At 33.9% G+C, this 72,089-nt stretch overlaps 3 protein-coding genes and 1 long non-coding RNA gene across 6 annotated transcripts in view; all 4 read left to right on the forward strand.

Moving 5' to 3' along the window:
- The window catches only part of LOC130046663 (tyrosine-protein phosphatase non-receptor type 7-like), a gene marked incomplete at its 5' end in the record, with an annotated part of 5,790 nt that extends 5,337 nt beyond the window's left edge, over positions 1-453 (forward strand). The window contains one exon of the mRNA XM_056145675.1: positions 139-453. Coding sequence (XP_056001650.1) covers positions 139-222 — 84 coding nt within the window. The remainder of the gene's footprint in view (positions 1-138) is intronic.
- Positions 454-18,406: 17,953 nt separating this feature from the next.
- LOC130048093 (uncharacterized) lies at positions 18,407-22,010 on the forward strand. The gene is made up of 3 exons (XM_056144253.1): positions 18,407-18,524; positions 21,387-21,572; positions 21,664-22,010. Exons 1-3 carry the CDS (start codon positions 18,446-18,448, stop codon positions 21,888-21,890), a joined length of 492 nt encoding a protein of 163 aa, XP_056000228.1. The 5' UTR covers positions 18,407-18,445; the 3' UTR covers positions 21,891-22,010.
- Positions 22,011-24,747: 2,737 nt separating this feature from the next.
- LOC130048092 (tyrosine-protein phosphatase non-receptor type 7-like) lies at positions 24,748-31,202 on the forward strand (the record flags this gene model as incomplete). Its single annotated transcript, XM_056144252.1, has 12 exons — positions 24,748-25,055; positions 25,417-25,620; positions 26,850-26,930; positions 27,114-27,222; positions 27,831-28,071; positions 28,325-28,412; positions 29,052-29,128; positions 29,357-29,393; positions 29,591-29,691; positions 30,442-30,561; positions 30,768-30,913; positions 31,076-31,202. Coding segments are annotated over exons 1-12 (1,404 nt in total), but the record flags the coding sequence as incomplete, so codon positions are not given.
- A 111-nt stretch (positions 31,203-31,313) lies between these two features.
- LOC130048094 (uncharacterized) lies at positions 31,314-47,264 on the forward strand. 3 transcript variants are annotated; one of them, XR_008796921.1, is made up of 4 exons: positions 31,314-31,647; positions 38,507-38,721; positions 43,470-43,540; positions 45,339-47,264. It is a non-coding gene; the product is annotated as an uncharacterized LOC130048094 (long non-coding RNA). The 3 variants fall into 3 exon arrangements; XR_008796923.1 differs by lacking the exon at positions 31,314-31,647 and adding an exon at positions 31,665-31,784; XR_008796922.1 differs by lacking the exon at positions 31,314-31,647 and adding an exon at positions 33,425-33,510.
- The last annotated feature ends 24,825 nt before the right edge of the window (positions 47,265-72,089 follow it).

Genomic DNA, 72,089 nt, shown 5'->3' on the forward strand with positions numbered 1-72,089 from the left:
GGTTTTGACCTTTTCCTTTGTATGACAAATATCTTTTGCTAGAGCTTTAATTTTGAGATTTAGAAAGATTTGAAGTAGGATATATATATATATATATATATATATATATATATATACATGTTCCTTGTATTATTTCAGGACCAGTACATTTTTCTTCATGAGTCATTTGTGGAAGGATTTTCAAACAGCAATGTTCACCATGGTTGTCTATCTGTGTTGTAACATCTGAGTGTACGAGAAGAATATAACCAACTTACACGCAAATAGTTTGCTTGATTTTCACATAAGGAAATATAAGTATGACAAGATTGATTCGATGTCACGTAACAGGAACATAAGAATACTAAAGTACACTTTATTCCTCGGGCATTGCTCATGTGTACATTATATGCAGATTATTGTTTCATAGTATGATTTTTCTCATGTCTGTTTAAAATAAATCTCATTCCTAATCAGATAATTTAATTTTTTTCATTTTACGAGACCACGTTTTAACTGTTACTCATTTTGACTTTGAATCGTACATTGACACGAGAAACAGCGATTCACTAGGTTTTTTAAAATTCTTACGACATACCCATGGCATTTGAATAGATCGTTGGAATTCAACTGAATCAAAAATACCTTGTTAATTTGAATGTAGATCTGATTTTTATGTACAGATGTCTAATTCAGAACACAACTAAAAGGATCCCTTTGTAAGAAAGGTGAAGATAACGAACGGTCTTCAATCTCAGAACTCCTATACGGAATACAAAATAGATAATTGGGAAGCAGGGACTTCTTGGTATACCAAAGGTCGGATCAGATTGTTATGAGGAGTAAGTATCATCTGTCCGCTGGTCACACCCACCGTGAGCCTTACATCTTAATCACGTAAATGGAGTAATGCGTAGTGAAGATCAGTGTACCACGAACGGCCTATATATCGGTATGAAACACGTCAGACAGCACCTGACCCAATGGTAGGTTGCATTGGTAAACTAAATCATTATAACGACCACAGACTTTGTAAAATGCTGACTTTAAACGAGACTGTTCAAACCCCACTAACATCAACTTGTTTGTCAGTAGCCTGTCCGATTTGAAAACTTATCATACTCAGAACAAGCTCTTGCCTATCCAATCAGTTGCGTGGTATAAACACCATATGCTGTAATATTAAAATATTGCTGTAAAGATATGGCAAGTTACGGACGAAGAAGCTGAAATCATCCCGTTTCTCATAAAGTTGAGTTGTTAGTTTAATGTTGATATCTCTTTTTGATAAACTATATCAGAGCGACGTAGAAGTGGGGATTCTGTAATGTCTTTTTTTCTGTTTCCTAGTATCGAATTGATATATGAATGAAAACGATATTCCTAATAGATGAAAGGTGAAGATGACGAATAGTGATCAATATCATAAATCCTACAAGCAATATGAAATAGGGAGTTGGGCAAACACGGTCCTCTGGACACACAAGAAGTAGGAACAGGTGTTTGGAGGAGTAAGCATCCCCTGTCAACCAATCACATCCGCCGTGAGCCCTATATCTTGATCAGGTAAACGTAGTTACCCTTAGTCCTAATCAGTGTGCCAAGAACGGCCTAAATATCGGTATGAAACATGTCAGACAACATTTGATCTGCTGATAAGTTGTACTGGCAAGCTAGATCGTTATAACGACCATAGAATGTTCAAAATGCTGACTTTAAAGGAGACTATTGAACCCCTGTACCATTAACTTGTTTGTCAATAGTCTGCCTCAATTTAAAAACTGGCCATACGAAGAACAAGTTCGGGCTTATGGAACCAGTTGAGAGATATAAACACAATATGCAGGTGATAATGGAATATTGGAACATAAATATGGAAGTTGACGATGGAGAAGCTGAAGTAATCCCGTTTGTAATCAAGTTGAGTGGTTGGTTCGCTGTTGATATCTACTTTCAATAAAATATCTAAGTATAAAGCAGAAGTGAACGACTTTATGGTGTCTTTTATTTCGAAGTCACTGGGATATATTGAATCAACTTTTGACAATTATCATTTTTAATGGATAATACGTCGTCGATATATCTAAATGTCGAATTGAATGCAACAGCAAGAGATTTCTTCTTTTCATGTAGAACGTTTTGAATAAATTCTACTTCATAGAAGTATAATAATTGGCCAGCTAACAAAAGAAGCACAATTTGTGGCGACAGGAATTCCAACTGACTATCGGAAGACCTTTCTCTACCGGTACATGTTAGAGGGTTTTTAAGACTAAATGACAATATTTTTAAATCGAATTAAATCTGCATGCAAGGTGAAGATTACGAACAGTGATCAATCTCTTAATTCCTACAATCAATACAAAATAGATAGTTGGGCAAACACGGACCCCTGGACACACCAGAGGTGGGATCAGGTGCCTAGGAGGAGTAAGCATCCCCTGTTGACCGGTCACACCCGCCGTTATCCCTATATCCTGATCAGGTAAACGGAGTTATCCCTAGTCAAAATCAACGTGCCAAGAACGGCTTAACAATCGGTATGAAACACGACAGACAGCATTTGACCCAATGATAGGTTGTATTGACGAACTAGATCGTTATAACGACCATATAATTTGCGAAATGCTGACTTCAATCGAGACTTGAACCCCTGTACCATCAACTTGTTTGTCAGTAGCTTACCTCGACTTAAAAACTGACTATACCCAGAATCGTGTATCACAATTTTAGGTAGGCATGTCATATATAATTTTGTTACGAATTGGACAGGGAACATTCTTTTTATAAAATTTGTCATGCTATCCCATGACCCCAAAGAGTTCTACGGGGTCAAAGGACATTTAAGTGTACATTTTTGAAATCTTTTTTCTCTGGAATATATATATATATATATATATATATATATATATATATATATATATATATATATTACGACCCCTCTCACTAGTATCGAATAAAAAATAGGAAATTCTAAATGTATGAGCTGGTGTGTCTTTTACAGTACAACAAAAACATCACTATCAATTTAATGAATTTTATTGGCAAACAAATCTTTTTGGTTGCTAAGTAACAACATTCATGGTATAATTTTGACCATGATTTGCCTTTCTACATCCATTCGACACAATTTAAACATAATTACATTGCATGATGAATAGTAAAGGTCACATTATTTTAAATATATAATCTTTGTCTAGATTTTAATCATTTCAAAAAGGGTTTTAACTAAACATATAATGAAGATAATTAAGGTCAAAAGTCATAAAATGGAAATTTCGTACTCTATATAAATATCCATCATTTTCTAATAATATGTCGTTTTGCCATTATGTTCCACTAAATAGTATAAATATTGCAACATTAAAACAAAGATTTTTACTGTTAAAATCTAAAATAATCTATTTTTGTATTCAAATATATTTGGTTGCTAAGCAACGACACCATTATGATATCAAATGTAAGGTGAAGATAACGAACAGTGATCAATCTCATAATTCCTACAAGCAATACAAAATACTATAGTAGATAGTTAGGCAAACACGGACCCCTGGACACACCAGAGGTGGGATCAGGTGCCTAGGAGGAGTAAGCATCCCCTGTCGATGTTATGAGAAAGTAATGCCGGTTTGTCCTCCCCAAGTTCATTGTATACGAATGTTCAAGTACTTACTTTCAATCACTGTTTAAATGTACTTGCATTATATTTAACAAAAATGTTCTTCTTATAATCAACCTCTTAAAACCTATTTCTAGACATAATTCTTGATACTGGGTTGTTCCGATAGGGGCATACGTTGACCGATATATGTCTATCGACTGGAACGTATAAGATAATGCCCAACAATCTGAAGAAAAAATTCTTTATACATGTACTTAGCCACAAATTCTGATGTATTCTCAGAGCTTTTGAATACTCAATTGGTTCTGTAAATGTTTTCTATAATCAAGGCCTTCTGAAAATTATGTGTTTAATTACTTGTAAAATTTTATCAGGGCTAATTGTAATACACATTTAATAAATGTGTTAGATGCACAACCATATTAATTTTGGTAAAGGTAATCTTATCAAAATGCATTTTATTATTCATTTTAACCTAAAAATTAATTTTACAATATCGGTGATTTAAAACCATTAATACCTATATAGTTCCTCTTCAGTGAGAGACTGCAGACTTTCTTGGAAAGCATATGACAATCCTTCCGCGGTTGAGTTAAGGCTTTCTCCTTAAAATTTTTAATACCAGTGCTGTACATAAATATACTTTACCGCACTGGCACATTGCACGACGTCACAATGAAAAATACGTCATGACGAAGGTCATGACGTACATATCTACAGTCCTTTTGTGGTTGGAAATGTCAAAATATTGTTTCGCTATTTACCACCGCTGTGAAACGGTAAACTGCAATCGTGTAAAAGTTTCTGTCAAATGGGTTATATCAATTATCTTTGATATTGAAAAAGTTTCAATTTCTTCTTTATATAGCATACATGCTTAAGTAATATCCATATTATATTGTGATCTTGATATCGCCCCTAATCTACACGTATAGTTACGTTCACAATTGACTCGTTTGCATAAACAGGGTTTCCGTACATAAAAATTTCATCATTGGCACGACACCCCGAGGTTTTTAAGTGAAAGATGTTTGATTTATGTGACATGTGAACTTCAGTGCCAAAGGAAAGTTAGGGGAGCAAGTTTTGGCTTCAACAGAAAATATGTCTTTCAGGCTAGATTCAACTTCGTATGTGCAAAAATCGCTGCATCTTGCATATTCAATGCAAAAATTAGACATGTTACAAGTCACAATAAACTTGCTCTCAGTACTTTTCAAATTAAGAAATTAATATGCTTTGAAGTTATATTAACTTCAATTTGCATTAATATCTGGATATCGTGCCAATTCAACGATTTATACATACACGATACGTTTTTATCTTGATATTTGATCACGTGATACAGAGTTGATGTAGAGACCGTCGGTCTGGTGAAAAATCTATAAGAGGTCAATATGTACTTAATGATATATACATGTTGTTTTTGTATAAAAGGGTTGTGTTTACAGAATTTGTCACAAATTGATCTGTTTATTAACGCTTTTTTGCTGACATATTTCTATAGTCCTACTTAACACAACTGCGTCCCTCTAGATATGATCATCTGAGCATAATGGTTGGTGGTAACAGATGGAAAAAATCAAATTTTCTGTCAAAAACAGCTTCATAAAAACTGCAGTTCTCTGAATAATCAGGTCCCATATCTGAACGGAAATTGTAAATGAAATCAGTATTGGCCACCATACCTTATTTGTCAGCATTTAAAACACTTATCATACCTTATAATTAGAAAGAAAATAATGATTTTCTGTGTTTTGTCTCTTTTTGTATGCATGTTATATATAGTAATGCAGCGATAAACAGTAAAATGATACACGTATGTCAGTGTACCTTAATGTTAGGATTTTATTTGTGAATGTATTATCTGGATTCATTTGAATGTTAACCAAATGTATACGGATTTAACCCTATATTCAACCTCAAAGAGTCATACTAAGTGAATGCCAGGTTGTTGCTCCGAATGAAATGCCACCGTTCTTGGGTCCTCCACATCAGCATCCTTCCAATGCATATCTGGATTTGCCAGAAGACTGTCAGTAGCGAAAGATCTGTTTGGATTCAAACTTTGCCAGTAATATAAAGTATGAATGAATTGAAATTCTGAAAAAAATTATCCCGATCATTCTACTGGTATAAGGTGTAGACCTGTTTCTAAAAATAGATCTTCTGTAACAAGATTTTAAGGATGTACGGGACTGACGATTTTGAAATTACCGCGCAACTCCGAATGACGTAAATAAATCCTATGTCGTTCGCATCTCCTATTTGATTCTGAGTGTATGTTAGATAATATTTACAATGCAATTAATTCTATATATATATTTTACATAAACTATGACAAAAATATTATTATATTCGAAATAAAAACAAATCGCGTAAATTTTACGACTTTAATTACTTTTCGGCAATGTAAACATAGTGAGACTTTTGAAACATTGAAATGCGGGGGAAACGCGGATTTCAGTCAGCTAAAGCGATCCAGCGTTACATCAAGGTTTTTTGACCCCAGAAGACGATGGAAAGCTGCCTCACCAAGACACCAGACGCTGGATCATCTATATTTGCAATCGCAGACGCAAGACATGTGTTCAGGTTTGTCAATCACTGTTAACAGGTTAATAAATTAATGCCGAGTACGCACGTACGTCAAATAAGAAGAAAACAAAATTGTTCAAGTGCAAATCTTCCCAAAAATTCCATGAAAATCGATGCTTGAAAACAATATTGAAATAGGGTATGAATTCACCGGCGCTTATTAAATTGTCAATGTCAGCTGATTGTTCATAGACTTTGAAGATCTAGATCAACCTAAATTATTTAGCCAAACATACAAAGTGTATGATACAAGCATCTGAGTATGAATATGTTAAAGTATTTGTCAAGTTTTAATATACATCTCTATAAATTTAAATATCTGTTGGAGGAGGGGTCATATAAAGCTAGGATATACACAATAGATCAGTGGTGGATCTTTGGTTTTACATAAATTGATAAGTAAGATTTTTTCTTCCTTTAATAGTTGATGTTTGCAGTACAGAAAACAGAGACAGGACACTATAAAAATCTACCACCACATACAAATTATACAAACCCAGTGACATGCTTTGATTTATTTTCACTTTGTGCAAAATATACAGCATAATGCCATAAATGGGTCAACTTTTATTTATTTTACTATATAATTGATTTTGAAATCATTTTCATCCACTTATTAAGATTCAATTCATAGTAACCTTTACACCATTAACAGCACAAATATCTCCAGTATCTTGTTTCAGTGTCTTAATTTTTCCCCAGAACATTGCAGCCATACACATATTATATGATTGTGTTCCACTCTTACAAAGGAATATAAGGAAATGGAATGATAAATTTCATTAATCATGCATGTTTTCTGCATCTAATGTTGCTAAAAGTTTTTGAAATCATGAATAGAATTTATGTCCAGATCAAATGTTTTTTGATAAATGTTTTAGATTTCATAAAAATGAGTTTAGAATTATGATTTAAACAAAGGTTATTTTTCAATGAGTTATAGGCCTAGCGTAAGATGTGAAAGTTGACTCATTCATGACAGTATGCTGCAATTCTATGCCAGCATGAATGTGTTGAACAACAAAAAGAATATGAATTGTCACTCAGCTTCCTTAGGCCCCAATATTAACACTTCATGTAAATAGCCGAGGTTCATTGATGTATCAGTATTGTTTTTCAGTTCAGTAATTCAAATACCCCCCTCCCCTCCCCCCCGAGTAACAAAAAAAGTAATTTTATTACAAAGGAATAGTAATACACTAATTGATAGCTGACTACAATAAAATCGTAAGGTAACCATGGCCTTTTTCGATCATGCAGGAAGATGGATGCTAGGTATTTTCTGCCAATTACGTTTAAATTCAGCCCAACAATTTCAACACTATGACACTACTATTATACATGTACAACACTAAATATTTTTTTTAACAAGACGCTTCATTAAAGAAATTTATTTAACATTATTAGTTTTCTATTCACCTAATGTATTATCTAGTTTCTTTGGGCCAAAGTTTCCACTATTAAATGTCAGCTAGACCATGTAGACAGATTCAATGATGAAATCTAGTTGTATTCACCTTTTTTGTGTTACACATACCATGTGAGAGTAAAATATAATTGTTCTATATCTATTTCATGTAAACAATATTTGGGAATTGTCAAGCTAGCTGGATAATTTTGCTGCAAGGCATTTGATATCATGATATCATATTGTGCTTGTTTTTAAAATATATATGCAAATTAAAGATTGTCCAAGTCCTATAATGAAAAAATGACAAGCATGGCATTATGATAAATATGTACGTTTTTGTTATATGCATAATTTTGCAAGGAACTCTAGTTTTTTTTAAATGCATACATACCTACATGTATATACTGCCCACCATGAATAAGTATACACTCACCAAAATAAGTTACTTGTGCATAAAAAAGAAACATGTGTTACATCATAGATACAGATATTTTGATGCAAATACATAACTCTTGCAAATAAATATATAATGGTAGGCTTTTAACTTTTCATATCCTTCTGGTCTTTTTATTAAAATACCTGATTTTCTGAATTCTCTAAATAAGAGATATTATGTAAAATTTAAATTGAAACTATTTCGAACTATTTACTAATACATATTATTTTGTATTTGATGTGAATATAGTAACTTTTATAAGGCCCTTTGATTTTTCAACTGTAATAAATCAATATCACAATTTAACAGACTATATCAAAATATTGAAAGTCCATTATTGTTTCACATATATTGAATTTGTACCCTTCACTAATCATTTTATTGAGCTTAATTGAAAGTTATATTCAGTGAATTAATTTGGCTCTTTTTCATTATATCATATACTATTGGCTATCATTAAGGTACAATGTATCTAGGTTTATATAATTGCACCTGTCAATAAGTTAGTCCTAATACTAAATGCAGTTTGGGCAAGACACACATCAAATATTTGATGCAAGTGTACCTCTAAGTTTTGAGAGGAATTCTTAAATCATTTAACACGTTAAGGGGCGATGGCGAAATCAAAAGTTCAATGTCTGACAAAAAACTAAATTCACATCAAAATTGGTACCGTATACGTTTTACATAGTTTTCACGAAATCACACCCCACTCCCCTTAAATCTAAATATTATGAATGTTGAAACTAATCGATTAACAAGTAAAAACATGCGAGTATAAATAATACTGTTATACTTTTACTTCTGTTTATTCACAAATTAAAGTGTACATTTAAAATATTTAATGTTCATTACCGGTAAAATGTAATATATTATTATGTGGTTTTTAACAGCCACTTGTCTTTTTTCCACTAAAGTGAAATCGATGTTGGATGACAAAAACTTATTTGAGTTTTTACTCCCCCTGAGGCCCCCTAACTATTTGAATTTAAATTTTTTTCCTGACATTGGTCTTTTGATTTCGCCCCTAAACATGATGGACACTCAACAACCATGGATCAAATTCTGTATGTTGACTCTGCCATTGACCCAATAACCAGAAAACTTACTACAAAATTTATACTTAGTAATAAGTCTTTATACAGGACCCTGCATACAAAATAACCTCTAAAGTAATAATCTTGAATACTTATGATATTCATTGTAAAATTTAATATTGTTTATTTATTCTATTAATATATATCATAGGGGCACATACTTCATTACGATTTTATGTCTTATTTTAAGTTATACATACACAACTACATGTATATAATTTATTGATTCTTTTAATAGACACCTAAAATTGTTCAAATGCATGTTGTCAATATTTGAACAATGCACCCACAGGAAAGAAACATGGAAGAGTGTGGGATGCAAACACAAAACTAAACAATAGTAATTTGTCTGCATGTGCATGTACGCGCACGTACGTGCATTGCAATTTTGGTACAAAAAAATTGAAAATCAGAATTCACAAGGAATCAACATGAAACCTTGTTAGGATGATAGTATATCATTTGTATATACGCAAAATGATAGTCGTGTTGTCTGCACGCGCGTGCATGCACATGCATCACATTTTTCTTACACGAATTTTGTAATCAGTGTAACTTTTTTGTTGCTCATTCAAATGGTTTGATATTCATATTATAGGTAGATATTGAGATCCTTAACTGATCTGCATTGTCAAGATTACCAATCTGCACGCGCATGCACGTGCGCTTCTTTTTGATTGGATAATACATGTACTAAAACATCTGTAACTCTCTTATTAATGAAGCGAATGAGTTGATATTCACATCATAGGTAGATGATATGTGTATCTATATACTGGTGTAACAAAAAATGACAACGCACACGTGCATGCACATGCATCATATTTCAAAAGTTAATTTTTTGAAGGACGATAATGTTTTTGTTTTTCATCAAATTCTTTTGATTTTGAGGTTTTAGGTGTGTCTTGGTACTCCTCACAAATTGGTGTGGTTAAAATTACTGGTCAACACGTGCACGCACGTGTGCTGATTTCTGATTGGATGATTTTAAAATCACTATAACTTTCTTGTATTTGATGCAAACATTAAGAAATTCTTTCTGTGGGTATATGATAGAAAGGCCTGTACTAGAATGACATCAACAAAAGTACGGAATCATACTCGTGTGTGTGTGTATGCAAGTGCATTGCTTTCTTTTATTTCTTTGCACTAACATGACCATAGTAAATCATAGTAAACGTACTACATGTAATTAAAGGCTAAAATAAAATGATTTTTGCTATAGGTTTACAATGATTTTACTTCTTAACTGGTTTGGGGAACATATGTAATGGTCCCAGTTACAATTAGAACTAGTTACAAATGGAATTTTGATTTTACTTTAGATTGCAGAATTTTTATCTTTGATATGATTTTATAAAGAAATGCAACTCATTTTTAGCTCAAGTGAGCATTTCTGATCACCCATTGTCTATCGTCTGACTGTCTGTAAACTTCTCACATTTTCGACTTCTTCTCCAGAACCACTTGGCCAATTTCAAACAAACTTGGCAAAAAGCATCCTTGGGTCGAGGCAAGTTAAGTCTGATGAAATGAAGGGTAACACCCTGCTCCAAGGGGAGATAATAGCGAAATAGTAGATATATATTGACAAATTTATAAAAAATTATCCACAAAAATCCTGTGGGGATCTGTGTTGGAATAGATCCTCAGTACCCCCTAGCTTGTCGCAAGAGGCGACTAAATGGGGCAGTCCTTCGGATGAGACTGCAAAAACCGAGGTCCCGTGTCACAGCAGATGTGGCACGAGATAGATCCCTCCCTGCTCAATGGCACTAAGCACCGAGCATAGGCCTAAATTTTGCAGCCCTTCACCGGCATGGGTGACATCTCCATATGAGTGAAATATTCTCGAGAGGGACGTAAAACAATATTCAATCAATCAATCTCCAGTACAATACTTCCAGAACAAGTAGGCCAATTTCATGCAATGAAGGGCCATGCTACCTTTAAAGGTATAAAAGAGATAATTACAAAAATAGGGAGGGGTCAATTAAAAATCTTCTCAAGAACTGCTGGGCAAGGAAAGTTCAAATGTTCATGGCAGCTTCCTGACATAGTGCAGATTAAAGTTTGTTGAAACCATGGCTCCTGGGGGGTAGGATGGGGCTACAATAGGGGATCAAAGTTTTATATCTGAATATATAGGGAACAAATCTTTAAAAAGCTCCTTCAGAAAGCAATAATTATATATAAATATTTATTATATTTAATATATAAATTTATTTAATAGTAAATATATATAATGCTATCCATTTCACGTAATTTTTGGAATTTTTTAATTATTCTAATATCAACCTTACACGTATATTGTTCACAGGTTTTGAACATGATGTCTCCAGCAAGGATATGTTTGATGATGGTTACCATGGGAACGATCTCACAGACCTATGTCAAAAATGTCATTCTTTGATAGAATAGACATAATGCTATCCATTTCACTCAATTTTAGAATTTTTTAATTATTCTCATGTCAGTCATACCTTTCCATTTTTTGTTTACAGGTTTTGAACATGATGTCTCCAGCAAGGATATGTTTGATGACGGTTACCATGGAAACGAACTCACGGACCTATGTCAAAAATGTCTTTTTCTGATAAAATAAATATAATGTTATCCATTTCATTCAATTTTAGAATTTTTTAATTATTCCGATGTCAGCCATACACTTCCAGGTTCTCTACAGGTTCTAGATATGATGTCTCCAGCAAGGATATGTTTGATGATGGTTACTATGGTAACGAACTCAAAGACCTATTTAGAAATGAATTTTTCTGTTAAATTAAAACTAATGCTAATTACTTTAATCACTTTAGGAATTTTTTCACTGCTCTGATGTCAGTTCCATACCCCCTTTTAGACAAATAGTAAATTTCAGTCAATTATAATGTCTCAAGCAAGGGTATCTTTGATGTTCGTTACCATGGAAACGAACTCACGAACCTATCTAAAAAATGTCTTTTTTCGATAAAATGAGTACAATACTATCTATTTCACTCATTTTTAGGATTTTTTAATTACTCTGATGTCAGTTCCATACATCCTTAAGTCAAATTCTACTGGTTTCTGTCCAACTTTGGGGATAAATCAAATGAAATCTTAAATAACTGTTGATATATTTTATTTTGCAAGTTAAAAATCAGATAAGCACTTCTTGCAATTACAGTCAACATGGCTGACATCCATCCTGTTTAGGTGCAAAAAGGTCATGAAATTGAAACATTGTTACATTTTGAAAAATATGCAAATATTCTAAGCTTTTAGAATACTCTTACAGCCGTAGTGGTGAATAAAATTTTTAAAAAGTTCTTTTTCTTATTGTTAACCAATCTATTGTATGCAAAATATAAAAAAATCTGCTAACGGCAAAGGCATTTTATAGTATGTTTTACTCTAGGAATATATGGTATATTTTCATGACAAATAAAAAACAATTATCATTCTCATACATACATGTATGTCGGTTCCGCATATCTCTGTGAACTCGAGATATAAGAAACCACAGAATCATTCACACGTGCTTTGTACTTTGATATTTTATTGAAAATGAATATTGACACCAAATTAACAACCCAACTTTATGAAAATGGGATGATTTCAGCTTCTTCATATTCAACGTCCCATATTTATGGAGCAACATTCCATTATCACCTGCATATGGTGTTTATCTCTCAATTAATTCGATACACAGGAGCTTGTTCTGCGTATGATCATTTTATTTTGAATAGAGGCAGGCTACTGACAAACAAGTTGCTGGTGCAGGAGTTTAAGCAGTGACGTTCAAAGTCAGCACTTCTATGGTCGTGATATTGATCTAGTTTGCCAATACAATCTATCATTGGGTCAAATGGTGTATGATGTGCTTCATACCAATTGGTAAGTCTTCCCTGACACACTGATTTTGACTACGGAGAACTTCGTTTCCCTGATCAAGACATAGGGTTCACGTCGGGTATGGCCGGTAGACAAGGGATACTTATTCCAGCTAGACACCTGGACCCATATTTACTAAAGTTCGTAGACGTAAACGTAAACGTAGGACTTACGTCCGACTTAAGATTAGAGTTACGTACTCGTAAAATGATACACATGTATTCACAAAACGTTTTGTAACCGCAGACGTAACTTACGAATTCTTAAATGTACGATTGCACCTAAACGTGCGCAGTGGCTATTTTCAATTTGAAGCGAAAAGGGGTCATTTGCTCATCTACTTTGAATCCCCTGCGCTACCGCCGCATTATCATCTAAAATGACGAAAAAGAACACAGAACCTTGTGAGAAGGCATCGATTTTCAACGTACATGCATACCTGCCTACGGTATTTCGATCAACTGTACCGTTATTCAATGTTGTTTACAAATTCAAATGGAAGGTTCATCAAATTGCTGTACTTGTTCAAAAAGAAGACGGCATGAACTGACAAGTACGCTAAGTTGTTTGTGTAGAAATTACCTTTGGTTTAACTCTTACTATATATTTAACAGGGATATTAGGTGTGATATACATGTAGCATGTATTATATATCCAAGTCTGGTATTTTTCAAAAGGTCATAAAGGTGGTCAGGAAATAAATTGCCAACAGACAGCAGCATTCCTTGATTTAGATGCATTTCTCTTCATCCCCGCTTCTGAAAGTTTTTTCATGATGTCTCAGGATTAGGATTGGGATGCAGGATGTATATATTATAATGTAAGAATATCCACTGTTTGTACACATAATCATTTCTGTACTTATATTGTTTTTAAAAATAAAAATCAGTTATGGTACATGTAATGATTTTCTTAATGCATTGATGATTAAAACCTTAGACAAAGATTTAAGAACATAATTTATGAGTTTTTATGATCAAAGTTTGTCTATTTTGCATGTTTTGTACCTGTCTGTCTAGCACCTCTTCACCTTTTAGGCGAATAGAAATTTTAACAATATAAGGACATACGCTATGTTTCTCTGAAATTATTTTTTCATCTCCTCGATATAAAGAATTCTTGCATGTTTTTCAAAATAATTTTAGAGGGGCATTAGCGGGTAATTTTGTCACCAAAAATTGAATTCAATAACAATTGCTCTATATCATGTATTTCCGTAATAACACACGTATCTAATTATTTACATATCAGCTGATTTTACATTTTTACTTACCACAACCAGGAACTATGAACATATGTTAACTCTTGACTAAAACAAACCTGAGAATATACCCCGGGATGTTTTATGGAAACAAAATAGAATGCAAGTGAATCGTACCTGAAATGTCACAAAAATTATTTTTTATTGGGAAACGCGTATCATGTTCTTAACTGAAACTTACCATTCTTGGTTAAAGAGCATTTTATTTATGTTTTGGAAAGAAGGACCAAGCTCATTACAAGGGCGTATGTGTAATGAAGAAATGATGAAGTTGACATGGGGTCATTTGAAATCTTTTTCTTAATATGGACTCTTTGGTTATAATTGATTAAAATTAGAAATTGAAGCTGGTACTTGATGATATCTTCCCAGATATGTGTAGATAAATATAAAATCAAATCAGTATTATCTCATTTTTACAGTTTATTTAGCTAATAATTATGTTACATGTGGGTTTTTCTCAAGCCTTATGAAATTTAATTTCAGTCTAATGACAATTGTTTAAATCAACGTAATAATATTATTCTTTGGGTCTTTGGGTATAATGCTGCAATGGCCTGCTAAATCTTTTGTGGGACGGAGAAATGTTCATCTTCCATTGCCATGATTGTGTGAAAGGATGAGCAGGGGAATTATTCAAAAATATATGACAGGACTGAGAATCCAACCCATGACCCGTAGTCTGTTGCTCTACCCACTGACCAATCTATGCTGATGTTCATGATCCATTTGCTACATTTATGTCATCTTATATAATATCTATATATCACACGCTATATATACATATATGTAAAACTTATACGGTACCAATTTTGATGCACCAGATGCGCATTTCGACAAATAGTGTCTTGTCAGTGAAGCTCAATCGAAATATTTGAAATCCGAAATAACAATGAAGTTTTAGAGCTATTATAGAGAAAAACAGTGCCAAAAAAGTGGAGTCAAATTTGTCTAAGGATAAGAGCTATGCGTGAGGGAGATAATCCTTAATTTTGAAATGAATTTCTAAATTTTATAACAACAATTGAATATACATCCGTATTTTCAAGCTAGTAACAAAGTACTTAGCTACCGGGCTGTAGAGACCCTCGGGGACTAGCAATCCACCAGCAGAGGTCTCTACCCAGGGGTCATAATGTAAAACTTATACGGTACCAATTTCGATGCACCAGATGCGCATTTCGACAAATAATGTCTCTTCACTGATGCTCAATCGAAATATTTGAAATCCGAAATAACGATGAAGTTTTAGAGCTATTTATTCATTAATTTGTTTGATATGCAAATTTGACATTAAAATAATAAACAAATGTTTGATATATTCACAAAAATAAAATATGTTGCAAAACATGTTTAAGAAATTAAGTACATGTGTTTAATTTTTATTCCTTATAGGAGTTATGAGATTGATCACTGTTCGCTGTATCTTCACTATTCATTGAACATATATAGACGTTAACCGCATACCAACAGCTCAACGTTATAAAAAAACTGGATGACTTCAAATTCTCCATCGTCGAATTCTCAGACATGTGTTGTAATATTTCACTACCACTTCCATAAAAAGAAAAATGCGAAAGCAAAATGCTTCAGGGGCTGTAGATAAACAACATGCATCATTTTCCTGGTATATCGATGCTTTCATTAGCATTTGTCAAAATATCAATCATCAAGGTCTTTTTTTCGAATTGGAGAATTAAATCAAAAAGAAGAATTCAAACTTCAGAATTTTTGCAGTGATGTCGGAAACTACATTCAGAGACAACTATGATCAAGTTCAAAAGAAATGAATGGAAATTCATGCTAAAGCATGGTCTGTTTTCCGTATATCAATTTCGTTATGATACGTTATGTCATCTTCGTGTATGAAAAATATGAATATAACCAATAGTGATCAATCGCATATTGTATGGAAACGTGTTTGGGTTTCCCCTCCGCAAACTAACAAATATGTTAAATCCACTGCAGAAATAAATAATTCTTGTGATAGAGGCAGTTAGCCAAGTCATCCTTTCCTTGCAATTATTGCAAGAACGTCCGAGTAGAGATATTGCATTGAGTGACCACAAAATATTAATCGTATCGAGTTTGAAATTCCCTATTTATTCTTAGTCCGATATTAGAGATATCAAATTCACCTCAAAGGCATGTGCAGGTAAACATGACGTTTGCATTTTCATTTCTTCGATTTTGGCCAGTACGAAAACACGAAATTTTATTATAAACTTAGATTATCAAAAGAAGTAAAGATAAAGAAATTGTCCATTTTCAGTTATCCCTCTGGCAAAAATGTACAGTGTGCATTGATTACATGGAATATATTCTAACAATTATACAACAGCTTAAGGGATGTTGTATAACTCTTTGTGAGTGATGTTTTGTGCTCAATTCTTTTATGTTAAATTCTACTGAAGATATAAGCACCACGAAATCGTAGAAATGAAATTACCCACAACCGTAGCAATGAGGAATTGTTAATGTATCAATTCCTTCCACGACATAAAATCTCAGTTTTTAAAGTCATATCCGAAAGACTTAATGCCAAACTTTTTACAAAGGGGCAATCACTATACATGTATATGTCTATGTCTTAGGTTTGACGTGGTCATGACACTAGTTGTGTCTTTATTTCGACCACGCATGAATATATTAAATCGACATATGGATGAAAATTATTATTGTTAATAGATGAAACGTTGTCGATATATCTAAATGTCAAATTGAAGGCCACAGCAAAATATTATTTCTTCTCACGTAGAAGTTTCTGAATAATTCTGCTTCATTTGAATATGACTACAGGTCAACTAACAAAAGAGCATAATTCGTGGCCATGGAAATTCCAATAAATTGCTGGAAGACCTGATCACCAAAGACCATAAAGATATTGTCAATGAGGAACTGTAGCAACTTCAGAATACTTGTGCGTGGAATCAGAGTGGTGTTTAACAAATGTAAAACTTATACGGTACCAATTTTGATGCACCAGATGCGCATTTCGACAAATAATGTGTCTTCAGTGATGCTCAACCGAAATGTTTGAAATCCGAAATAACTATGAAGTTTTAGAGCTAAATATAACCAAAATCAGCGTGCCAAAAAAGTGGAGCCAAATTCGTCCAAGGATAAGAGCTATGCCTGAGGGAGATAATCCTTAATTTTGAAATGAATTTCTAAATTTTATAACAGCAATTAAATATACATCCGTATTTTCAGGCTAGTAACGAAGTACTTAGCTACTAGGCTGTAGAGACCCGCGGGGACTAGCAGTCCACCAGCAGAGGTCTCTACCCAGGGGTCATAATATAAAACTTATACGGTACCAATTTTGATGTACCAGATGAGCATTTCGACAAATAATCAAAGTAATGTTTTGGATGACTGATCACTAGCTATGAATATTTCCGTTTTCCATGTTTGTTGAAGAAGCAACTGTCTATGATTTCAAAGTCTAGTCTTTAATTTATAGTGAGGAATGATCGTGTAAAGCGTTGCAATGTCATAGGTTTTAATGTTGTTGATCTGAGAAAAGTTTTGCGATTTCAAGTTAATCGAAAGTTCTTTAGAACTTTTTTAGAATCCACATTTGATTAACACCACTTCTGGCACATTTAGTCACACAGCAAGTGTTAAGTTTCTCCATCACAGCTGTTAATATTTTCGTGAGGAGCAAAGATGGGGTTTGGTAAAGCACTCACTGGATCCAGCGATGTATCTTTGTTTGTAAGGGTTTTTGTGAATCCAGTATAGGTACGGTAACTCATATCCATTCGACCCACCGACTGGGATACCAAAGGTGCGTAAAACTGAAGCACGGTTTTGAAGAATTTCATCGTTTGAAAGAGTAGTTGGTGTATAAGTACGATTAAATGTCAAACATCTATGATATTACCATCGTCCTTTTTGCAATAATCTTAATTTTGTATTCGTTTTAGGAATGAACACAACTCCTTATCTTCAACTCTTCATAGTGAATTAGAACAGGAAACTGAGAGTACCGTGAATTTGTATCAGCAATGGAATTTTGGGGCGGACGGAAGTTTTACTAGCACTTACCAAAGAGTCACTATAAACCCATGGGAAATCGTTCTTTATAATTGGGCGTACTAAAGATCTTCTTCCATGAGGAAATGGTGATGCCGTTCAATGATATTTTATTTTATCATTGTGTATGAGTATCATGACGACTGTAAAGCTCTATCATTTACGGATTATATATTTCTATGTAACGTTTTTCTCTGGATTAGTAGGTAAGTAATCGTCTTTAATAGATAAATCCATTAACTTTCCAATACAAAGGCGTGTATGAATACTTTAGTGATCGTGCTCAAACGATTACAGATAAGGAGAGAAGGATTGGAAACTGATTTTAATGAAGAAAACAAATTGCATTATAATCTGATCATTTTTTTTAAAGCAAGCAAATTCATTTATCTTTTGAATATGAAATAACAATATGAAATAGCATTCATGTAATGTATGATTAAATTGGATAAAATAAAAGGGCTTCGCGCTAGGTTTTCCATAAAAAATATTTCTATATATTTTTTTTAACAAATTAAGATAATCGATAGTATATCTAATAGTGGAGCTGCTCTTCGTATGTTTTATATCTTTCTTTCGTCAACTCCGTGCTAAAATTACTATATTCCTTGGTATTTCTTTTGCAAAAATGTAAGAAAACGAATAAAAACGACGAAAACAGATTGAAATGCTTGCATCTTAGCAGGACATTAATTCACGGTGCACTTGCCAGACTCTGTACATTTAGCTGTAATGGATATTAACAGTTAATAAGTTAATGTGCCATGAATATTCTGTTTTCTTTCTTGTTGCCTTTAACTCGACATTCAGATATAAACAACGTTTTATCTATCAACAATAATCATTTTCATTCATCGATTGTATATTATTGAATGTCCCTCTAGAGAATCTTTCACGCATATAGAGATGTCACCTTTGCCGGTGAAGGTCTGTAAAATTTACTCCTATGCTAGGCGCTTATGGCCTTTGAGCAGGAAGGGATCTTTATAGTGCCATACCTGCTGGTCTCACCCAAAGACCACCCCAGTTCGCCATTTAATCGCCCCTTACGACAAACAAGGGGCCCTGAGGAACTATTCTAACCAAAAATAAATATCAATGGCAAAATAGCATCTCAACTTTATGACAAACGAGATGATATCAGCTTCCCTATCATCAATTCCCATATTTATGTACCAATATTCCATTATCACATGCATATGGTGTTTATATTTCTTAACGGATTCGATACATAAGAACTTATGATTCGTATAATCAATTTTTAAATGGAGACCGGATTCAGACCAAGAAGTTGATGTTACAGTTTTAACATCTCGTTTAAAGTAAACATTTCCCAAATTCTGTGGTCGTTATGATGATCTAGTTTGCCAATACAACTTATCATTGGAAAAATACAGTCTAAAGTATTTTATACCAATTGTTAGGCTGTTCTTGGCACAAAGAAGTGAGTAAGGATTGCTCCGATTACCAGATCAAAATATAGGACTCACGGCGGGTGTGACCGGTCGACCTTTCTAGACACATGGCCTGACCTCTGATATACACGTATCCAAGTGTTCGCGTTTGCCGAACTCTCTATTTTATATTCTTTATAAGAGTTATGAAATTGATCGCTGTTTGTTATCTGTATCTTTATATTTCAAGGATTTTCTGAACACTGACGTCATGGGAAATTACCTTAAGGGGATTTGCGGTAGCTCAATTACAGTCAACATATCGATGGTATCATTGTGGTGTTTAACCGTAACAAGTGTGATGATACCTGTTAATTCAAGGTGTAATTTCACCCCAGAATCATAGTGTATTATGCTATCGAGGCCCTTAACCTAGTTCGTAACAGTTAATCTATATCCGAGATTTATCACATGATTAGTATGCCTTTTATCACTATCTAAATACAACTAACATCATAATACATATACATTTGAATGATTAAATAATACTTGATAATTGATCATAATTAGGTAATAGGGGAAGTGGAACATTTCTGTAGATTTTTATGAAAGTCTATAATAATTGATTATGATACAAACTAGAAAGATTAGAAAAAGAGGAATCACCATCGGCCCCTATCCATATTAATTTTAAATAAATGATCTGTATTATACATGATCACGTTTAGCTGAAAGTATATATGTATACATGCCAAAACGGAAAAAAAAAGATTAAAACGCAAGGGAACAATAAATTTCAAGTCGTTTCAGGAATAAATTGAGTCTGTGAATTGTTTGATATTGATACAAATATATGAATAGTGTTATAACGTATTTACAACAAAGAGCTATTAAACGAATGCCTGAAAGGCGAATATAACCAACAATGATCAATCTCATAAATCCCACAAGGAATATAAAACTAAAGAGTAAACACAGACCCTTGAATATACCAGAGGTGAGCTCAGGTGTCTAGGAGGATTAAGCATCCCCTGTCGACCGGTCATATCCGATGTGAGTCTCATGTACCGACCAGGCAAACGTAGCAATCCACAGTCAAAATCAGTGTGCCAAGAACGGTTTTACAATCGGTATGAATTGTTAGTTTGCAGTCAATATTTATTTCCATATGATATATCCATTGTTTAAAGAGCATTTGATGAAGGATACCATTTCCAATACATGTGTGCCCTTTCTTGAAAATTAAAAAAAATCAAAAAAAACTATCATCACAATTTCCCTAATTTTCATTGACAACATAGACATGTATTCATAGATTACTGCAGACGATAAGGATAGATTCGAAATCATGAGGAAATAATGACCGAATATATCTTTCCGCAATACAATTAAATAGATCTACCTCTACATAGAAAGGAGTTCTAAATTCAGACGTAAATCGCAATCGTAAGTGCTATGACTACGGCATGCTTCGTGAAACGCTCGTAGGAGTGGAAGTGATCGTAAACGTAATCGTACATTCACGATCTACGATTGGTTCATGAAACGGCCGTCAGATCTCTAAACTAAAATTTTGTGGACTTGCTTTTTGCCGTCTTGCTTAGATACCCCATATTATTTACATCATATATTGTTATCGTCAATTCAAATTTCCATTCGTTGATAATTATCTAGGTACATCCTCATTTGTGTGGAAACACATTCAGCAGTCATCAACGAACAGTTCGTTTGTCCCCAGTTTTGGTTGTGATGGCGACATGGAGACCTTTTCTCTGACCAATGATGGAGTTAATCAGTTGTGGTCTGTTGAGATGAACAATACTTACACTATTGGTTGGATCTTTGTCAGCGTTGGTACTGGTAATAACAATTCATATTTTTTCTCTCGATTTCACTAGTATTGCTTAATCATTGACTGAAAGACTGTAGTTTTCTTTTCTATTTCTAAAAGCGGATTATGAAATGTATGTTGAAAATACTGAAGATCAAAGACCCTTGAAGAACTTCTGTCTACCTGAAGGAAGTAAACTAAGTTCACTTCAACAATTGATGACATGTGAATATCCTAATTCTGTCATCGTGAAAACGAATAAAATAACTATTCGTCAAATAGGAAATGGATCAATGAAAATATTTGAAGTTAAACCAATAGGTAAATGCAGAGGGATGGAATCCTAATTTCCATCAAATGTATGCTCTGTATACATCATTCATTTTCATTTTATTTACTTCCCTTTCCTACAATTTTGATTGTCTTTTTTCCAAAATTATAATACATTAAATTTTTAATTCATGTCTGCATTTTTCAAATAATGAAGGATATTACATAAATTCAATAATAGAAAAAGAACGATTTTATTCGTCTATTTATGCTTCACTATCTCCCCGACTTTGTTTAGGACTTTCTCGTCTGAGTCAAATGATGGTACTGAATTATACGGATTCCAAAGCCTTAGATGGCGACATGGACACATATTACCATTCAAACGAAAATGACCAGGCCTCCTGGTTCCTGAAACTGGATAAAAACTATGCGATGAAATGGATACTTTTATCAGTCAGGGGAGGTAATTTTTTGATAAGTCATTATAAGTGTACTTGATCAAAAGAGAGGAATTCACGGCGGATGTGACCGGTCAGAAATGAATGCTTACTTCACCTCCTCCTCTTCCTTTGCACTTAATCCCACCTTTAGTATCTCGAGGGTTATGTGTTTATCCTGTTCTCTATTGTTGATAATAGATATGTGAAATTGATCACCGTTCGTTGTTTTTAATTCTTCGTAAGTAATCAAGTGTTAGACATATAATTTTCATATCAACTTCAAAATTGCACAAGTTGTGTTTGATTCAAATGTATAGGGCTCACGGCGGTCGATAAGGGATGTTTGCTCCTCCTAGATACCTGATCCCCATCTGATATATCCAGAGGTCCATGTTTGGTCAACTGTCTATTTTTTATTGCTTATATGAGCTATGTGATTGATCACTGTTCGTTATCCTCACTTTTTATTCATTGAATGGACCTAAATTGTCACAATATGTTGTAATCCCATAGGGATCTGGGTTAGATAGGTTCTCGGTGTTTCTTGCCTGTCATAAAAGGCGATTAAATGGGACGTTCCTTCGGATGAGACCTAAACAATCAAGGCATCATGCCACAGTAGGTGTATGATGTTAAAGATCCCTCCCTGCTCAAATAACATAAGCTCAGAACATAGGATTACATTTTGTAGCTCTTCAATGGCAATGGTGACGTCTTAATGTGAGTGAATTGGATTTCTTAAAGGGATGTTAACCAATAAATAATCAATCCTATAATGAAAAAAAAACAACGTGATTTTAAGGAATAGTGATCAATCTCATAACTACCATAAAGAATATGAAATTTAGAGCAGGGCAATCACAGACCCCTGGAAACAGCAATAGTCCCATCATGACATAACATCGTCTTTATATGGATGGTTATTACAACTGTATTTCATACGAACTTGGCATTAATACCATTTTTTGTAATCGTACTTATACTCCAACTGCTCTTTCAAATGCTGAAATTCTTCAAAGCCATGTCTCCGTTTCAGTCACATTTAATATTCCAGCGAATGGGTCGAATGAATATGAGTTACATACATATGTACCTATACTGGATTTCCAAACTTCATAAAAACCCTTACAAACAAAGGTACATTGCTAGATGTAGTAAATGGTCTACCAAGCTCCTATCTCTGCTCCTTACGGAAATATTAACACATGTGAAGGAGAATATTCAAACGTACGGTGTCACTACATACGCAAGAAGTGGTACAAAGTCAATGTGGATTATGAAAAAATCTAAAGAACGTTAAGTAAACTTCAAATAACAAAGCTTTTATCAAATGAACAACATCAAAACGTCTGAATTTTCAACACTTTACACGATCATTCCTCATGATGAATTAAAGACTGGACATTTTTTACATCATAGACAGTTTTTTCTTCAACAAAAATGGAAAATCGAATTATTCATATCTAGTGATCAGTGACACAAATACTTTGTTAAACATCACTCTGATTCCACGCACAAGTACTCTGAAGTTGACATAAAAATATGCTGAAGTTTCTCAATGACAATATCTATTTAGTATTTGGTCACCAGGTCTTTCATGAAACGTGCTCCTTTGTTTGCTGATCTGTTTATATTATTGTGAAGCAGAATTTATTCCAAAACATATATGTGACAAGAAAAAATATCTTGCTGTTACCTCAGAGTCGCCCACCTCTGCTCCATACTTAAAAATGTTCTTGAAAATATACACATGTATTAACGCCGAACTAACAACCCAACTTTATGATACACGGGATGAATTCAGCTTCTCAATTGTCAACGTCCTACATGTATATTGATGTAGCAATATTCTATTATCACCTGGATATAGTGTTTATGTGACTCAGCTGATTCGATACGCAAGAGTTTGTTCTGAATATAATCAGTTATTGCATCGAGAGAGGCTACTAACAAGCAAGTTGATGGTGCAGGGGTTTCAACAGTCTCCTTTAAAGGCAGCATTTCGAAAATTCTAAGTTGGTTTTAGCGATCTATCTTGACTATACAACCTATCATTGGGTGACGTGTTTCATACTAATTGTTAAACCGTTTTCTGCACATTGATTCTGACTATGGATAACTCCGTTTACCTGATCAAAATATAGGGCTCTTGACGGGTTTGATCAGTCGACAGGGTATGATTACTCCTCCTATGGACTTGATCCTACCTTTGGTATATCCAGGGGTCCCTGTTTGCTCAACCCTTTATTTTGTATTGCTCATAGGAATCATGAGAGTTGTCACTGTTCGTTATATTCACCTTTCATCAGGTACCCAGGAGGAGTAAGTATTCCGTTAACAGGTCACACCCATTTTAAGACATTTAACTTGATCAGGTGATGTAGCGATCATGTTTATGTCAAGAGCTCTTTGTTCTATTTCAAATCATTGCATAATGTCATTTTCGTCATACAACTCTGAGGTATTTTTATAACAAAACATTCTTGTTATAAAACACATATCATTTTTAGAATATGTTTACATATCATCTTCAGTTATTTATGAATTGTATTCACTGATGTATTATCTAACATTCATTTGAAACATTCTGTCTTATAACAGGACATTATGAAGTGCACATTAACAGTGACCAAACAACCAACACGTCCACATTGTGTAGAAATTTCAGTTTTACCGGATCAGATATCTTAAAGCAAAACAACAAGGCCTTGGAATGTTACAGAGAAATGACAGGGAATACAATTATAATTATAAGAACAGATCATGGACCAATGCGGCTGTTTGAGTTGTATCCCATAAGTAAATATGATTGGATAGTTATAACTCATTAATGCTTTGCCAGGAATTGATCATCCGTTCTATAATATTTTATCAATATTTATCAATCTAAGTACTACGAAATGTAAACTACATTTTAATTTGACCAAAAACCATAGAAAAACAGGTTGTCACACAAATATAAATAAAACTATAGATTTCGATAGTTTATATCTAATAATGGTTGGAAAACTTATCTCCGCAAAAACATTTCGATTACGATAGATATGATTCTGATTACAGTTACCACTATTTCAAGACCATGTATCACGGGAAATATTCTTCGATTGAAAACAAGTATCAAATTATTGCCTGTCTTACTGTAATGAAACTATACTTTTAGTTTGTCCCGAAAACCACTACGGACCAAACTGCGCTAAATGCAAAGCGGGGTGTATATCCTGTAGTCCTATCACTGGTGTATGTTTCAACTCCACGTGTGGCCAGAAAACAGGTAGATGTGGGAATTGGAAAACAGAAATAGTAACACACAGTACCGCCTCTTACGAAGACACACTTATTACTAAGGAAATGAACGTCATTCAAGGTATCCTCTGATATTTTATAATTACTCTGATATCATTCTCTTAATGTGTAGTGAAGGTTTTATTCACAAGATGGAGATTATTGTGACAAAAATATGATATTAATATTAAACATATCAAATGCAAAAATAATGTTATTGTAGTTGCCTTATCATGAGTGCGCTTTGTTTATTTTTTCTCTTAGCTTTTTGTCGTTTGATTTGACGCAGATGTGTACATGTATATCCATTCACGTTTTCAATTGTGAAGAATTAAGTTTTATCGTCATTCAAACTTTTTGAGGGGGTATTGTGTAATACATGTGTACTTGATTGACACCCGGTGCTTGTCAGTTAAATATAAAAGGTGAGGTAATACCTGTTTTACCATCCCTCTATTTATTTGAGTCATGAAAAGGAAAACTCTGCGAACTTCATTTTGATATAAATACACTGTAAATCTTGTGGTACTTGGCACTCGATTAGAAGATACATGTATTAAATAAATATCGGAATTACTTTGAGTGGACTTGACAGCCAATTTGTGACAGTGTTGTGTATTCATTCCTCGCGACATTAAACCAGCATTGGGCACCGATATTGTATATGTATTATAAGTTAATAATTCTTATATTTTTTCTTAAGTTAATTATTCTTAAATTTTTTCTTCAAAAATTGTAAATAAATTATATAAAATTTTTGAATATTTTTGTGCTGAATTCCTACTGGTCATAGGGTATGTTCTGACCAATAACAGTAGGAGTAATGCGATTGATTACTGTTCGTTAACTTTACGTGTTCAACACATATAACGCCGTTCGTTATATGGTGATTTTGACTACGGGTTGCTCCGTTTACATGATCAAGATATAGGCCTCAAAGCGGAGTAACTAATTAACTGTGGATATTTCATCCTTGCTCTTTACTTAATTTTGTATCTTTTATATGATTTATTAGCTTGATTTTCTTTTGTTCATATGATTAACTTTATAAAGTGACTATTTAAGAATGTATTTCCGATTTGTATTAGTCAATAATGAAAACAACCATGCTAAAAACTTTACTATTAGGTCACCTGGAACATGCATTCTATCAACAATTTTGAAATTGACTATTGCAAATCATGACGTATAAGACTTTTTATTCCAGGCTTTTATTGAATCCATACCCTTGTATTATAAATTAGTATAAGATAAACTAGTTACTGAAATGAAGCATTTTAAAAACGATTAATAAAAACAGGTAATCTGTAGATTCGAAAACAGAAATGGTTACACACAGCACCATCTCAGATGAAGACACACCTATTACTAAGGAAACGGACGACATACAAGGTATACTCTAATATCTCGTAATCAACCTGATATCACTCTGTCAGCGTGTAGTGAAGTTTTGGCATGATTCTCCCGTGTTCGTAAAAAAAAAACTGAGCATGCAGTATTGTACATATACATTATTTGGAAAATTGATGTTGTATGAGTAATATGAACATACGTAAAAGTAACGTATTTCTTCAGAGGGCAGGTCCAACAGAGGGGACCAGACTCAGTCCATCATAGTGCTGTCTGTTCTCGTGGTGATAGCTGTGTTTTTGGTCTTTGTTGTGGTTTTCCGCTTTAAAAAAAGGTAACCGTTTCACATATCACCGATCAAGGTCAGTAACAGAAATATCCATAGATATCCAAGTCAGCATTTCGCAAATTCTATGGTGGTTATAATGATCTAGTTTGTCAATACAGCCTGTCATTGGGTCAAATGTTGCCTGACGTGTTTCATGCCATTGTTTGACAGTTCTTAATTTTGATTACGGATAACTCCATTTACTCCTCCTAGACACACGATCCCACCTCTGGTATCTTCAGGGGTCCGTTTTTGCCCTACTTTTTATTTCTTATTAGATTTTGTATGAGATATGTTATCTTCACCTTTCTTAAACAACTTAATTATTGATTGATATGATTTCTTCAAGCTGCGGGCTGTATAAAAAGCAGGGGTTACAGAATTTATCAAATTTGTAAATTAAATTAACAAAATGTGCATTTCTGTAGATTCCTTATGTTACGGGGGTATTTTACATCGCGAAATGATTAGTGGACGAGAAATCTTGAGTGAATATGGATTTGTTAGTGGTCTGTTGATTTAAGTACAATTACAATATGTGGGAATATACAATACATAGAATAATGATTCTGAACTACTGTTTGTAAATTACCTACATTTTGTGTTTATTTAAGAACGAAGACACCAAAAGTGGAAACAAATGAGGAAAATGTGTTTTCCGTGGAATTCCATCGAGTAGAATCAAGAAATGAATCTGACCTAGAGGAGATTCCCCAGAACGAGGTTGGCGATGTTGAGGATGAAATCATCACCGTAGAGTACAGTAATCTGACGTCACAAAGGGTCTCCGTTGATCAGTTCATCAGCGAATTACCAGAAAAAAGAAGCAACGGAATACTGGAGAAAGAGTTCGATGTTTGCATTCAGTTTTGTCATGGATCTTGTACTCTAAGTATTCATCAAGGACTCATTACGTCACTAAAGTATTTATAGTATATTTCTGAAAATGAGGAAAACACAAACTTTGTTTCCTTTCATGAAAACATGTACAACACTCAATAAGTCCGTATTGTTTCGTACATGTAGATTTTATTATTCAATGAATGAAATAAACTATTTTTCCTTCAGAATGAATTTAATGTATTTGCATCATTCTGTTTGAATATAGGATCTTCCTACAGGACTACTAGAGTCCTACTCCAATGCTCTGAAGGCTTCCAGCAGAATGGGGAATCGATACAAAGGAATTTATCCATGTGAGTACACACTTATGGACACATGCGGCGTTTCTGACATTTTCTCCGAAAAAAAATCATTTGAATGTAAATATAAAAATAAAATTTCATTTTCGAAAATTACTTCCGGGTATGAATTGCGACTTTTTATGTCAGCAATCTAACGCCCTCTAAATAGTATGCTGTCGTAAAGCGTCCCAGTTCATGCCCTCATGTATTTTTTTTTTTAAAAAATGAAATTCTTTTCTTAAGTATTCATCATTTTAATGTTAAGATTTGCGCAAGTCTCACAGACATTTCTTCTCACGTTCCTACTTTATAAAAAAGTATGCTACTTACTCCTTACTTAATCTTTATGGCAATTTAAGGACATGCACGACATTTCTAAGATCTTCTCTAAAATATTTCTTATTCGCTTCCTCGATATAGATTATATCAGACTGGGTACCTTAGTGGTTAGATCACCTAACTAGCAATACAAAGGTCCCAGGTAAGATACCCGATTGTTCCATAGAATTTAGTGCATTGCACGTGAAATGTCACGAAAAATCATACTTTTAACATGTGTCCTAATTTTGACATCAGAAGTTAAAACAAATATCTTCTGCTGTCGATGAGTTTTGCAAAAGAGATATTTTTCTATTGATTATCCTTTTTCAGATGACTATAATCGCGTGAAATTGATGAGAACATATGCAAATGAGAACGATGACTTTGTCAATGCATCGTACATACATGTAAGTATGCCACCATGATACTTACAAAATAACTAGACATCACTTCTAATATAACATGAATGTATAATTCCTAGCTTTCGGATTGGTTGATATCTACAATAGCACTAGAGGCCACTTGTTATATTTCCTTGAATGGATTTACCAGGCACTAAATACCGTAACAATCAAACAAAGAAGGAAATTATTATTTCTGTCAAGCGAGGTCAAGTTCCAATGATTTATTTTCAGGGTTTCAACAAAGAACGAGAGTACATAGCCGCACAAGGTAGAATCACTATTTTAGAAAACACAATTACATTTTCAAAAAAGAAAAAAGAAATCGCAGATGCAAACAATTTAATTTTTTCCTTTAATGCTATTGAATGGTCAAGAACTAGTTTTTTTTTTTTTAAATCACATATTTTTTGGTTATTTCATCACACTCGATCAAGAATATATCACTAAACCTTTAAACATACATAGGCCCCTTCAATTCCAAGACGTTGGAGGATTTCTGGACGATGATCTGGCAGAATGACGTCACAAAGATCGTCATGCTGACCAACCTGTACGAAGGAGATAGGGTAACTGCTCTAGAATGAGTGGAAATAATTGTTGAGTGATTGGCGTCCTTATATTGGTTATGGTAGAACATCCGAATCAATGACAATAAACGATTATCCAGAAAAAAGTGTGGTAGATGAGTATGTTAAAGGGCAAAATGTCAATAACATAATTAAGAAATTAAGCATTTCTTTACAATAAAAAAATCTTACTTTCAGTCATCTATGTTCATAAAATAGCATCCGTTATTTGTTTACTGCTGAGCTGAATTCAATCACAAGAATAAATCTTTTCACAATACCATTGACATATGAAATCCTAAATCATTTTAGTCCAGTCCTGAGTAATATGAGAAACATTGCAGTTCTAACCACAACTTGTACAGTTTGTTTATATTAAAACACAATTCTAGAAACGTCTGAATTACAAAACAAAATATGAAATTGATTACTAATGAAGACTCCAAAACATTTCGTTATTTCGCTAGTCACTTTATCAAAATAGCCATTCATAAATACTTTAAAACTTACATGAGGTGATATTTGTTCATAAGCAATACATAGAAAATAAATACAATATACATGCACTTCATCACTATAGAAATAAATTCAAATCATTTTTTCCGAATTCAAATAGGTAAAACTCAAGATGTGTCTCTCAAATTGGATAGTGTTTCTGAAACATGCCTGTGCATTGTTTTTCTTTAAATCACATGTTAACAATCACGTGACCGTTTGCTCTCTCACTCTATTGAGGTCTACGTGTTTCAGATGAAGTGCCTTAAGTACTGGCCGGACACGGATCTGGACATCGGTCAATACACCATAAGACTGGACAATGTGGATGTGTACGACCACTACGTGCTGAGATATATGGTTGTTCATTGTCAGGTGCGTATGTCCTCTGTTTTGTACATCACACACCAAGGTGTATTGAACTATAATCATCCTTTGACATTTGTTAAAACTGCTACAGTTAGCATACCTTATAATCATCTCCATTCTGGCATGTAAGATATATCCTTTTCTAACATTAACCTGTTCTTGTATACATTCTAAAATGTTACACTCTATACATGTACCTAATAACACTGCAGGAAGAGGAGAAGAAAGTGACCCAGTTTCACTTCACCACCTGGCCAGACAAATCCATCCCCGATGATCCAACGTCACTCGTCTACTTCCGTAACCTGGTTAGAAATGGACTGACCATATCTGATGGACCGATAGTTGTTCATTGCAGGTATACGAATTAGGTGTTACCTATCATTGAACTAAGATCCTTACGTACAGTTTAGTTCATTATATATATATATATATATATATATATATATATATATATATATATATATAACAGTTTAATACCAGGAAACACGTTATCATATCATTATCTTTGATCTTGTAGCGCTGGAATTGGGAGAACTGGAACATTCATCTCAATTGATTACCTACTAGAAGAGAGCGCTGCAGAACAGACAATCGATGTCAAGGGATACATTGCTTCTTTAAGACAGCAGCGCGGAGGATCTGTGCAAACTTGCGTAAGGTCCATATATATATATATATATATATATATATATATATATATATAATATATGTGTGTGTGTGTGTGTGTGTGTGTGTGTGTGTGTGTGTGTGTGTGTGTGTGTGTGTGTGTGTGTGTGTGTGTTCGCGCACTATGCCGGGACTTACGACACGTATAAGGTTACACACGAGCAACCTACGACATTTTCAGAACCTACGACACAAAAGTGTGTCGTAGGTTTGCAGACCCCTTGAAATCGGAATTTTTCATCGTGTTTTACCCAGAAAATACAAAATTTTGTATAGTGTGAGTTTCCGGGTTACACACGACTTTTGTTACACACAACACCGAGCCATAATGGGGTGCTTACACACTTTGCATCCTTGCCATATTCGCGCATGCGCAAAAAAAACTTCCTACGGAAACAAGGTCGAGTGGATGACAATGCAAATGTAAGTGTTTTTGTGTATTTAATTGAATATAAGTAGTCAATTAATGATTTAAAATTGATATTTTTGTTCCCGTCCGTTTAGTTTGAATACATTGGGGTATGTGATGTATCGTTATTCTGCAGTAATGGTGAGAAAAAGTAAGTTGACCTTTGACACGACTAAGATACAATTAGATGCGTGTAAGCTTAAATAGTTCAATGGTTTTCATTTTCTGTATGTTTTTGTGTTTGTTTTATATCATCATGATTATCTTCAGTATTTTGGTTTATCATTGATTTGACAAAATGTTTTACAAATACAGAATCAAGGAATAGTTAGAATTTCCTCTTCAATACAATATCGGTGTACACGTTTTTTTTTAGACATATGAACATCGTTAAAAGCAACAATTCTCTAAATATTCAATGAGAATTGAATTATTATACACAGTATATTTGTCATTCTTTGATGAATATGCGTGTCTTAATGTATAACATTAATATATAACAAACTGACGAACAACTGGAATTTCCTCTTTAGAATATTCTATCTTAGCTTGGCAAAATATTTTCAATATTTTCAAAGATATAAACCCTGTTTCATAGCGACAATATCAAAGAAAATTAAACAAGTACATAGCTCCAAAAAATTGGGTCTTTATTACCACTATTTTTGGATATTATTAACTGGTAACCGGTGGATAGCTCCAGCCTCTTTCCCCTTAATAAGGAAGGTGTGGTCAAGCGCGGTTAAACAAGTTCTTGGGGAAAATATTGTTTACCTTATTTTAAGAAATTGTTTAGATTTCATTTTATTCCAACATCGACCAGTTGCAAAGATTTTGGGTGAATTTATCTGATGGTTGACTTTACGCCATGGCTATAAACAACTTTATATAATATGTTGATTTATAGGCGTTGAAAGAAATTTCCAAATAAAGGGTGTTGAAATCAAATGGGACAAGGACATTTAAAGTATGTGCGGTTCAAGTGTCTCTCATCAATATGAATAGAATGAAAAATAAAGTAATTTGTCCCAAAATGAAGTCCCCCCCCCCCCTTTCTTCTCTCCTACCCCATTCCCATTTGTGCATGCAGCTAGATCCAGTGTTTTCATACCAGACCAAATTCATGTTAAATTATCAATGTTTGTCCTGGTAAGAAGATATACTTTTTAAGTAAATGGAAACTCCAATCTAGTTCACTGAATTTATGAAAAGGCAAGAGCAGATCCGGATTTCTCTCTCTCTCTCAGAGTGTTGCCAAATCGGTGTAACTTAAATTAAAAAAAATAAAGGGGTTTCGGTCAAGGGCTACCGCTATTTTTAGAGCGACCCTGAACACTAGCGACAGCGATCACCGCTACACCGGCACCAGAACATGTACAGACTGTTCAATCGAGTGGGGAAGATCCCCATGGCTTTTTGTAAATTTCATATAAAGTTGCAGAAATGACATTTTTTATCTTTCTTTATTTTTTTACTTATTCAATTGTAAGAAATCAGATACTATTTATATGTATTTCTAAAAATAAAATAGAAGAAGAAAAAAATAAATCCATTACGAGATTCGAACTGGGTACATGTTATCGTGAGTTTCATAGACATCTCTAACGATTACGTAACAGTGTTTTAATCTTCACACTCTTGTTATTTCACACTCTCAAATAAATGAAGTTATGTAAATCAATTTTGTGTAGCCTATGTTTCAAAATATTATCTGTATTTTGCACTATTTACAAATGTAAAATAGTATTGTTAAAAATTCAGAAGTTTTTGAATTTGTCAGCACTTGGAGATTATTTTTCTCGTGCCGTAGACCGACTGAATAAGAAAAAAAAGGGGTCAGACTATTTTCTTAGTGCTGTGTTTAAAGTTATGTATTAGTAAGTATAAAATGAGGATATCATTGTTTATAGACATCAGTCAATGCTGCATATACATGTATTACCATTGTCTGTCTGTCTGTTTACCAGTATTAACAGGTATCTGAATTTTTAATCAGCTGTTAATCAGTAAATGGATACAAATAGAAAAATGGGAGGGGGGATGCATATAGATAGATAGATAGTGTATTTATCATCTATTTATAGAGATAGAGTTTTTCCCTTTTATTTATTTATATATATTTATTGATTAAAATACCTGTGCAGTATAATGAGTATTGCCCATGTCTGTTGTAGGGGTAGTGGTAAAATAGTATGATATACATGTATGTATGATATTTTAATAATATTAACAATGAACCTACATTGTGATATTTTTGCCATAGTGTGTATATGAATTCTAGGTATCAGGACAACTCGCCCCCAAGACAACTCGCCCTCAAGACAACTCACCCCCTCATCGGGACAACTCGCCCCTAAGACAACCCGCCCTCAAGACAACTCGCCCCCTCTTCGGGACAACTCGCCCCCTCTCTTGAGATAATTCGCTCCTACATATCATACATGTTTACAATTATTATTTTTGGTCTAAATCCAAGAGGTGTATTACCAAAAATTAATGAATTTCTTATAGATAGTATATACATCACAGACAATAAGACGTGTTCACATTAACACCGAACTTCGTGTCTTTTTATGCAAGACGAAAGATTTTAGTGGAAATCCAGTGTTTGGGTTCAGTAAATTCATCATCACTTTCATGTACATGTAAAATATATAATTTCAGCGGAAACAAGTTAGCGTTTGGTATAGGGAGAGTATTAGCTTGGTCTACAGCTGACGTAGTATAATTATCAATAATCTGCGTCTGTTGTTAAATCTAATTGTTTGATTTCCCCCAAGCTGTTATAAATTAACTTCAAACGTTATGAGTTACTCATCATCAGAGTTCTTTACACTTTGAAATCGCCGCGTAAAAAGAATCACACCGCGTAAAAAGAATCAGTAAAGCAAAGCCGTTATAAAATTTCTAAAATGGGAATTTTATTTTTCAACGGGTATTAGTTGAGAAATGCATTAAAAGATAATTACATGTATCAGAATATTCATGCTTCACCTTTACACTTATGTATACTATATCGATAAAAGAAACACCCACACCCTCAAAATTTTCTCAGTATTAGAGACATTTAATCAATTACCTGAAGATCAGTAAATATAATTTTCCTTGCCAATTGATTTATGAAAAATATAACTTTTTCTGAAATGCAATAATTAAATATATGTATAATTCTATTAGAATTTACCATTCGTGTTAAAGTATGAAAGAAAAAGACGTATCTTTATAATTGTAATTGTAATTAAAAGATTTATATAGCGCCCTATCAACATTAGTTCTCTAAAGCGCTTTACAAATGTGAAAGAAAAGATAATATAAAATCGATGTGCACATACATGTGAATAAAATATTCATAGTGTCAGAATTAAAATGCATAAATATTATTATTAATATATAGCGATATGATATGATTACCCTAATAACATATGAAACAATTTAAAACAACCCTTTAGGAATAATTAAATACATAACAAGGACATAGGCATAATAACAAACAGCAGGGTGGTTTTTTTGGGGGGAGGGGGTTGTTTGTTTTTTGTTAACAGCACTGTAAGAGCTGTATGTAAGAGCACTAAGTATATAAAAATAATCACAAATTAAAAGCTAATTTAAAGAGATGCGTTTTGAGGTCCACTTTAAAATTAGACAATGAAGTACATTGTCTGAGTTTAAAAGGCAGAGAATTCCAGAGACTCGATGCAGCTTTGTCCAAACGTCGATCCCCATATGTTTTCGTACGTGTCCGAGGTACCTGGAGAAGATGCAGAGATTCGGATCTTAGTGATCGTGTGGGATTGTAAACTGTAAGGATATCCTTTATGTAAACTGGAGATAGGTTGTTGGGAGATTTGAAAGTATGAAGAAGTATCTTATATTGAATTCTGTATTCAACTGGGAACCAGTGAAGATCTATTAGAACAGGAGTAATATGGTCGGATTTTTTTTTAGCGTGTTATTAATCTTGCAGCTGTGTTTTGTGCCCTCTGAAGTTTGCTGGTGTGTTTAGAATGAACACCATAAAGCAATGCATTTCCGTAATCTAATCTGGATGTAACTAGCGAGTTTACTAGAGTTTTACATGCTTCATCATTGATAAATGTTAAAAGTGTAAATAACACACACAAAATAAAAATAAAATGTGATAATATATTTATATATAATATTGGGGGCAGGGTTTGACACTAAGGCACGCCCGACCGACCGAGACTACTAAATGATAGGTCTGGTCGGGTAAAATGTTTATTTACTAGTCCGACTGGTCGTGCTAAAAATATGAACAAATTTAAGAAACTTTACTTTAAATCATAAGATATTTTATTCATAAAAAAAATAACTGTAAAGAGTTTGCGAGCAATTTTGAACCGCATGATAACATAATCTCTATCTTTAGTTCTAATAAGTCGCGGTCGTAAGTGATGTTCTACGACATCTACACATTGTTAATGTGTGTAAAGTTATGTTTTGGTTAAATAGAATTATTGAATTCACTTTCATTAAAAAAAACACCAAAACAGTTCATTTGAATTGAATATAAGAAAGTGTTTATTAAACATATGTGCGGGAATGTCTATATAATCAAATATGAAATCTCGTCCTCAATGAAAGCAAAAGATGTCTCAAGAAAGAAAAAAAAGGAAAACGTTGGGAAGAAACAAAGCAGCTAGGGCTTATGAAATAGAAATTAAAAAAAAAATATTGAGGTCAATTTATTCTAAATGGATTAAAGAATTTCCGTGCCGGTAAAAATTTAATGAAACTGAAAATAGGGTTGAAAGTAAAAGCATCAAATTGAATGACGAGATTAAAGATTTTTTTGAGACAATTAAATGCATTTTAGATCAAACTTAACGTTTTTCATTTAAATTAAGTACATGTATTTAGATATGGAGAATCTTATAAGATTTTTTTCTGGAACGTTGGTCAGGGCTAGCAAAAATCATTTTAAGTAGCACGATTGGTCTAGTGCCCCAAAAAGTTAATGTCAAACCCTGGGGGGCGAGTGTCTCAAGAGAAGGGGGCGACTTGTCCTGAGAGAGGGCGAGTTGTCCTAAGAGGGGGCGAGTTGTCTTGGGGGCGAGTTGTCCAGCATTCGAATTCTATTGGTATCAATTATATAGTAGGCCTATAGTAAGAATACTATTCTACTTCTATTCAGTAGAAATAGAGCAACACATACAAGAATATTTAAGATTACATTTATGTATAGTAGTCTGGTACCACTAAATATATTAAGTTGAGTGTTCATAATATGTTAAAAATTCAGATCATGATGTTTATTTACATGTCAGAGGGCATAAACATGCACCATACTTTTCATGAAGCACCAACACTCTTCATGAAGTATGCTGGCGTAAAGCGCAGCAGTTCAGGGTACCTGTAAAGTGCGAAACGAAATCGAAACGAAATCCACCGAAACGAAACGAAATATGTCGAAAGGAAACGAAACCCAACGAAACGAAACCTACTTAAGCGAAATGAAACAAATTGTATCTAACCGAACTCTTTTAATTATAATAATTAAAAATGGCATCTTAGGCCCCTGTGAAAGTTACCACATATCAATAAAATTCGCCTCCCCTTTGATGCTTAACTGATACAAAGTTTTAAAAGTTGGAAGGGTGGGGTGGGGGGTGAGTAAGCACAAAGTACATAAATAACTTGTGCAATTAGTTTCGGATCCATAAATTTCAGAACGGAGGGTTACAGTCTCACAGGTCAGAGGTTTGGGGAAACACACTAAACGAGGAGTGGGGTCACCGGCGTTGGATCCGCCTTTGGGCATAAATACATGTTTCAGTATTTTTTGCTCTAAAGATAAATCTATGTATACATGTGGATATTGTGTATTTGTATGTAGTATATCAAACGGTGGATTCTGAGTATGTCCTCCCGTTCTCTTTGTAATTTCTGCTTCCCATGTTCATAAGCCTTTTGATTTTACAAAATGCTGACCTCCTCCTGATATTATTGCATTAAAAAAATTCCGTTTTCCGTCCCGTTTTCAATTCCCCGTCTTAGCAACACCCCAAATGTATAGAGTTATCTTTAGACCCACTACATATCAATAATAATTTTTAATAATGCATGTATATATATATCTTACTGAATTGCATTCATATAATATGGCATACTATTCAATTTTTTTTCCATTATTGAAAGTACTCGCACCTCAGCAGTTAGAGATAAAATAAGAGGTTAAGAGCTCTTTCTGCTTTCAACTTTCTCAGACACTATTTTCTTCAAACAATGTATCTATGCCCAAAAGCGGATCCAACGCCGGCGACCCCACCCCTTGTTTCGTGTGTTTCTCCAGACCTCTGAGACTGTAACCCTTCGTTCTGAAATTTATGGATCCGAAACTAATTGCACATGGTATTTAATCAACTTCGGATATGTACTTTGTGCTGACTCACCCCCTTCCAACTTTTAAAACTTTGTATCAGTCAAGCCGAAGGCCTACATCAAAGGGGAGGCGAATTTTATTGATATGTGGTAACTTTCACAGGGGCCTAAGATACCATTTTTAATTATTATAATTAAAAGAGATCGCTGTTATACAATCTGTTTCGTTTCGGTAGATTTCGTTTCGTTTCGGCGGATTTCGTTTCGTTTCGATTTCGTTTCGCACTTTACAGGTACCCAGCAGTTCATGCCCTTAAATACTTTAAAAAATTAAACTTATTTCTTAAATATGCATACATGTATTTGTACTTTAATAATCCATGTTTAGGAAATATTTTCATGTTATATATGTTAATCATATGTGTCACCATGCAATGTTAGATTGAAAAATAAAATAAATACATGTGTATATGCAAGCTAATGTTTCATTAGATTCTTTGCATTTGATTTTAATTTCAAGTTTCTTTTTCATAGTTGACGCAACAGATTATGAGATACAGATGAAACATGCAGGGAACCATGTAAATGATTCTGAAAGTGGCTACCCAGGTGCTGTTTATAAGAAAGCTTGTAATAGGAGTGGAAAACCACCCAAAAACTATGTGTCTCAAAATGCCAGTAGAGACATAGAAAGAAGAGAGGAACTAGCTGGGATATCATTATGAAGAACCTAACCTCCTTGGAGTCAAGTATGTGACAAATTATTCATATAAATAATCATCCATGTCGCCATGAGATCGAAATTAACTTTTTAACCACAAGAAATTTTAGGTACTGTATTCTTTTCCTACTAGGCTCCAATTCGAAATTTAACCAGCATTTTTCAATCGATTGCTTTTTTTTCAGGAATTTAATAAACTAAGCACCCCTTTTATCAAAATAAATGAGAAGAAAGTGCAATATCAAAAACAAGATTGGAATTTCTTTCCTTAAACATTTTTAAATGAATTATCAGGCAATGTATCATTGGTGGGGGTCATAGGGAACATCTATGCAGCATGTACTCACTATCCAGAGGTCCTCCACCTACAATTTACAGCATTATGTGGCTTGAACCTTAAGACTTAGTGTGTATTTAATTCTCTCTCTCTCTCTCTCTATCTATCTATCTATCTATATATATATTTCTGTTTACTCAATCCTGTGTGTAATCATGCTTAGCAACTATCCAGTATGTTTTTGTGCAACATATTCTCAACCATGCGGATGTTTTTCGTTAGATGTCATTTTTCTCCCAACGAGTGAGGGGAAACCATCCCCTTACGAAACAGCCTGTAGAGAAATAAATGTTATGTGATTGAACTCCATCTGATCATCAATTTATATATATATATATAATCCAAATAGAAAGAGTTGATATCACACAGTCAAAATAATTAAATAAAAAAGCAGGAAAATATGCAGTTCCAAAATATATTCAAATCGCTAGTGCTTTCTGGATTTTAACATCCATCCTCAGGTGAATACAAATATTGAATACAAAGTTGTTTATCTTATATTGTTGTATATGTATATCTAAAACATTTGGAGATTTCATCACAGTGGCTCATCACAAATTAACCCTCTCTCTTCTATATTTACACGGGGGGGGGGGGGGGGATCTGGTATCCCAATAATCACTCCTTCAAATTTCTATTATGTCTCCTTTATTTTACTGACATAAGATTTTACAACCCCTCTCAATCGATCAGAGAAAGACCATAGTTTGTAAAAAATACTTAGAATATCTGTTCGCACCAACAATATATTTGAAGGAACAGTGCATTTTCTATCGTTTTTAAAACCACAGGAACTTTTCATCAATCACTCAGAATGAAAGACAGACTTGCATTGGTCAGTTCAAGTTGCTCTTCAGTCAGGATGTGTGAGAGTAGTTTAAGCAAACATCCCCCCATTTAAGAAATTATGTCATTGTGCTTTTGCACAACTAATCATAATCTTACGTTCTAAGTTTTTGTAGTATGTACCTGGAATATGTCAATATAATTCCATTTTTCTCATTCATAAGAGATTTACCAGTTATCTAAATATTACGTATGCAACTAATCAGAATGAAATGCTTGACGTGTGCATGTGTAGGTATTCATATTGTAAATCAACAGCAAAAAATCATTTTAATTTAATTACCCTTTAATAAGAAAGTTGTGGTCATTTCAGTACCAAAAAATGAAAGAAAGCAATGCACGTTATGTGCATATTTCAATCTGTAATTCTGTTGATGTCATCCAACAGGTATTTGTATCATGTACATATGATTAGCATAATTAGTTTGAATTTCATGTTTGCATCATATATAAGAAAGCTGTGGAGATTTTGAAATTGTCTAATCAAAATTTAGCACAATTGTGCATGCACATGCTGGCTAGTAATTTTAACCATACCAATTTGTAAGTGCCAAGACATGCTAAAATCCTCAACTTCAGAAGAATTTAATGAAAAACATAAACATTATGGTCCTTGAAATATAGAAAAAATATAGAACCTTCAAAAGACAGGATATGCATATACATTGTACTGAGTGTTGGCATTTTTGTATTACACCAATCTATAGATACACATACTATCTACTATGCTGTGATATCAACTCATTCACTTTATTCATAAGAAAGTTACAGACATTCTAGTATTAAATCCAATCAAAATGAAATTTTGCATGCATGTGCAGATTGGTCATTTTGAACATGCAGATCAGTTAATAAATATCTTAAAAATATCTTAAAAATAAAAATCTTAAAAATTACAAGTCTTAATTAATAAATGCCTACAATATGAATATTAAACAATCTCAAAGAACAACAAAAAATTTAGACTGATTCCCAAGTTAGTGTACCAAAATCCAATGCATGCACATTCAGACTAAAATACTATCTTTCTGCACATCCAAATGATATACATGTACGTACAATCATCTTAAAAAGATTGCATATAAAGGATCTCTTGTATAGGTATTGAGAACAGAGTATACCCTAAGTTCTGGGAACATAAATATAAGGAATCACTGTCTAGTTTGTCAGGGTATATGAGGTGATTAACAAATTAACATCAACTGAAAATATGAGAATTCATGCATAACAGCTTCACCGTTTATATAGTTTGCATGCATGTATCATGTTCATGCTTTTATGGGATCTTTGTGAATTATGTCAAGGATTTGGATGATTTGAATATATTATAAAAGTGGCAAGAATGAAAATAACATGTTCTGCCATATTTTTGTTTTCGACAGTTTATTTTATTTTTCAATGCGTTGTTTTACACCAGTTTTATAACGTATGCAATGCAGTGTACACCAGTTTTGGACAAATGAAATTGGCCTTTAGTTTGCTTCATCAATATACAGACTCTATTTCAATTGATTATATATTAATAGTGAGTCTCATGCCAGTATAAGGCAATATACATCTTTCTCACATAATCACTAGTGTGAGACCAACTCAACCCATGTGAGACAGCCATACAAGATTTTTTTGTCTTACACTGCTAAGACATATCTTTGCTTGTGATGTACATATGTATGTCGTATATTTTCTGATTTACATTACACGATAAAGAAAAATAGTTTGTATTGTTTTCTTCAAATTTCAATTTGATTTATATTATGTATAGCTTTTTTATGGACAACCTTGGGTTTTGTACTTTACACTTATATTGTAAACCATTTTCAGGTATACTGAGATCTTCATACCGTGTAATTAATTTTTGCATATATTCAAAGAAGGATTTCAATAATTTTGAATTTTCTCAAAGCTCTTGAATTAAAGTACTGAACTGATAAAATGTGAGAAAAATAACACTTTATTATTTGCTCATGTGGGATAGGGAAATTCCACCTCTGGAACAAGATTCGCTGCTTAAGAATCAGCAAAGCCTCGTCCTAGACTGCAAATCTTGTCCCCTCGGTGGAATTTCCCTATCTCCCATTCATACGAATGAAGGATTCCATTTATCACACACATGCAATGCACACGTGATATCATGCCAATATACATATGCATTTATCACACATGTAGCAAGTTTCAATGTTAGAACACATCTGATACATGCAGTGAGTTTTATGTCAATATATATTTATCACACACATGCAGTGAGTTTCAGTGCCAGTACACATTTGCACACATGTAATGAGTTTCAGTGCCAGTACGCATTTATCACATGCGTGTAGTGAGTTTAAATGCCAGTACATATCACACACATGTAGTGAGTTTCAATGTCAGTACAGATCAATACACATGTAGTGAGTTTCAATGCCAGTACAGATTTACCACACACATGTAGTGAGTTTCAATGTCAATACAGATTTATCACACACATGTGAGTTTCAATGTCAATACATATTTATCACACACATATATTGAGTTTCAATGTCAATACAGATTTATCACACACATATATTGAGTTTCAATGTCAATACAGATTTATCACACACATATATTGAGTTTCAATGTTAATACAGATTTATCACACACATGTAGTGAGTTTCAATGTCAATACAGATTTATCACACACATGTAGTGAGTTTCATTGTCAATACAGATTTTTCACACACTTAAACTGTTAAGTGAGTTTCAATGTCAATACAAAGTGATCAATTCTTTTGAGAAGCCTGTAGTAACCAACCATGTTGATATCCAAGAACTTTTTAACATTGTTATCTCTTTCTAAAATATTCAAAGTTTATATTTGGATTTCAAAAATCTTTTGTCTCTCAATCAACACATTGAAATTTGGTTTAAAGCATGTTGAATTTAATTTCACAATCTTGATATGATTTAATTGTGATGATTTCAAAAATAACATTCCTACTCACCACCCTGCACCTCAGAAATTAAAATGTAACTTAGAAATAATGAATGCATTTAAAAAAAAAGATTTAAAAACATTCAATATTTAAAATGATTGGACCAGTATTTCCTAATGTGAAATAATGTTAACGTGTACTGTGTTGTGCGGCGTGAAGACAAAATGTTAGGTAATAAAATGAGGTTATATTTAACAAGGAAAAAGTTTTTGAACAGGTATTGACCATATATTACACAGATAAGTTAATCATAGGCAACTTAATAATTTTCAAATGATTAGGTCACTAAAGATCATTTTGGAAAGATCAAGGTCACTCAACATGTACCTTATATAGAAAAGAACCTTTATTTCAAAAGTTATATATCATTGTACAAGTCATTTGTTACATGAAGTAGTTCAACTTCATTGGTTAGATGCAGTTTGGGGAAGTAATTACTAATATTCTTGTTATTGGATTTCACTCAAATAGAGACATCAACACTTGCCTGAGTCCCCACATACACAGGGTGGCAGTAACTTGTTTATGTGTTTGGAAAACGCGATATGTATATTACATATTTAAAGTTCATTTACATTTTGTTAATAGTAACTTACAGCAGTACAAAAATTTTAAAGCTTTATCTCTTCAATGTTGTAGACTATATTCAGAGGGAATGCAGATACTGAGGCACCCTAGCTCATCTAGGAAGTCGGGAAGAAAAAAGCGAGGTATTTGTATGTCATAATTTGTATTATATTTTGTTATTCCCAAGCAAATGAAGTTTAGGAGGGTATATTAGAATCGCCATGTCTGTCTGTTGGTCTGTCTGTCTGTCGATTTGTCTGTAGGCATAATTTTGGCTGTACTCATTTTAGGAGACTAGCTAATGGAATTTTCTTAAAATGTGTACACTCTCTCAAATCATAAAGACATATAAAAATCTGCACCTAGGGTTTTCATAATGATTGGACAAAGTTTACTTAATTTAGATCATTTTGTTGTTTCTTTGAAATTAGAAAAATTTTGAGCCTTGTTTGCTTTAACTTAAGGGTATGTCCTGACCTTAGCAGAGGGTCATTTGGACAAGATTACAGATATTTTTATGCCCCCTAGATCAAAGATCGGGGGGGGGATATTGTTTTTGTCCTGTCTGTCATTCTGTCTGAAACTTTAACCTTGCTAATAACCTTTGAACAGTAAGAGCTAGAGCTTTGATATTTCACATGAGTATTCCTTATGACAAGACCTTTCCGTGGGTACTAAACCTTTTGACCTTGACATTTGACCTACTTTTTGAGAAAAAATTGACATAGGTCATAACTTCTAAATGGTAAATATTAGAGCTTTCATATTGTACATGAGCATTTCTTGTGACAAGATCTTTCTACTGGTACCAAGATATTTGTCCTTTTGACCTTGGCCATCTTCAGAATTGGCCATTATCGGGGGCATTTGTGTTTCACAAACACATCTTGTTTGTCCTTGCCATAAATTGCAAGATGAGATAAACAGGAGAATAATATACTAGGTGCAGAGGTTGCTTGTGTTCAAAGAATGTGCAACAACCAGCATCAGATGATAATCATTTGGACAAGCTAGGTCAAGGTTTCTGGGTGTGCAATGCAAAATTCTATAATGTAATTTTATTATGAAATAACTTTAGAAAATTATACAAGATTAATTAAAATATGATCAAAGAAATGTCATGACCCTGAACACAAGTCATTCAGACAAGTTTAGGGGCACAGTTTAGGAGTTTCAGATTATGAAGTCTTAGAAATGTTAATATTCTAAGTTAGAGGTGCATGGAGAAGTCATACTTGACACAGAGGCTGCTTATAGCCAAGAAGTATGTCATAAACCTTATGCCCAGGTTATTTGTAGAGGGTCATGGTCACATGACTCAAAAGTCAACTGTTCTTTAGGCTGCATCAATTTAATGCTGGGATTTTGGACAGTCATATTTTTCTGTTACTCTACTCAAAGTTTACTCATGACCAGACTTTTGGACCAATGTCATTTTGGGAAGGTCAGGCTCACTCAGAATATACACCTTTATATATAAGGAAAAGTGCCTTATTTCATTAGTTTTTAAACAAGTATGGATCATAAATCGTGCAGATAGGTAATAGGCAAATGGCTTTCAGACAAAGTTCACTCAAGGTCATTTTGTAAAGGTCAACATCACTCAACATATACCTTATATATGATAAAGAAACCTTCATTCCAACAATATATCAACATTTATTGAGCATTGTGTGAATCATTTGTTATTTGAAATAGTTCATTCAGGTGAGATGTATTTTGGGGAGCATACATCAGTTTTATCAATATTCTTATTTTATATTAAATATCTATTGGTAGTTTAATAAAGGTTTAGGATAGAACATTTAAAAAATATATTATTGATTTGAAATCATATACTTTAAGTTATGGTAAATGATAGAGAAAATAAGTTGGACAATCTTTCAAGAAACTGTTGTACAACTGTTACAAGTGATATGTACTGTCCATTCTTTATTACAGCCAATGTTCAGTGCCACACTTGGACCACTGCAGAAAAGGCAGCTTTGTAAAGACAATTTGAGACTTTTATCAAACTAGGAAAAACTCTGGCTCAGGTTGACTGTCTAAAATCCATTTGGAAGGAGAAATCGCTGTCCAGTTTAACATGGTGTCGTGGAAAGTTTGCTGTTAAAAATATTACTTCCTGGCAGAGGTGTTACAAAGAGTTAATCCAATTTTTATGCCCCCTCCATTTGAAGGAGAGGGGACGTATATATTGTTTTACATGACTAATTCGGTCTGTAGAGCAAATCTTGTCTGCTCAATATCTAATGAATTCTTTTTGCTTGACTGTTTCCAAACTTGGTACAATGATTGCCCCTAGATAGTGAATGAACCATATTAATTCACAGGTCACAGGGTCAAGGGTCAAACTGGACACAGTAAGATATTGTCTGTTCAATATCTTGAGAACGCTTTCCTGACAGACATCAAACTCGGTATACTGGTTTCTTTTAAGAAGTAGGTGGTTTCTTTTAAGAAGTAGATGGTTTCCTTTAAGAAGTATATGTCCCATAATGTCCCATATTCATTTTGAAGTCACAAGGACAAAGGTCAAACTGTACATAATAAAATATTGTCCACTGAATATTTAAAGAACCAACCCTTTACCTGACAGTTACTAAACTTGGTACAGCGGTTGCCCCTAGAGAGTAGATGACCCCTACTGATTTCCAGATCCCAAGGTTGAAGGTAAAATTGGACATAGTAAGATACCGTCTGTTCAATATTTGAGAACCATTCGCTTGACAGACATCAAACTTGGTTCACTAATTTTCCTTAAGAATTAGATACCCCATGGATTTTGAGGTCACAAGGTCAAGGGTCAAACTGGACATGACAAGATATTGTCTGCTCAATATATTGAGGACTCCTTGCTTGACAGATATCAAATCAGGTACACTGGTTCTACCTAAGGAGTAGATGACTCCATTTGATTTTGAAGTCACAAGGTCAATGGTCAAAATACTACGGACATAGGTATTGTCTACACAATATCTTGAGTTTACGTTTCTTGACAGACATCAAACTTGGTACACTGACACATCATAAGTGTAGATATCTAGTATTCATTTTAAGGTCAATGGTCAAACTACTCTGGACATCAGATTTTGTCCATTCAGTATCTTGAGAACCCTTGTTTGACAAACATCAAACTTGGTAGTCTGGTGCCGCCTAAAGAATAGATGGCTCCCATTGGTTTTAAACTCTGAAGGTCAAAGGTCAGGACTCAAATAACTGGTTATTTGAAAATATCTGCTCAGTACCATTAGAGATCACATATAATGGTTGCCTCTGACTAATAGATACATTGTAACTTTTGCTACAAACATTCTAAATGATCATTTTCCATTTTGTAATATGGAGGGCATATATGTTTCTTAAATCTTTCTTGTAAATGGTTTTGATACTAGTTTTATATACAAGATGTATTATCAGCATTTGTCATTCATTGTAAACCATACATTGGTTCATTCAAAATTGATAAATATATAATCAACAGCAGTACACATGAAATAATTCTCCATATATATCTTGAATTGAACAAAAAGTTTAATGGTATTCCAAGGCCTTATATTCATGTGCGATTGAAAGACTGAATGAATATACTAAGATAATATAACAGTATTTAACTAAAACTAATTGCAGTTTAACACTAATGTACTTATAATGTAATTGATAGTACCACGCTCTTACTTGTAACTTGTTTTCATTTATATTCAATAGATATTTCAAGTTTGATAGCTAACTCAAATTTCAAATATGAATGAACATTAAGTGTCTGCTGTTTTAAGACTAAAGAGTAGCTTTATTTACATCATATGAGGTTTTTTGAGCTAAATTGATCAGCTTTGTATGCTTATGAAATAAATATGTACACCTATATTTTGCAGTTGATTGTACTTTGCTTTAAAGAGGTCTTAAAATTGGTGTAGTTTTCATTAGGTTTGGACTTCGCAAGTGACAAATTGGATTAGGAGTATTTTTACTCAGTGTCTTCTCAAATACTAATGAAAAATCAAGACAATTTAATAGAGTCTTATAAATTCAGTATCTCATGATAGATTGCTGAAAGAGTAGTACGAAAGAAAAATCCTGAACTCTGAACGATCAGATTCATGATGGATGCAGGGACATACAGTATTTTTAGAAGTCCTTGGTACAAGTTCTTCCTGTGACTTGAGCAGTGTCTGTATTCAGATATTTAAAAAAAAAGATCTTTAAAGCACTGTAGTACACTGTCATATAACCAGGAATATTTCCTGTATGGTCACCTTTAAATGGCCTTTGGGGTCGTATTTCGACATAAAGGACATCCAGGATACAGACGCCTTTGAATGCAGCATTGGTTATATTACAAGTGTGACTGATAAGGAGCACCAAATTAACAAAAACTCAGATAAAAAGATCAGTTCAATTATTACCCGTAATAATCAATTGACGTGCGCATCAAATCAATCATTGTTCTCATCAATTGATTAGGTGTTCACATCAATTATTGCGCCCATATATTAAATAATGCGCGCTGCCCATCAATTCAATGTATGAGAGCAATAATGGGTTTGCTGCGCGCATTTATTTAACTGATGACTGCAATACTTCAGCGCGGCATGTGATTTTGAGCTCCGTATAATTGATTTAATAATCTCTTTAATTCAATTGAAAATATCTTAATTATTTACAACGATTTTTGTACAAGAAATTAATGAGCACATCAACTCTTATATAGAGAGAAACACTTCAATTAATATAATGAATTCAAGACAGATCTAATTAGATAGTTGTTGTATCTAGAAGAAGTATTGCATGCATCAATTGAATAAATATCAATTCAATTGAAGAGAGCAATAATTAAATTATTACACACAGTAATTGAATTGAAGCGCGCAGTAATTGAATTAAAGCTTTTTTTAATTAAATTGTGGAGGGCATCAATTCAATTGTTGATATCAGTAATTCATTTGAAGAGAACAACAATTCAACTATAGCCTAATCAACTCATCAAAGTATTCAATGCTATAAAGAATTCAATCAATGCGCGCAATAATTCAGAATTGTAGATTTTAGTAATTATCTGAACATGTTTCATTGAATTGTTGCAAGCATCAAATGAATTGATGATATCTTCAAATAATTAAACTTATCTTGAATTTAGCTTCTTAGACTGAAAACCTTTTTCAAATCTTTTTAACATTAATTTCTGTTACAGAAGAGTATATTTTTTTTCAACTGACAAAACACTAGACAGCCTCTCTCTCTCTCTCTCTCTCTCTCTCTCTCTCTCTCTCTCTCGCTCGCTCTCTGATATTTATATAAATTCCCCAAAAAGTTGTTTTTTGAGAAGTGGTTGAAACACTTGAGTTCCCTTTTAATTCCTTCAATCAACCGCCAGACTAAATGTAGTGACTTTCATGTAATATATCAAGTTTATACACTCTGTAGTGATTTTCGGTGTGTGTTCACATGTGACATCGTGTCGTAGGTATCAGGTGAAAATTCAATTTTGTTGAAGACGGATTTTCTATATTTTAAGTATCAGAGCAATATAAACAATTTAATCAATGCGCGCTAGAAATTAGAATAGTAGATATTATTAATTATTTGAAGAGATCTTCAATTGAATTGTTGCGCGCATCAAATGAATTGATATTTTCAAATGCTTAAAGATGTCTTGAATTATTTGAGTTTACGTTGATTCGGTGATTCATAGACTGAACACCTTGTTTAGATCTGCTTAATATTAATTACCGGTATTATATAATGAGACTCCCCCCGGAAAATTGGCTATATATAGTAAGCCCCCCTCCCCCGGAGGAGTCTGGCAATATAGTTAGACCCTCCACACCCACACCCACCCCACACTTATCAATAGTGAGCCTCCCTCCTTCGTGATTGGTCTGGATTTCCATCGGAAGACTGGGTATGACATTTAGTGAGTCACTCCCTTTGAGGGGTGGCTATATCCCCTAACCCTAGTAGTGAAAATTCCCTACAATACACATACGTGGTTGGTTGCAATTTCATTAATATCTTTGATATATTGATTAAAGGGGTAAATTCTTTTGGCAGTCGTTCAACTACTGAATTGAATGCTCATTGCGCTTATGAAGGATCATTTTTTAATAAGATGCATTTTGCTATATAGCCAAATTTATTTAGGGGTAATACTGATAGTTAGCCAGGTTTCCGGTGGATGTGGTAGGGTTGCTTTATAGCCAGAATTTCGGGGGGGGGGGGGGGGGGTAAATAGCTTGGGGGAAAAGCTATTATTGTACTCTGTACAAGGACACAATGCATGAGCAGACGAATACATTTACTGTATATGTACATTTTCAATATCCACTCTTCGTCTTTTCATCAGACCTTATTTTTATTTGATATTATTGTGTAACACAGGACATATTATAAAATCCAACTTATACTGTGACATAGAAAATGTTAAAAACGGATATTGAACCAGTATTCGTGATTCGATGAAAGGCTCTATATTGTCGAATGATAAATGAACCTTTTTCAAAATTTATGTCGGGGAAAAACATAGGAGTTCTTCCTTACTTTTATACCAAACACATAAAAAAAAAAATAGTTTAATCTCAATTTAAAAGGACTTTCATACAATGATAGACGATTAATAAAATGGTAAATAGAAACGTTTTAAATTTTCAACCTAGGACGTAAATATCCATCTGGATCCTCCATTATCCTAAATTCTCTGAAAGTTATTACTAAATGGCTAGGCATAAAGCAGATTTTCCGGAGGATGAACCTACTGAAGGGGGTATACGCTACAACACCAGGTGTCTCATCCCATGCCCCACCAGGGCTTAACCATGGACGCACTGAAGGCATAACGCCGGACTATTCAGACCCATTGCCTCTGAGGATTGGTACACGTCCTCCAACCCTTGCATCCACTCCTTGGTAGAACATCAAATACCTTTAATTAATATAACTTATGATCAAATATATAGGTTACAATGTGACACTTCAAACCGAGGCTCTTCTTCGGATATGAAGTCATTGAAATATGAAAATATTCATTGCTAAACACAACCTCATGCACTGGCCGAGAAGCCATATCGTCTGATATAAAAAAAAAAAAAAAAACTAGTTCTTTTAAAGGTACCAACTTTACGGATAATATTTTGTGATAAACTGAAGTAAAACAATGCATAAAAGACTGGGATTTTATTTCAATAAACACATGTAAATTATAGCGAACAGGACAATTCCGTATACCAAAGTAAAGACCCCCCCCCCCCCTTTACTTTAGTATCCGGAATAGTCCTGTTTGCTGTAAAGGGGGATACTGTAAAATAAAAATTGTTGGGTTTTGTTTTGTTTTTTTGAAAATGGTTGAAATGCTTGAGTTTCTTGTGCTCTCAATCAATCGCCAGACTAAATGTAGTGACTTTCGGGTAATATATCACGTTTAAACACTCTGTAGTGAGTTTCCCGTGTGTGTTCACATGAGTCATGTGACACCGTGTCGTAGGTATCCGGTGTAAATTCAATATTTTTAGAGACGGCTTTTCTATATTTCAAGTATCAGAACAATATACAGATGTCCCACATTACGTAAAAATGAATTTATATTCTGGTTAGCATAACTAGAACATAGTGTAGTGAGTTTCAGGTGTAAAGTCTTGTGTAGTGAGTTTCGGCATTATGCACGTAAGTGTGTGTGTGTGTGTGTGTGTGTGTGTGTGTGTGTGTGTGTGTGTGTGTGTGTGTGTTACAGTGAATTTGTAAATTTTCTGAAAATTTTAGTAAAATTACTGTTTCAACTGTTTCATCTAGCAAATTTACTAATAATTCTAGGAAATTTATACATTTCCTGAAATACTGTGGCTCATTTTTGACAAATTTACTGCATGATGAAGTAGATTTTCAATATAGTAACATACAGTAGCGGGCATTGGGTATTTTTAAAGTAATATTATTTCAGTAACTGACTAAAACTTCAAATACAAATGAGATATAGTCCTCTCTTAGCTGCGTTTCTTGATCGGCTAGGATGGATTTAGTAAAGGAATCATTGTGTACGACTTCAGATCTATGTCTTACATGTTAATAGTAGCAAATGTCAAGCAAAGGTTGTCAGTCGGCTTTTGGATTTTGGTTAATTTTCATATTTTGCAATGTCTTACTGCCCTAGTAACATCGTGACTGAGTTCACATCAAACGTCATTCAAGAACTGCTACAGTAGTAAAATTAGCATCAGGTGGAGGAGTTACAGTTTTACTATATGCAATGGGTCAAACGTTTGTTAGTTTTTCTTCAAATAAAGGACAATGTCCTTTTCCAAGGGGAAAGACTAAAATAAAGATAAATAAAATTCCACAGACGTTTTAAGGTCAACAGGGATGTTCTTTCCATCCCCCTATTCCCTGATTATTTAAGACGGTGTACACTTGATCAGGTTTTTTTTTTTATCGTCGACGCAGCATTCTAAAGTAAACAAGGCAGTAACTTGCAAATTGGACAAAATTGATAAAATAGCATTACTGGTGCATGTGAGATATGCTTTCATGCTTCTTAGAATTGCATTTTAGCTTTGCTTTGTAAATGCTTAGCATGTTTTTGACCCACTGCATTTAGTAAAACCGTAGCTTCTCCACCTGATGATGATTTTGCTACACTAGCAGTTTTTGAATGACAATTGATATGAACTCAGTTAAGTTGTGACCGGGGCACCAAGAAATTGTAAAATATGAAAAATGTCCAAAAGCTGACCGACAACCTCTGTGGACATTTGCTTCTATTGCTGTTAGAACATAAGACATAGATCTGAAGTCTTATAGAATGATTCATTTCCTAAAGCCGAACAAGAAAAGCAACTAAGAGAAGAGTATATCTCATTTGTATTTGAAGTTTTATTCAGTTACTGAAATTATACCGATATTACTTAATACAGCGTGTACTGAGCAGAGATCGCTTTAAATATTACTCAGTGACCATTAATAAAATAATCATTTTACAAATTTACTAAAATTTTCAGGAAATTTACAATTTACTGGTTTGATGAATTCACGGAAACATATACATAATGTACTACATTCTTAGTCATCCCTAGAATGTTGAATCCGTATTTTACGCGAGTACTTGATGTGGAGTTGTGCATGTCATCTATCACGATAACATAGATTGGCGATTGCTCTGTTGGTCAAGAGTTTTTATATGTATTTTAGCATTACGATAATAAAAGCAAATAATTCTATTGCACTTGTAATGCTTCTCACGAAACTACGCGATAATAAACTCTGTGCGTATAATACGGACTTTACCGTAACTTTTCCAACACAAATATTTATAACAAATATTATTAGACCTTTTTTTTTCGTCTAACGGCAATAAAAATTTTGAATCTTACGGTGATGCAATGGTAACATATATAGAGAGATACTACTGGAAAAGTTTGTACGACGACATCAAGAAATTCATTGCGGAATGCAACCAATTTCAGCGGAAAGCCCCCTTGAAAAAAGCCAGAAAACCTCTAAGACCTATAGTGGTGAAATCTGATCCATTTCATCAGATCGGCATGGACCTCGTTGGACCTCTAGAAACAAATGAAAAAGGCGTGTTCTAGCATATTATATTAAAAAGGATGTAACGTATAGATGAAGTTCAAAATGATACTCGTTTGTTCTCTTTTATTTTCGAAGTATTTTATGAGCCACCAACGTTACATGTATGATATTCAAAATGATGTTGATTTGAAATTCAAAAAGGACTTTAGATTTGATTGAATGGACAAACTGTATAATACAGTTATTTTTTAGTTACAGATATTTTAACTACAGAGACTGACTCACTCACTCTCTCTCTCTCTCTCTCTCTCTCTCTCTCTCTCTCTCTCTCTCTGTTGCCATGCGTAGAGGCCTGTATCACACACACACACACACATGCACCACCTACCATCCGAGGACTATGACACCACACCTTCCTCCGAGGACCATGCTTTCTAATGGAGATATTGCTTCAAGATTTGGTTTATTTAGAAGACATAATGGTAGTTACACGATGAGGGGTTAAATTTTGTCGTATTTTGAAAATTAAAGCATTGTATTTTCACTATGCTTTAGAGGACGTTGTGTTAACTTCCGAGGACGGTGTGTTAACTTGAGAGGACAGTGTGTTATGACTTGAGAGGACGGTGTGTTAACTTGAGAGGACGGTGTGTTAACCGTGAGAGGACGGTGTTTTAACCGTGAGAGGACGGTGTGTCAACCGTTATTCTCTCTCTCTCTCTCTCTCTCTCTCTCTCTATATATATATATATATATATATATATATATATATATATATATATATTAATCCAAAATTGAAATAGAGTCTCAGTAATCGAATAATATTAAAAAAAATATTTTAAAAAGCTTCTGAAGATGTAATGAAAGCGCTTAAGCTTTACGGAGGATTTCTGTGTTTTCTTTCATATTTTAAAAAAAGTATATATATATATATATATATATATATATATATATATCTCGACTAGTTTTTTCAATTCTTTAGGAGCAAATGAAAGGTATATCGGTGACTTCTGACGAATTTTAGTGGGATTTTAACCCCTTCAAACACTTCCTCTTTTAATGCAAGAGCGCTATCTAGAACCGTATTTGATATCTACGTGACTGATGCAGTTTGGGAAAGAAATAGGGAGAGTCCCCAAAGAAATTATAAAACATTCTTGCCCGGCTTTAGGATGGTTTCAGTGAATCTGAAATGCGCATTGACAGCTTTTTTCGAGCTTGAGCAGGTTTCAAAAATATATATTTCGAAAGACCTCCTTTGCTATAGTTGTCCTAGAAATGAAATCAGGAAGAGCATTTTTTTTAACGGAATGTTAACGTGGCACATAACGTGTTTGATTAAAATTTATAGACAGGGGTTGGCTGTTCGTTTCTTACCTGGGCACTTGTAGCGATACTTAATTTTGAGGTTTCGTACTTTATGATTATTTGTGAATTGCATACAAATAGAACATTTATATTTGAAATGCAAAATACATTTAAAAATAGACCCCAACATTGTTCTAACCAGCAAAAGTACCCCTTCCCTAGAAAAATGGCTTTATGGTACTAATTTTCTTCCACAGAAATATGATGAAATACAATACCTCCTCGTACTTCCAACTCAAAGCAAATAAGCAAATTTTCCTTGAGGATCCTTGTGGTGGCTGTTTTGTGTCATTTGTTTTCTTTTTTGTTTTTCTATCGTGATTTCGAGATGACAAAACTAAAAGACGATAAAACGAAAATTAGCGACTTTTTGCAACCGAAATAACGAAAAGACGAAGGACGACAAAACGGAAGGTCGAAAAGACTACAAAATACATGCGAAAAGTCGACAAACAAAATTCGCAAATTAACAAACAATTTTCTTGTGTGTTCGCTTAGCGTTTTGTCGTTATTTTGTGGTGAAAAGACAGCAAACGAAAAGACGACAGAACGATAATTAGTGATTCTTTGCCCCAAAATATTGAAAAGATGACAACCCGCCTTGCGTAAAGCAGATAAATTGACAAAACACTTGCGAAAAGACGACAAATTAACAGAAACAGCGTATTCCTTTAAGCTGGCACGAATTTTTTTCTCATTGGCCATATTTCTTTCAGACAGCCAATTAATTGCTATACAAGATTTTCTAGTTCGACTCGACCTGTGCACATCTCTGATATGAATGTACAGGGAATGAAAAACAATGAAATCACATTTTGAAATATCATGCATTGCTCAAAATTACAAATAACATATTGTATACATGTATATCAGTGAAATATTCTGAAAGTTTACATAATATAGACTAAAATGCGAAACAGGTTTTCTTGCATATTTATATGTGCAAGCAAGACTTTGCAGTTATGTCAATGACATGAGAGAAACGCCGAGAAATAATTTGCTGAGAGAGAGAGAGAGAGAGAGAGAGAGAGAGAGAGAGATATGGCATATTCAATTCTTGCAAAATGCAGGCACATATGCATAAGTATTGCACATGACATTAAAAAAAATGCAGACAGCTTTTTACCCGGACTCGAGATGTACGCTTCCCAAAAATGTTAGATTCTCTATATTCTGATAAGATAATAAACTTCTTTTGTAACAAGTTGTCATTATACATGTAGTACGGAAGCCGATAGGTGCGAGGGTATAGAATAACTGGCGGCCGCCACTTATTATCTGGCGGCCGCCATATAAATTAATTGGTGGCCGCCAGTTATTTTATCTGGCGGCCGCTACTTAATTTATATATGGCGGCTCCCAATTTCAAAAACAATGTAATTCGTATCGCTGAGTGATTATTTTGGATGAAACTCTAAGTATAACAATTCTTCGTATGGAGATATTCCCATGGGGATCCGGGTTAGAACACAGTGCCCCTAGCTTGTCGTAAGAGGCGACTAAATGAGGCGGTCCTTCGGATGAGACCGCAAAACCGAGGTCCCGTGTCACAGTACATTGTAGGTGTGGCACGATAAAGATCCCTCCCTGCTCAATGGCCGTAAGCGCCGAGCATAGGTCTAAATTTTGCAGCTCGATGACGTCTCCATATGAGTGAAACATTCTCGAGAGGGACGTTAAACAATATATTATCAATCATTCAATCGGATGGAGAATACAGCCACGTGAGGAGGAAACAGCCGGAGGAGTTCATTTCACACTTGCATTACATTTCTCGACAAGCAAGAAAAAATGGATTTGGGATATTTCTTAGGAGGGAGTGGCAAAAAGTGATTCACTACTGATAAAAATACATGTATATACTATACATGTACTTATTTGCATTTCATTCCATCTTAATGGAGTTCCAATTTATGTATTTCCCTTTCAAATCGTCCCAGAAAATTAGAAAAACGATTACAGTCAGAGCAGAAATAAATTAATTTTGAAGTACATTTAGATTAAATGCAAGAGCGGGGTTCTTTTCTTGAATTTCGTTAGACACGTTAGAAAAAGGAGAAGCATTCAGTTTTGTTATTATGGATATCTAAATCAGTATATGATTCTGGGATTTCCCACTAATGCATTATAATTACATTGCATCATAAAAGAATGATAACACCTCATCATGGATTTTTACTGATTTATGATTACTATTATCTTATCGAATACATCGATTTGAAATTTCAAAATACAGCTATAAGTCTATTTTCAGTTTATATTCATTGTGCCAGATGGCAAAACGAAAAAGTTTATGAATTAATTAATATTTTTCTAAATTTTACCCAATCCTGAGAAGTAATCATTATGACATGCTACAGAAACGTTATTCGAGCTCTGTATGGTGTTCTAAAAGTGATTTCATTTGTTTCTTATACGTGTAGCAAAACCTCCCTTAAAATGCGAGTTCAACTATGGCCATGTTTAGATGCAGCATTTCACCACCGAGAATCGAAACTGGTAGATGTAAATGTGAACCAATGAAAAACAGAATATGTGTTCCGTGTGACCAAAACGAAATAGAAGAAAAGTTTTTTTCAGGGGCGGATCTATGAATTGAAGTTATGAAGGGGACGCAATTTAATGATGCAGGGTGTCTGGATTTTAGCAATTTTTTTAGGACCTAAAATACGTTTCCTAAGTAGTCATTTTTCCAATTTTCTATCATTTTTAATTAGGTGAAATGAAAAAAATGACAAATTTTAAGGGTTTTGGGAATAAAATTTTAAAAATCCAATTAGAGTAACAATGAATATAAGATCTTGTCATTTACTATTCTCAGAGTGGAAAAAAATGATTGCTACTTTTATCCTTTTTTCTAATCAAGAGACTATGATTTAACTTATAATTGGATGGGGGGGGGGGGGGGGGGCGCCCCTTTAAATCCGCCACATTTTTACTACTCTATTCTTTTTATAATATTAGAAGATTTCTTTAGTAGAATACTAGTATCTGAGCACAATGTTATAATTCTTTGTAAATGTAATTATTGACTATCCACGACAGACAACAAAATTAATATTCCATTCCTACAAATTTGACAGGAAAAATAAAGGAGAAATATATCATCATTTCCTTTCTCATATAGAGACATTGTTATAATACATATATAGATTCAAAGTTATATATGTCCATTTGGGTCGGGCATTTACGTGAAATTCGATGAATTTCTATAAAACACGAGTCATTATATAACAAATTACTTACATATACCCTATACACATTACTATCGGAGATGTACGTGTTACCTATCGAGGTTATCCGCTCAGATAAATCGGAAATACTGATGTGAAGTGAAGGGTATACCAAATTTGTCCCCTTATATACCATGCAAAACGAATAGGATATTCATCTAATGTGGCGGATAAGCAGAGAAATATGGCAAACACAGAGAATTCTACTATATTTGAGGAAACATGTCATTGGGGTCAGTGTGATGTCCGTTACTACAGTTATCCTAAGCTGAAAATTATGATCATTGGTTTTGTAATTCTCTCGTTTTTTATAATGCCATTAATGTGTTATATGTATTAGATATAGAAAGGAAATACACAGCAACCTGTTCATAACCTAATCCCTAAATGAAGAAATCCATCGTATCAACAACAACAAAAAACAACAACAACAAAACAAAATACAAAACAACAACAAACACAAAAAAAACAACCAAGTAAATAAATAAATAAAAAAACAACAACCAACAACCAAAAAGAGTAACTGTAAAAAACGATGTCCGTAAATGATGAGAAAACCTAGATAAAGGATGTCCGTAACTGTTGACTTTTAAAATATGTTATATTTGTGACTTTTACTATTATCAATATGTAACACACTGATTAGATATCAAAATATTTCGGAATTCGTATATATGGTAAATAAATGTAGATTCAAATTTTCTACATGTGAAGATCATCCCTCTCCAATTTGGTAACGATATGTTGAGATCCATTAAAGGCTTAGAATCAATGAAGCTCACCTTAACCATTTGATGTTAAGCATGCAGTTACATATTTCTAAAGACGTGAGTACTATCAAAACTATTATTGGGCCCTAAGCTAAAACAAGGACAGAATACTAAAAAGATAACATAGATCTTATTTTTTTCTGTGGGATCAATCATCCTCGTAATCAGAACCCGTTAACTAAAGGACCCAACTCATTCTTATCGATAAGATGGACTATCATCCTAACTAGTGTAGTAATAACCCACAAAATATACTGCAACATTGACTGGACCCCTCCCTCTGATATTTTTTTTTTTATAGATCTGCCACTCTTAGGGTTTCACCTTAACTACTGACCATGGTGGAGTGGAACAATTTAGGCAATATTCCTGTTTTGTTTCTGATAATTTACTTATTTTTAGGTGATTTGAAATTCGTGTTACAGATCCTTCGATTATAACAACGTCCTAAGATCTATCTTAAGATTTCTTGAAGTTAAGATAGTTTTGTGAAACGGTACTGTCGTATCTTATGATTGTCATAAGTAAGATCTTAAGACATTCTTGGGATCTATCTTATGACATATATCAAGATAGTTTTGTGAAACTCGGCCCTGTTGTACTCCGTAAATAGATTATCTTCGCAAGCCAAGCGTGGCGCTCAACACCGTGGAGCGCCACCCTTGGTTAACGGAGATGTACAAGCATGGATGAGAATACTATATTCTCTTTAGAGAGGTGGACAGGCATAGTCTACATCCATGCCTGTCCAATTTTCTAAAGAGAATAGAGAATACCACTAAATGTGCATTATATCTGTCTACATTGACCACAAATTGTACACCCCTCCTTAGTCAAGCGCAAAGGCGTTTTGGTGTACATCACCTGCACCGTGTATGTGGGACAGGTGTTGGTAAATGCAACGAAAAATTCACTATGGCTGAAAAAATGGCGAGGCGAAACATTTGCCGATTTTACTCTCCGTATTTTGTAAACTTTAAAGTACAATTATTGTATGTATTCATTTATATGAGTTTTTATGTATTTGGAAAAAAAAAATGAATGAAAACGATTGTTATATATCCTCCAAGCATTAAAAACAAGTTTGGAGCCAAAATATCAGCAAATAGTTTGGAATATAACTTGATATTTTTCAGACGCATATGTAAGTATCAGTAAATGCACATCAAAATACATATCTTGTTTTAAAAATCTTTAATTCTAGACAAAGGAAGTTATAATCTAATAATTTTTCTCACTTTATTTGCATTAAAATCGTTAACTCTTTCAATATTTAGACTAGAGTTCGGGGTTATTTAAGAAGTTACTGTCTTTTAACTTTTTAGAAATAGAAGATTCACGTTATATAATTTATCTCATTTGTCAAAGTTGATTTTTCCATTTAAAAAAAAAAAATGGAGGAAAAAGAATAGTTAAAATGAAATAAGTAAATGGTTAAAGTAAAATAAAAAGAATGATTCGATATTAAATAAATCAAGGAATTTGAATGTATAAAACTTTCAATGTCCATATATTGTACTACACCAAAGTGCACATGATTCGACCACATCGGATGAACAACGATGTACACAGATGCATGAATCTAACTTAATCGAATTTTTAAGTATTCTTAACAGACTGTTTAGTTTAAATGTCCATGTGTATTCGATGTTTGTACATGTAGTTTTACAACGATTTTGTAATTTTGAATACGGGACTTTGTACATGTAATTATAATCTCTCTCTCTCTCTCTCTCTCTCTCTCTCTCTCTCTCTCTCTCTGAGAGGCATTACTTTCGTCCAGACACGGCTCTAAAAATAAAAAGCTCAAACTGTCGAGGCCATCGAAGATGTAAGCCCCCAGATTTATAAAAAGTATTTCCCCAATCACCAGTACGATATTAAAATTATAATACACATGTATAGTCTATTACACATACCTCGCTTAAAGTCAGCATTTCGCAAATTCTATGGTCGTTATAACGATCTAGTTTGTCAATACAACCTATCATTGGGTCAATGCTGTCTGACTTGTTTCATACCGATTGTTAGGCCGTTCTTGGCACACTGATTTTGACTACGGATATCTCCGTTTGTCTGATCAAGATATATGGCTCACAGAGGGTTTGGCCGGTGGACAGGCGATGTTTACTCCTCCTAAACACCTGATACCACCTCTGGTATATCCAGGGGTCCGTGTTTGCCCAACTCTCTATTTCGTATTGCTTATAGGAGTTATGAGATTGATAACTGTTCGTTATGTTAAACTTTTTTCAAATTCCCATTAACATTGAGATATCAACATTTTGTAAGCAGTACATAAACACCCAGAAAAAATAACAAGTCTTAATTTTATGGAACGCATACATTATTTGATATATGAATAAGTGAACTGATACAGGTATGTACAAATTCTATGATTATATACGAAAGAAAATTTAAATATTGTTCCTTTTTCTCCATCACTTTTTCTTGTGACTTTGTAATGTGAACATACTTCACAATTTTCGTCTACAATTATCAATAATACTTACCTGAATTTTGAATTTTTCAACATATAAAATTAATGGCATCTCTTTCATATCATTTGGTGAAGCCCCATATAACAGCACGTGGCATCGTTTTTCAATGTAAGGAAGGAGAGCAGCCGGAGAAGATGACTTATTAAAACATTGTTTTTACGCAATCCTTTGTCTTTTTAGGCTTTTATATAGAAGAAAGTCCACTTGTAATGAAAAGGTTACCTGTAGGTGTCCAGTAACTTGACAATTGCTGTCCATTATTTTTAAGAATGGACAGATGCTGTCCGTTCTTAAAAATAATGGACAGTGATTGTCAACTTATTGGACAGTGACAGGTAACCCCAATAACTTATTAGATAGGCTGAAAATAAGAGAAAGACAATACATTTGTCAAAAAGATACAAATTTAATTTTCAATTCCCTACAAGTAAGAATCAACACAAATATCGGAAAAATCACTGAAACACTTAAAACTATATTCCCCCTTAGTAGAATTGTCTGCTCCAACTTTAAGATTAACATTTTTTAAAATTCAATTGGTCATTATTATATCGCATCAAAACTTAAATTTGAAAGACGTGCTTCCATGCTGTATTTGGATTTTGTTGGATCCAGAGGCACATTCCGAAAATCCTTCACAGTGTTTTTTTTTATGTTTTCTTTTAGCATATTCTTAATTCTGAATTATTATTTTCGCTTTCATGAATAATTTCTTTTCACGATGGGTGTATTAGGTTCTTTTGGCTGCCGTTAATTATTTCCTCATCCAAATATTTGAAAACAATGCTTTTCAGATAAAAAATTTGGCTCCATAACTTTTTCACCCTCCATATCCAGAATGTAACACTCTCGTAGTACTTTCATTAAAATCCTTAAATTTTGATTGTGCAGTGAAAATGCTCTCCCCATCAGAGGACGACATGTTGATATGGTCCAGTACTATAGAGAGAGTGAATATAAAACCTGCAGTAGAAGACTACTTACCTGACACTGTCCAATAAGTGAACAAAAGAAACAGACTTCTACACAAGACTGGTTATTGTCAGACTATTAAAAAATAGCTTTATTCATAATTATCATTGTGAATGGGTTACCTGAACCTGTCCATTCTTAGAACAAAAGATGTAATGTTTTAAGTAGGATATAAGCCTCAAACTGTCCATTCTGTGAGAGAAAGAACTAATCTTGGCTCTACGGGCCTCGATCAGTTCTTTCTCTCACAGAATGGACAGTTTTTGGCTTATATCCTTTACGTAAAATTGCGTAAAATTATTGACAAGCAAATCAAAACATGAAATTAGTTAAAAAATAATACAAATTCGAACATGATTTTGGTCGACAAAAACCATAATTATGAGGGGGGGGGGGGGGGTAATATACAACTCATTAAACCTCCAAAACATATTTTCCTTCGTATTGATGGGGGTGGAGGAGAAGCGTACTATTTATTGTGCGAGTCATGAATCGAACATGTATTGAAGAACATTCTCTCAGCTACCCTTCCCTTTTTAAAAAGCATTTTAGAGAATTGCGAAGTCATCTTCTCCGCGGACTTCCCCACTCCCCCCTCCCCGCCCCGTAAAACGCTACCAAGTGCCTGTTCCTGATATGTTTCCCCCTATGGTATTTTTGATAATGAGAAGGGGATTAATTTTGATCGCGAGAGTCGTCGATTGGCAAACTCCTCAGTTATATTGACCAGTTTCAACTATCTCTGAAGACACGAATTTCAAACCTATATGATCTTTCTTGTCTAATGGTAGCATCAGTTACGTAAATCAATTTTTCAAGTTACCAACATCAACTACGATTTAGTTTTTACAGTTACCCACAATACCCCCTTTTTGTATTTCTTTTAGGAGAAAAAACTATGACACAGTGTCTCTGTATTTTATTTCTATGTATAGAAGTACAGCAATTAAAACACGAAACACGGAAAAACAATCCTTTTATGTTATTACGAAATCAACAATAATAATGTTCAGCTGCGTCAGAGTCATCCATCGTGGGATGTTCGTCAATCTGATTAAAATCAGCTCCTCGATCCGCTCCTTTATTTCTTTTGATTTGTCGCTCCTCGAGTAGCGACAAATCAAAAGAAATAAAGGAGTGGATCGAGGAGCTGATTTTAATCAGATTGGATGTTCGTTACATTGACCCCATGCAGTGTATTATCTTCGTTTTTGTTATCATTTCGTTTGTACGGCGGCGTAGAAAGGCCATGTAAAAAAAATTATTATTCGTTCGGACGAATTAGCAGTTTGTTCGGACAAATTAGTAATTCGTTCGGACGAATTAGCAATTTGTTCGGACGAAATAGCAATTCGTTCGGACAAATTAGCAATTCGTTCGGACGAATTAGCTATTTGTTTGGACAAATTAGTAATTCGTTCTGACGAATTAGCAATTTGTTCGGACGAAGTGGAAATTCGTTCGAACGAATAAGTAAATTTGTTCGGGCAAATTAGTAATTTGTTTGGACGAGTTAGCAATTTGTTCAGACGAATTTGTTATTAGCTACATGTATAAGGCAACGCCAATGCCGTAGTGAAACATCGTAAAGTGGTGGTTGGGAAGCACAAAACTTAAATTGGGGTACATGCTAAAATGGGATTCAATTCCAAAATTTTCCATATAAACATCATGAAGATGGCGACGGTAAATACAGTAAACTACAGAATCACCCCCAACCCCAACCCCTGAAATAACAAGCTAAAAATGGTGGAAATCCCTACACCTTGCTCAGTCTTAAAAGTTTGAAGTAGGCCTCAAGTCCCCCCCCCCCCGGGCAAAAATATATTAAATGAAAATTTTCTGTACAACGGAGTGTAACACATTCAATAAAGAAATCAATTTTTGTATAGGACGACAATAATGCAATTACGCGCCAATCAGAGCCTATCAAAGTTTTGTCAACGCAAATCTGGATATCCAAATTTTATACAAATTTTATGATATACTAGTAGGCCTACCTTTCTTTATAGCAAATAACAATTTTTGAACAGAAATTTCTAACTCTAGAATCAAGGGGGGGGGGGGGGGGTGTGTTATCAAACAACATTTGATATAAAGATGAGGATCTCGTTTGGGATCCCAGAAGTGTAAGGAGGGGGCACAACATATTCTTGTCCCCACCTCCTACTTTTGAAAGTGTTAGGGGACACGAGCAGGCGCGTAGCATCGTTTTTGAAAAGGGGAAGCTGGGGGCCAGCCAAAAAGGAGAGGGGGGGGGGGGGGGGTAACCGGACCAAAAAGAATTTTAACATGTAAAAAAAAAGGTGAAGACTTTTTTTTAAAAAGTAGGGAGGGGACCAGGCTCTTCCTGCCCCACTCCCTCCCTGTTGCTACGTCACTGACGAGTATCCGCTGCCAACCCTCTCTACAAGCTTATAGATCTCTGTATACATGTATGTATGTATACTTACATGTACATGTATCTACAGAGCTCTCTATAAAGACACGATGAAAATGTCCCTTAAATTCCGCATATATATCATTTTGTCCTATCGAAAAACTTTTTTGTCCGAACAATGAAGTTTTTTGTTCGGACAAAAAAAAATCGTTCGAGCAAAAAAAATTTTTGTTCGAACAAAAAACTTTTTCGTTCGGACGAATTGCTATTTATCCGGGTGTTTGATCAATGCGCCCAACAATGGCGGAGAGTAATTGTGGTGATGGTAGAATTGTCACGGATTTTTAAATTGAAAGAGGATACAGCCAAGAATATATATGAAAGAGGTTGAGGGGTGGAAGCCGCCTTAAGGTTCCCATTATATTCAGGGCAAAACCCTAGTGGGGGCCCAGGAAGTGAAGGCCCCGGAAGCTCTTGAGTTATGATGCGTATAGAAAGAAGTCTAGTCATATAATAAAAATAAACTTGGGGAATTTTAAGGGGGGAGGCTTGTCAAAGAATTAATAATCTACAAAAAACTGCTTTAATGAGGATGTTACAAAATTTATTGATTTCTACAATAATTAAAGGACAGTTATAATAAACTTAGCAAAGGTTTCCAAATGCGTAAAAAGATACAGGAAATGCTAACTACTTTTTTTTTTAAAAGTCAAAAATAGAGAGTACAAGAGGTACTGTGAGCAATGCTCACTAAGAATACCCCCCGCTTACCCCAATCTCCCAAAGGGTGTTGGTAATAGGTATAAACTACCTCTTTTCTGAGTGTAAAAAACAAATGGCATGACAAACCGAACCATATTGCTACTTCGATGTCTAGTGCGCGTGACCTTTGACCCCAAAATCGATAGGGAACATCTTCATCCCATGGGTAGTCCATATGTATGACATGGTGACTGTAAGTGGAAAGGATAACGCTTTAGAGCCCGGAAACCATACTGCTACTTCGATGTCCAGTGCGCTTGACCTTTGACCTTTTGACCCCAAAATCGATAGGGAACATCTTCATCCCATGGGTAGTCCATATATATGATATGGTGACGGTAGGTGGAAAGGATAATGCTTTAGAGCCCGGAAATCATTGCGTCTACAGACGGACGGACGGACAGACGGACAGACAGACGGACAACCCGATTCCAGTATACCCCCCCCCCCCCACAACTTGTTGCGGGGGGTATAAAAAATAAAAGGCGAGGGTTGAAAGTGCGAGGTCCCTCGCATTCTCGACGCTCGCCTATTATTTTTACTCTCTATTTTTTTTTTAATATAAATTTTTCATTTACATCTTACAATCTCGCGATCTCTACTTTCGTTAAAAAAATTGAAATCTACATTTTCTTTCCTTAAAATAAAAAATATCAATTATGAAGAAACCAGCAAAAGTTAAATCCTGATATATCATCATGGTATATATTTGTCTAAAAGATTTCGACAATATCTTTTCCCTCACCATTTACAGATCTAATTCTTAAGAAAAAGATAGAATCTGGGGGGAGGGGGGGATTGACAACTAAGACAAATATTAAATGTTATTAATATTAATTAAAAGCCTTTGATGAGCTAAACAATAATGTCAGTCCAATGTTATTTCTTAGTACATGTACTCCAAAATATTTGAAACCAATATATTTTATATATTTTTCTCATTTTGACAAATTTCAATCTTTGCTTTAATATAATCATTTACATATGTAGCTGAATATTCATAAAATTTGTATTGTTTGTTATTGTCATATACAAAATGATGATATTTTGTTGAATTTTCATAAAAGTTCATTCTAACATTTTTTAGATATCTTTAAGTTAGACATATTAATGTATCTGCAATTCATATATATACATATGGTTTTATTCTTAGCAACAATAACATCACAAACATTTGTTACGTATCTTGATCTGTATATCAACATCTTTTACACAATGCACATTATAATGACAAATGTCCGATATTTCTCAATCTTCTTGCAGGGGTTTGATGAAACTATGTGGGCCAAAAATATGAGGGTAGATTTTATTCATAATGTACACATAAGAAGTTTTGTGTCTTGGAGAAATTATTGGTGTACATCAAAAGTTATGTATATATAGAATTTAACATAAATGCATACATCACCCTTCATAGTGTCTAGGTTACCAACATCACTAACCTAAACGTTTAGTCCTTTAATTGATATTTTTGTATAGAATTGAAAAACAAGTTCTTGATATCCTCCATGTTCTCCTATCATGCCTATAGAGTTCTTTCTTTTTCTCTATGCATCTATCAGTCAAGCTTACCCAGGATTTCAAACAGCTGCCTAAACAGAGTACATGAAAGACATGCAGACAAACCAATTACTAATGTTCAATCTATGCAAATTGTACACAATAGTCATCCTGAACACACTGCCTGTCAGATTTTGCACATCCTCTTTTAAAATCCTAGTCAACTCATTGAATGACACCCAACACATAAACACACTCAACAAAGCCAACAAATAAATCTGCAGCATTCTATATAAAGTTTACCATTTTTTAAATTGAAAGTACAATTGCATGCAAAAAATCCAAACTTTACCACATTTCATATTCACCAGTTTGAATTCTACACAAGGCACTTCATCAATGCAGAATAACTACTTTAATTATCAATACAGAAATAAATAACATAGAAACTATTTGAATTCCATGATATCTGATGCTTGCATTATCCGTCCTTTAATACTTGTAATTCTACCCTAATTCATATTGCCAAATGAAACTATACAACAGTTATTGACTAGTCATACCCAACACTAATTTTTTCTCTTTTCTTTTATTTATAAGCTTTGTTTACATTCAACGTAAGGTATGTAAGGGAATGATTAAGGTAAAAGCTAGGTCAACAAAAACTAACAAAAAGTGGAAAGACCTCTGACCCTTCGCAAACAATTAAGATTGCAAGAGTTCTATTTTACCCCCTCCCCTTTCATTCAAGGACCCAGCAAGTTACAACATGTAATACAAAAATGAATTTTCGGTATATGCTATGATTTCAAAACTTATTGTATATACTGACCGAGGGAATCGAACCCACTCCTTTTTCCATTCAAAAAATGGAAAATGTGCACCTTTACACCTGGTCAGTTGTAAATATTAAAATGTTGAAACCAACGTTATACCGAATTAATTGACACAACCCTGACTAACTGTCCTCTTTTCAGCATCTGTCTATGGGACTCTCCTTTAACTTAATTACTGGCTTTGGAAAAAAAAATTTAGGGTAAAATAAACAATCATGTCACCATATCATTACAAAGGTAACTATAATGTGAAAGTAAATACTACAATAACTAAACAAATAATCTAAATGTTGTCTCATTTGGTTGAAAACAAAAAACATTAAAAAAAAACCATTTAAATTTCAGCAAATCAAATTGCAGCACATATGCATTTTTCAGAATCATTATGTTTATATATATGCCATATTGTACAACTTCATAATATATACCTAAAACTTAATATTTCAAATAATTTTGTTAAAAAACAAAGAAGTTATTAAGATTTTTGTACCCCCAAATGAAAACAACCTTGATATCTTGTCTTGACTACTAATATTTGTTGATATAACGAGTTTCATAGCATTTCATAAAATCAAAGGTCTCACGGACCACTGACTCAGAGTTGACTCGTCCACGATTTCCAACAAAGGAGGGTTTACACAGCACCATCTTATGAGCTCTAATTAGTTACTTTATGGTAATCTAAAACAAAAATGTACATTTAAGATTCAAAATTCAAGATCAAAGATCCCTATCCATGGTATCCACATTTGGTACATGTCAAGTTCGAAAAGAATTGGATTGGTAGTTATCAAGAAGTTAAAAATGTTCAATTGTTAATGCATGGCGGACAACGCACGACAACCAATTGCAATAGGTCGCCAGAGTTTACTCAGGTGACCTAAAAATTCAACATTAATTACTGACAATTCACTGAGCATGCAGTCAAAATTCAGTTACATAATCTATTTGCTCTAAATTCTGTGTAAACATTTAGATAATCTTAATTAACTTGAACTTACACCTGAATACCTTGTCCAGTTAGTATAGATCTACACTATACGAGAATGGATTTAAGGTGTTTCCATCCTTGATGCTTTTACAGATAATCCTTGTAATTTTGATTTGAAATCCAAAGAGATGATCTAAGTCTTGAGAATCGAAATAAAGTAAAATTTCAATATGTTGTAAGCATTTTATCAATTGAATTCTGTGGCTGGTAACCAAAGTACTCTATACAAACTACTCTAGCAAAGATTGTGCCAAAATTAAACACCACAAAGATATTCAAAATTTTGGGGTATAAATTACAGCATTAAAACACTATTACTCCTTTTGAGTATGAATATCACAAAAAATAAATCATTTGAACTTGTTAGAATAATTTGGCATTTAAAGTGTCTCTACTGTGTCTTTGTATTTCTTTTACACAATGAAAAGATTCACAGCTATATACCCATGTATGCATGTCCATAACTTTTCAAATAATGGAAACACCATCAAAGTTGGTACATTTGTAATTCAAGGCATGTACTACATATGTATCTAAAATTATGAAGTAATAGCCATGTTACCGGGAGGAAACGTTAAAAATATGGCTTCTATCCGACACGGATAACGATAATTTTTCAATAGTGAATACTTATCGAAGAATTCAAAATTGTTAATAAAATGAACTGATATAGTTTGTAAAATATTATTCATTAATAATTTTTAAAAGCTCAATTTAAGCTGACATGAATTAATAAATACGTACACCTTTCTCATCTTATCCGCCATATTTCTCTCAGGTAGCCCAATTTACTCTACCCATATATACCCCAAATGTGATTGTCACACCTGAGTGATTTTCTAGGTGGACTCGACCAGTGCACATCTCTGATAGTAATATATAGTGAATGAGAAACAAATAAAATCATTTTAAAACATTAGGCTTTGCTCAAAATTACAAAATATTTATTGTATACCATGCAACATTCTGAAAGTTCAGATAATTTAGACAAAAATGCAAAAAAAAAAAGATTTTCTTGCATACTTGTAAGTGCATGCAAGTATTTGCAGTTTCTTGTGAAATAAATGCGGAGAAATCATTTGCCAATTACATAATGATAGAATGGAATAAGTAAAGAGCATAAAATTTATTATTTATATCAATTCTTGCAAAATACAGGTGCATGCCATATGCATAATATGTAATGCACATGGCATATTCGCAAAAAAAAACAACGTATCAAATACAGACGTCGACTCAACAGGTATCGGAGATGTGCACTTACTGAAAATATTAGATTTTCTTTATTCTGATAAATCCAGGAAACAAAATGATAAACTCCATTTGTATCCCGTTAGAACTTTACAACACGTCATTCCATTATACAGACTGCCTTTACAACACGTCATTCCATTATACAGACTGCGACACACTTCACCCATGCCAAACTGGGTATCTTCAATCAGGGAAGATGTAAGAGTAAAAAAAAAATTCCTGTATTGAATGCTTGTCTGGTCAAGGTTTTGCAGTTTATAGAAATTGGGAATCTAATCATACATGTATTGCATGCATAATTCAAAACTTATCGATGATCATAATACAAACCTGGATATACAAATAAGGGAATAATGATCGAAATTTACATCTGTGTGAAAATGCAGGTATTACATTTGCAATCCATAATAAACAGTTGATTACACAAAGACACATATAAAAGGAAATATATAAACAAAAATATAGTTTTATTGTCTCTTTGGGAACCATATAATTATTTACGGTCTTTGTATGTCCATATTAATTGATTGAACAGGTGCGAGAGAGAGAGAGAGAGAGAGAGAGAGAGAGAGAGAGAGAGAGTCCTACTTTATGTACAATATATTATTTCACAGAAGGAAAGAAAATTGATCACTGTATAGATATAAATGTAAGCTTACAAGCATTAACAATTTCCAGCTATTTTAAAAATTTAAAGAATGACAATATATTGGAAACTTACAGGAGTTGATGGTTAAAATTGAATTCATTACAAATTTTTTTTAAAAAAATATTAGTTTGAACTGCGGATGTAGAAAATAATGACTTTGTATGTTAGAATAACGGAAAAAAGTAAATTGTCAAAAAAGTGGGGAGAGTAGACCAGCCTCCCTGCCCACCTCAACCCCCGGCCTGTATACGTGCCTGAAACAACATATCAATTCGTGTTGAAAGAAAGGTGCATATCTGCATTTCATTAAATTTCAAAGGAGCTCGAATTTATGTGTTCCCCTATTAATTATTTTGTATGCAAGATTCGTTCCCGAATTGAGAATCATGCTTTCAGTAAGAGCAGAAATGATTTCATTTTGAAGTACATCTAGTTTGAATGCAAATGTGGGGGTCCTTCTTTTAATTTCATCAGACTCATTAGAACCCCCTCCCCTAAATTATGCAGCTTTGTTTCTGAAGAAAGTTCGGGTATATTGTTTTTATCCCGGTCCGTCCGTCCGTCCCGGTTGTTGTCACTAAAACTGTGTCCACATTTACAGTGCAATCCAAATGATATTCTAGGAGGTGAATAGCAAAGTCATGTAAATGTGCAATAAGGTTTCAGAATTTTCATATTGGCCCCGGGGGGCGAATAGGACCTGGAAAATGACGTTTTCTAACATAAAGCTTGTCACTTAAACTCCATCTACATCTGTAGGAGCAGTCACATGATATTCTAGGAGCTGAATAGTAATGTCCTGTAGATGTGCAATAAGGTTTTGAAATTTTCATATTGGCCCCAGGGGGCAAATAGAGGCCGAAAAATTACGTTTTCTATCACAAAGCTTGTCACTTAAACTCCATCTACATCTTTAGGAATAGTCACATGATATTCAAGGAGCTGAATAGTAATGTCCTGTAGATGTGCAATAAGGTTTTGGAATTTTCATATTGGCCCAAGGGCGAAAATAGGGGCCGAAAAATGACGTTTTCTATCATAAAGCTCCATCTACATCTTTAGGAGTAGTCACATGATATTCTAGGATTGTTGACCTTGAATGACATTGAAAGTGGGTTAAGGTCAAATCACTTTCTCCTCCATAAGGTATGGGTGGTTGACCTTAAAAATGGGGTCAAGGTCAAAAGTCAAGGTCACTCTTCAAGATGTGGGTCTCCACAAGTGACGCAACATTGAGTATGTACGTCATTCCAAAGGAAGTCTATATATCCCCTTCCCTCACGGGATTCAGCATGATAGCTGTCTGCATCAAGTACTTGCGAGACACAGATAGATGACCGATTCTCTACGCATAACTTTCTCCATGGGAAAGTTCTGTCAATGTCAAGGAGGACTGCATGAACCAACCAAGTACCAATTTACATATCTGCCCAATGTTCAACATTAGGACACTGGTACTGATCTTTAAGCAATACACAAAATTGACACTCTACACAAACTGATAATCCCCCCCCCCCAATAAAAAAAATAAAACAAATACACATACACAGAAAGAGTTAAACATGTACATTTCACCTTCTGTAATATTGTAAACCAATAAATGAATAAAAAATAATTCAAAAAAAAAAAAGAAAGAAAAGAAAAGAAATGATAAATGAAATAAATGAACAAGCTAGACTTGCCTGATCAGGAATGATGCAATATTCTCTGTTCAGATTTTATACTCAGGAAACATTTTCTTTGTGCCTTTGCTCAGCCTCTTAAATCCAACTTAACTCACTGAAATGACATATACGTCCACACATGTACACAAATCATCCAACGAGGAAATGCGCAGCTTCCCCCCCTGTCGTCCGTTTACTGCATCCTCAAAAATGAAAGTAGAAATCCCCGCCAACCAACTCTCTCACTGTCACATACTGTTTCGGATCCTATAAAAAGCCACTTTATCAATGTACAA

This window comes from Ostrea edulis, chromosome 7 (genome assembly GCF_947568905.1).
Source record: "Ostrea edulis chromosome 7, xbOstEdul1.1, whole genome shotgun sequence".
Lineage (NCBI taxonomy): Eukaryota > Metazoa > Mollusca > Bivalvia > Ostreida > Ostreidae > Ostrea > Ostrea edulis.

Coding starts and splice junctions, on each gene's coding strand:
- LOC130048093 (XM_056144253.1), top strand. CDS start 18,446: ATGAGTATCATGACGACTGTAAAGCTCTATCATTTACGGATTATATAT. Junction 18,525..21,386: donor GTTTTTCTCTGGATTAGTAG/GTAAGTAATCGT, acceptor ATAATTATCTAG/GTACATCCTCATTTGTGTGG. Junction 21,573..21,663: donor CTTTGTCAGCGTTGGTACTG/GTAATAACAATT, acceptor TATTTCTAAAAG/CGGATTATGAAATGTATGTT.